Here is a 69,014-nt window from a genome sequence, read left to right as displayed (position 1 = left end):
ATTTCACACACGTGCATGTGTACATATGTATACATAAGTGCACACAGAGATAAAATCACACAAAGTTGGAGCACCTAGTAGGCACCATGTACTCAGCTAGGGTTGAGAATACAGATGACTTCATTTCTACCCTAAAGTTTTTCCTAAGAGACAAAGAATTGCTGGGAAGTTTGATAAATGTCATAAGAGAGGTTAGTACAAAAATAGCACAAAGGAAGACATGATTTCCTCAACTTGGATGTGTGTCTGCTTGGGTGCCTTAGAGTGTGACTGTATTCAGATACAAACATTCTAAGAGGTAGTATGTTAGTCAGCTTTGTCACTGTGGCAAAATACCTGATAAGACCAACTGAGAGGAGAAAAATTTTATTTGGCTCATGTTTTCAGAGGCTCAGTCTATGGTTGGTTAGCTCCAAGGCAGAAACAGCATGGTGGAAGGTCATAGTGGAGAAAAGTTTCTCAGCTCATGGTAACTGGGAAGGAGGGGGCGAGGAGGAAGGGGCCAGAGAGAAGTAAACCCTTGCAGAGCACCCCCTAAGTAACCCACTTCCTCCAACTAGGTCTCACTTCCCAGTAGTCCATTCAGTTACTGATGGATTAACTTATCAAGTGGATTAATTCACTGATGAGCTCAGACTCCTCATGATTCCATCAAAGCCCCACCTCTGGACCCTACAGTATTGGGGACCATGCTTCCAACAAATGAGCTTTGGAGGGACACTTCATCCAAACCATAACAGATACAGTTACAATGGGGCCATTCGGGTGGACCTGAATCTGATCTAATTGGTATCCTAAAGGAGGAAATTTGGACACAAGGAGACATTGAGACACACGCACAGAGTAAAGACCAGGAGAGCACTCAGGGAGAAGATAACCATCTATAAGCCAAGGAGAGAGGACTCAGAAGAGACCAACCCTATTGATACCTCGATCTTGGACTTCCAGCCTCCAAAACTGTGAAAAATAAAATTCCATTGTTTATGCCAGGTGTGGTGGAGCACATCTGTAATCCTAGTGGTTTGGAAGGCTGAGGCAGGAGGATCGCAAGTTCGAGGCCAGCCTGAGCAACTTAATAAAGTCTTAAGCAACTTAGTGAGACCTTGTCCTAAAATAAAAAATAAAAAGGACTGGGAGTGTAGTTCAGTGGTAAAGCACCTCTGGGTTCGATCCCCAGTACCCACTTAAAAAGTTTCCTAGTTCGTGCTATTTGTTGCAACTCATTCATCTATGAAGCCTGTAGTAAGTATGTACAAGAAGAATGGAAGAGGATATCCTGCCCCAGGAAATTTTTATAAAGATGGGAACATTTAAAGTAGATCTCGGTAGATCTCAGCAGGAATTCAAAGATCACTACAAGTGTGTGTGTGTGTGTGTGTGTGTTTGTGTGAGTGTGTGTGTAAAGGGTGCTGGGGAATGGGAGATTTCCATGAAGAAGGAGTTTTCTGGCCAAAGGCCTTTATGTGAAATAGCACTGGAATTTGAAAAAGTGCAGAGTTCCCTATGGTGATCAGGAGGGGGCGAGCTTGGTGTGGGGCATATAAGAGCAGACCGTGGAGCACAGACTAAATGTGGACTTTGACCAGACATCCTGGAAAGAGCGAAAGCAGAGTGCGACAAGATCAAATATGAATTCAAGAAGGAGAATTTTAACCTTGGGGAGGAGGGATTGGATGAAGGGAGACTGAGGAAGCCAGATCACTTAAGAGAAGCAGAGACCAAGATAAAACTAGACGTGCGTGAGCTTCCCTGGGGGGAAGTACCACACCTGTGAGGAACAGATGATCACACAAGACTAGATGAGGAGAGCCTTCGGGCCACAGTGCAGCTGTGACACCCGTGGAAGGAGAAGGAGCAGCAAGGAGAGCTGCTGGGAACCTCAGACTGCAGTACACCCCCGAGAAAGCCTGGGTAGGCCCAAGGGGTGTTCCAGAACAGAGAGCGCCTGTCACCAAAGCCCCTTGCTAGGCAGCAATGGCATTTCCCGAGCACCCAGCTGTGCTCCATTGTTGGTTGGGAGCCACCTGAGTGGTACTGCCTCAGTGGGATCGCCAGACACGTCCAACCTTGGCGTCCCTTATCCCCCGTCTGTTACCTCATGGCTACCTCTATTCTCTCTCAAATGTGACTAGGGTTGCCAAGGTTGGCGAAGGAGGCTGGGGGACACAGCCAAGGGGAAGAGTGATCACAGGGGAAAGAGTGCTGAGCCGGATAAGAAGGCAAGTCGTCCTGATTTGAGTAGATCCAAGGATTCAGCTCATTATAGAGGTGTCCATGGCCCGGGAGCCCATCCTGGGAGTGCACCTGAGAATCACTTTTCTTTCACGTGTCGAGGAATCAGAGCTCAGCAGTGGAAATAATGGAAAAGGGAGGGAGACCCTTGTGGCGGGTTGGTCCTAAACTCGATTTGTTTTGATCTTACTCTGAGGGTCCCAATCTTCTCTCCCACCCTCGTCTTCCACCAATTCCCTAATCCTATCCTTTGCTCCACCCAGATTTGAGGGTTCCTAAGACATCTTAGGGTTTCCCACCTCTGTGCCCTTGTTCATGCCAGTCTCTTCCTGTGCAATTCATATTCTCACAGCTGTCTCTGAATCCCCTCTCCAACTAGATGGACCACATTCTTTCCTTGATCCTGACACTTTTTGTCTCCATGTGTGTTTTGTCCTGCATGGCTTGGCTGTTTGGGGACAAGAACTATTTTGTGCAACTTTGTGTCCCCAATTTTACCCAGCACAGTCCCTTACATGCAGCAGAATTCGATAAATCTAGCTGGGCGTGGTGGCATATGCCTGTAATCCCAATAACTCCAGAGACTATGGGGGAAGGATCACAAATTTGAGGCCAGCCTCAGCAACTTAGTGAGACCCTGTCTCAAAATAAAGCAAAGACCTTGTCTCAAAATAAAGGAAAAAAGGTTGGGATGTAGGTCTGCCGCAGTCTGGCTGGGCACAATCAGGAGCCACTTGTCAAAAGAAACTAACTTTATTTTTAGAACCACACACGCCAAACAAAACAGCCTCTCAGGAAAAACCCTCAGAGCCTCAACTGCCACCACCGGCTTTCCACAAGCCTCTCTCTCCCACACAAGCTTCTCTTCACCTCCCACAATCCTCCTGCTCTTGATGCGGATTGACCGGGTCACGTGGGCGGAGCCAAAAAAGTCCCCCAATGAGCAGCTCCGTGGTCTGAAAGGGCAGGGAAACAGCCCAATGAGCATCACCGCAGAGGAGCCAATCAGCTAGATGTTGCTGGGGCCGCTGTGAGCCAATCATCAGCCGGCAGCTGGAAGGTTGATGGCAGCTGGAAGTTTGCTGGGGCCCCTTTGGCTGTGGCTCTCAACATAGCTCAATGGTAGAGTAACCCTGGGGGTCAATTTTCTATACCAAAAAAAAAAAACAAATCAGATAAATCTTTATTGAGTAGGAATGAAGATTTCCTATGCTATTTTCTCTGGGTCATTCATGGTAAAAAGTGCCTTAAAGAGGTTTCTTTCAGTTAAGAAAATATTTTTTGACTACCATACTTTGACTCTTAACTCCTGCCTTTTGAGCTCAGTTTGATTTAAACCTCTTTGCTTTAAATGCTTAAGTCTGCACATTTACCAAAATGAGCTCATTGCCTCATCAAAGCCTCCTTCATAAGGAGATTTACATTTTCCTGAACATTTATGAACATCTTAGAACAGTTTCTAAACACAGCCACGAGGCTGTTTCCTCTTATCTTCCTTGCAGTATTTGCATATTAAAAGAAGAACTTGGGAAGGTAGAGCCGACCAAAATGAGATCAATGGAATTTTATGTAGGGGCTGGGTGGGTCCTAGAGAGATGTGATTCTGAGGGGCTTTTCTAGAACAATGAACTGTGACACCTAGGGAGCCCTCTACTCTTCCTGTTTTGTAGCCGGTACTGCAACTTCTTCCTACCTATACCAATTTAGCAATTTTCTGCACATAGCGGTGCTAAGTGAACCATAAACCTGGAAAAATGAACATAACCAAAATGAAATTAAATGAAAGAATACCGACAACATTGATGAGACATATTTAGTTTCATGTAAGGCCAATGATGTGCCTCATGATAAATGAACATAAATGGACTCCCCCCTCAACCAAAACAAAATCTGTATTTTCACACGTTCAAACTAAATATTTCTAGGGTCAATGTTTATGGGTCACTGTGACCAAAATACCCAATAAGAACAACTTAGAGGAGGAAAAGTTTGGGGCTATGGTTTCAGAGGTCTCAGTTCATTGATGGCTGGCTCTATTGCTTTGGGCCCAAGGTGAGGCCACATCATGGTGGAAGGATCCAGCAGAGAAAAGTTATTCATCTCACGGCAAGGTCAGGAAGCAGAAAGAGAAAAGGGGGAAGAGGCCGTAAGGAAGATGAATCCTTTCAGGGCATGGCCCCAGTGACTCACTTAATCCAGCCACGTCCAACCTACAGTTACCACTCTATCAGTCCATTCCAACTAGGATGGACCGATCAGGTTACAGCTTTCATAATCTAATCATTTTACCTCTGAGTAGTCCTGCATTAACATGAGCTTTCGGGAACACCTCATGTCCAAACCATAATATTTGGCTTGGGGGAAAAATGATATGGAGAGGGAGAAGCCCTGCTTCCTGCAATAGAGTGCCGGTTACTGTTCAGTCTGTATTGTATATAGGACCCTGTACTGCAACTATTGTATAGTTGCTCCTCAGTATCTATGGGGATACTGGATAACAAAATCTGCAGATGTTCAAGTTCCTCATATAAAACGGCATAGTTTTTGCATATAACACTCGTGCATCATCCCACAGAGTTTAAATAATATATATGTTACTTATACTTAAAATGATGTAAATACCATGTAAATACTCACTGTACTATTTTGTTTAGGAAATAACAACAATGAAAAAGTCAGTACATGTTCAGTACAGTGGAAACATCTTTTCAAATATTTTTCATCTGCAGTTGGTTGGGTCCACAGATGCGGACACTGTGGACATAGGTGGTCAATGACACGGCCCTTTTTCCTAGTAACAAAACTAAAGTTGGGCCTTAACAAGGACCTGCTGGTGGAGTGGGGTGCCTGGACCACACAGATCTGAGGTTCTCTTTGTTTTTGAGGTTTGCCTTCCCTTGAGTCTCTGCATTAGCATTGCTGATGCCTACCATACTGGACTTTGGGGAGCTCTGCTTCCTTCCCCTTGGACCCACAGGTGAGAGGCTGGAACATTTAGACCAGTCTTCACTAGAGACTAAGGAAAGCAAGAGCAAAGCAAGCAAATAAAAAGGACACCAGGAGTCTGTCTCACAAAATGTTGTCTGTGCATCTTTATCTGCCTGTTTCTTACTTCTTGCTCTGTGTGGATTCCATCCTAGCCCTGTCACCCAGGGGACTCTAATTGTTCATCTGCCTCCTTTGAGTTGGACCCAGGCCCCTCAGAGATTAGGAATTCTTCCTGCCTTCCTGGGATCACCTCATCAGATCTAGGGTCCTATTTACAGACCCACTTTCCCCCAATAATTGACACAAAGATCAAGTTGTCCTTTATGGAAGTCCCCCACTCTCCCTCTGCCCCCACCTCTGGGTCTTTTCCTGCCTGCTTCTTAGAGGACGAGGTGGTTTTTACTTAAGTGCCATTTGGCCCCCTTTCTTTGTTCCTTCTGAAACAAGGGGGAAGGGAAGTGGGGAGAGTCATGCCATGGGCTGGCTCCATGGAGACCCCAAAGCCAGGGTGGCCAGATGCCATGTAGAACTGTTCCCATAGGGCCTGTCAGCAACTGTGACTAGGTGGAGCAGTGGAGGAGGGGGGCCTGGTGATCTCCAATCAGTGTAGGAAGAAGAATTAGGGGAGATGCAGATCCTCCTGTAGGCACCATTTCCGTGTTTAACCACTCCTTCCACCAGGAAACCTCAATGATGTAATCTGATCCTCTCCCTTTTCTCCATTATTGGTTCCCCTGAAGGGAAGTTTGACGAGCTCTTAATTTCATACTCCTCAGTGTCTCTGCATATACGCCTGTATTCGTGTCCCATTCTGACCACTCAGGCTGTTTGGAAATATCTGAAGGAACAGCTGTCTGCAGGAGGGCCTACAACATTTGACTATATCAGTCAATAAGGCTGTCACCATATTATTACAATTATTGTTATTATTCTCTGCACTGGGGAGTGAATCCAGGGTCTCTCTACCACTGAGCCACATTGCCAGTCCTTTTTTATTTTAATTTGAGATAGGGTCTCACTAAGTTGCCTTGGTTGGCCTCGAATTTGTGCTCTTCCTGCCTCGACCTCTCCGGTAGCTGGAATTACAGATGTGTGCAAACGAGCCCAGCGAGGAGGGCTTTATCCTATTAAGCTCAGGTTTTTGTGCCTGATTGCATTGTCTACTTTTTTATTTTAGAATTTTTATATGCATATGCAAATATATATATATGTGTGTGTGTGAATATGTGTATGTATTTCTTTTTATAGTGCACAAATGGGGATGCACTATACACACAATTCCACCTGCTGTTTTAAATGTTTTCATTAACCCTTTATTTTGGGGGCTCATTTCATATTTATGGATCTGCCTCTTTCTCATGGCTACCTCATATTTTATTACATAGCTGAACCACGATTTAATTGATTAATTAATATTATTTTACTTTGAGATAGGCTCTGTTTCTATTATAAACCACACAGACATATAACAGATATTGTTTATATATATATATATATATTTTAAAAAGGGAAGCTGGGGTTGTAGCTCAGTGATAGATCTCTTGCCTAGCATGCATGAGGCACTGGGTTCCATCCTCAGTATCACATAAAAATAAATAAATAAAATAAAGGTATTGTGTTCATCTACAACTAAAATATATATTTTTTAAAAAAGAGATGGATGTGGTGAGGCATGTTCATAATCCCAGGGATTTGGGAGATTGAGGCAGGAAGATCACAAGTTTAACATTAGCCTCAGCAATTTAACTTGTCTCAAAATAAAAATAAAAAGGTCTGGGGATGGCTTTAGTGGCAGAGTGTTTAGGCATTCAGTCCCCAGGAGTGGGTGAAAAAAAAAAAAAAGCAAAAGATTAAAGACACACACACACACACACACACACACACACCACTCTATGCTCCCTTCTTGAGTTCCAGAGTGCTATCCCACACATTTGGCGTCAAACACTACCAGAAGTTAATAACTCACAAACCTATGTCTCCAATCCAGAATAGATACTTAAGTTACATACAGACTCTATAAACTGATGGAAATCTCCGGGTGGCCATGCCCCAAACACCTCATCTTAAGATGGGCACATTTTAATTCTTCACATTTTCCCACAAATCACCTCCTTACTTACTTTCCTACCATCCTCAGCCCCTCACTCTCCTTTATCCCCCGCTCCCATCAGATCGTCCAGTCATTATCATTAAGTCTCACCTACACGACTCTTGGTAACGCTCACACCCATCCCCTCCTTTCCGCCTCATTGACATTGTCTCAGTGGATACCCTCCTGTCTCGCCTTGGCAATTGCAATGATCTTACTGTCTTTTCAATTTTATTTCTTGCCCCCCTCTGATCCATTCTCACACAGAAGCCATGGGATCTCGAATGCAAATGTAATTATTTTACTCCCCAAACGCACATTCTTCCTGTTCTTTCCCATTGTTTTGGCATAATTTCAATTTCTGGTTGCTACCTCTCCAGCCTTCCACGTCGGCACCACCCTTCTTATAGCCTACCTGTCCAGTCTTACTGTACTCTATCAGTTCCAAGAATTCTCTTGGCTGTGCCCTTGCATGTGAGGCCACATCTACTTCTTCCAATAATACATTTTTCAAGATAAGATCAAGATACCTCACCTGTTTGGATCTTGGATCTCTTCCCAAGGTAGAACAGGCCAAATCTCTGTATCCTCACTTGTAAAACTTTCTCTCTCTCTCTCTTTATCTATCTCTTTTTGTCTACTAGATCATTAATAAGCATGTGCCTTAGCTGGGCGTGGTGGCATACACCTATAATCCCACCTATTCTGGAGACTGAGGCAGGAGGATCATAAGTTTGAGACCAACATGAGCAACTTAGCAAGACCCTGTCTCAAAATAAAAAAATAAAAAGGGCTGGGGATGTAGCTCATGGTAGAGTTCTGCTGAGTTCAATCCCCAATACCAGAAAAAATATCTATGTGTATATACACATACACATATCTGAGTGTTTGGCATGTAGAAGGTGCTCAATTAATATTTGAGGGATGAATAAGTAAATGGATTCATTAATGATAAATATAAGTGAATCAATTAATGATAAATAAATTGTATCTCTGCCTCCTATTGCATTGGTCCTTTTGTCAAAAAGGAGAATCTGAGACATACATATGGGTACTCAGATTTCCAGGGACTTATTTATGTAACTTCTTGGGAAGAAAGTTCAAACCATTGCTTGGGAAAGTGTTCTGTGGCTAGTGCTGAAAGAGGGACCAGGTTTGAGAACCTGGGTTTGCGCTTAGTGACCCTGTGGGCCTCATCTATTCTAACAGTGATGTCAGGTATGCTATGGTCCAGAAAGAGGCTGATTACACTTGTATTCATCTTTCTTAGAGATGAGATGAGACCCTTCTATGAATCAATCCTGTTTCTACAATTATTCATGAAGGTCCTCAGGTCCAATTCCCAAACATAGGCTTTGCCTCTTGAGGCTACCTGGGACCTGTGGGTCTTGATATGTGGGAGATTTAAAGCCAAGGGAGAGACCCTTCTGTCCTGTGCATCAGGTCAAAAGACTCAGGTTCGGAATGGGAACAACAGCTGCCTGACTGGAACGGAGAGAGAATCCCTGGTGGCGATGGGCATTGGTGTGGGGACATGGATGGAGTCTGGGCCTAGGCCTGGGAGAGCATCCGATGAGGGACAAGAGGGAGCCAGATCAGGCCCCCTGTCCTGGGATTCTTAGGGGGTCTGACCTGATACCAGAGGTGGGGGCTGTTGTGTCCCTGGACTTGGGACACGAGAAGTATGAACAAATGTGAATCTTTGCAGGATTCAGCTACCTGATTGGAATGATTCCAGGAGTAACCAAACATGTTAGTGAGGAGTTACCCGGTATGTGGTACGGTCAGAGAGAGAGGAAATGGGAAAAGGTGAGAGAAGAACAGAAAAGAAAGAGGAAGGAGGAGAAGGAAAAGGAGGAGGTGAGCTAAAGGGAAGCAGAGGTCCTGCTCTGTCCAGGGGAGGACCAAAGACGAAGCTGTGAGGGGTTCTCCAGGAGTCTCCATCCCCAGTGGGGGGTCTTATGCTGGGGACAGAGGGAGAACTGAACGGATGGGACCTGCAGCTTTGCGGCTGGTCCTAGTCCTCTGTCTCACGGCTTGGTTGCACCTCGAATTCCTGCCAACCCTGTGTTTGAAGGAGATGCCCTTACCCTGACATGCCAGGGATGGAGGCCCACGGCACTGTCCCGGGTGCAGTTCTACACACGTGGATAATTCTTTCCTTATTCTAAAGTGGAAAGCGGTGGTCAGTACAGCTGCACTGGGCAGACGATGTTTATTGAATCCTGGTTCACAAACACCTGCAGCTACCAAGGTCAGATCCGAGGTGAGTTACCACCTTAGAGGGGCTGATGGGGCCACTCTGGGATCCAGTCTCTAGAGATCAGTAGCTCTCTGGGCAGGAGTCCTCCATCCAGAGAGAGTTGGATGGCCCTGATGTTAGGCCAGTGCATAGGGTCCCTAGCGTCCATGATGCTGGATCAGTATTTCCTCCCAACCCACATGGGGCATGTTTGGAGCCAGGGGAAGGAGGAGGTATGGGGAAGAGCCCTGAGTCAGCCTCGTCACTCCCCCTTCTTCTCTGTGGACCAGATGACTGCTAAGGGACCTTCTGGCTCTGACTCCTGGGATTCCAGAGGGTCTTGGCTATGTGGGAGTTGAGTGGGTGAGGACAAAGGGATAGGTCTTGGGGATGAAACTGTCTCCCGTGTGGGTCAAGGTGCTGCAGCCTGGGCTGTACTGAAGCTCAGTCCTTGGCCTCCAGGGCTTCATTGTCCAGGACTCCCCTCCTGAGCCCTGGGCCTGTGTCTTCCCAGAGCTGTCCCTGCCTCCTGTGCTGAGTGCCATCCCCTCTCCTGAACCTGTGAGGACAGCCCATTGACCCTGAGATGTCAGACAAAGCCGCATCCCCAGCTCCTCTTCCTTCATAAGAATGGCCACACCTTTTGAAGGACAGGAGCCAGCACCCAGAGCTCTGCATCCCAGGGGTCAAAGAGAGAGACTCTGGGCTTTGCTGGTGTGAAGTGGCCTTTGAGGGTTGCTGGGTCCAGAAACAGAGCCCTTGGCTGGAGACCAGGGTGCAAGGTAAATGAGCAAGGAGGGGGAGGCACTCCCCAGGGTTCTAGGCATCAGGCAATAGCACCCCCTGGTAGTGGGAGAGGGGTCTCCTAGGGTGGAGGGACCCTGGAACCTGGAGAATCGGGCTGACTCTTCCACCATATGTGCTGTCCCAGCTCCTGTGTCCCATCTTCTTCTCACTCTGCCGCACAGGGCTGCTGGCTCTGCGGTGGGGGACATGGTGGAGCCCCTCTGTGAGGCTCAGAGGTGCTCCCCTCTGACCCTGCACTTATTCTATCTTGACAAAGAGATCCCGGGGACACATCCAGTTCCCTATGGCAGGGCGGCTGTCCTCCTCTTCCGAGTGAAGTCAGAGCAGGATGCTGGGAACTGCTACTTCAAGACCAAGAACCATGTCTCCAGGGAGCAACTCTCCGTGGATGGTGCATCCTATCCTGCATCCAAATGATGATGTGGACCTGAGCCACAGGGGCTGGGAAACAACTGATCATCCTGGCATCCTCCCCAGCCTGGCAGAAGACAGGGAGTCTGGACAGATAGACAGGTGGAATGAGAGGAATCTCAATCTCATGCAAATATGACTAAGGGCATCAGGACCTAAGCTGTGAGATGGACCCCCTTCTTATAACCCCAGAAGTTGTGATTCCTTCCGGAGAACTTATTTCCTGAGATCTCACCAACTCTAAGCCATCTAGATCTTGAACTAAGACATAGGGAACTTCTCTCTTACAGCTGGGCTGGGTGGAGGATGGAGGGGTGGTGCAGGAGGAGGGAGATAGTCAGAGGCACTCTCAACACATGGGCAGAGAGAGGCAGAGGAGCAGGTCCTGGGTGCAGGTGGGCTTGGGAGATCTGCAGAAGCCTTGCAGCCTCAGCTGAACCTTCATTACCAAGGTCACAGATGCCTTCTCCTCGGTGCTGGCCACATTTCCCACTTCCTTTGTTTGTTGGGTGGGGCACCAACATGTCTTTTTGCAGAGGGGACCCTGTGGCCTCACATATACAAGAATGTGTGTGTGTGTGTGTGTGTGTGTGTGTGTGTGTTGGGAACCACTGGATGCTGAGGGTTTTTTCCTAAGAGCTACAGAAGATTCATGAGCATAGCTCTGAGGCCTTGAAGTCTTGGTATCAACTATGACTTTGACACAGTGTCCTTCCCAAATGGTCCTACAAACCTGTCAGAACTCTCAACTTCTACTGCACATGCGTCCATCCTAACCTAATAAGTGAGATGATAGAATGAGCCAGATTCCTGTCTCAACCTATGTCTGCATCTCTGGGCTTTCCTGGATCCTAGAGGGCACTGTGAAGTGTCTCTTCAGTCAAGAAGAATCAAGCAGCACCCTGTCCCCTTCCCCAACCTATGGTACCATGAGCAGTACAACGGCTCACAGAGGGACTCAATAACTGTGGACAGAGTTCCAGCTGTAGTCCCTCCCTTGATTTCTGCCCCAGAGTCCTTGAAGTGTCACTGTCAATGAAGAGCAGTGGTCTTATACAGGTGTATGCGCAGATGTATGATTGGGTTTGATGGTCTGCTCCTTCCTTCTTGTCATCTTGTCCTAAAGATGAATTTTACATGTTGTGTAATGAAGACAAGTCTAGCCTTTGTCCTCAGCTACCAGGGGGTGATTTCTAGGTCCTTGCTGTGTCATGTCTAGGAGGAGTGTCTGTTTGCCTAGGGGCCTTGGCCAGCAGACAACCCGATATGATTTATGATGGAGACTTTGAGTCAAGCTGTGTTATTTCTACCTTTAGAGAAACTGGAGACCAAGGATATCAGCCCAACCTTTGGAAGGGCTGGGAGCTCAAGGTTAGCCACGTGGGCAGCATGTGTTCTAGCCCCAGTGAAAATTCCAAGGCTCTGGTGAACTTTTATAGTTGGCAATTCCAATGTGTATTGTCACATGCTGACGCCGGGAGAGTGGCACTGTCCTAACTCCATGTGAATTGATGTGCTGAGTACTTCTCTGGACTTCTATGCACTCTTCCTTAGGCTAATTTTTAATCTGTATATTTCCCCTGTAATAAACCATAACCATGAACATTACAGCTTATAATGTGTTCTGTGAGTCCTTCTAGCAAATGATGGAAATGGGGTGGTTTGCAGTTGGTGTCAGAAGTGGGGGCAGTCTCCTGTGGACTGTTTTCTCTAACTTTACACTTGCCTAGACTCTCCCATGTGTCCTACAAATTGTCATACAATGCAGCAAGATAAAGTGCCAATCAACTAGGAAAAGGAGGTTTGAAGAAAGTAGAGTAGGAAAATAAGTTGCAGCAAGGAACAAGGTCAATATCTAAAATGTATTCCTTAGTGTTCTATACCTGGCCACGGGAATGCTACAAATGTGGCTGTGCTTTCTAGTAGCAACTGCTAAGGGGTCATGAAGTCTTCTATAAAGATCAAAGGGGAAGCAGGGCATAGTGATGCACAACTGTAATTCCAACAAATCTGGAGGCTGAGGCAAGAGGATTGCAAGTTTAAGGCCAGCCTCAGCAATTTAGCCAGATCCTGTATCAAAATAAAAATTAAAAGCAGTGGTAGAGCGCCTCTGAGTTTGATCTTTGATGATTTGGGCAGGGATAGGGGTAGGGGTAGGGAAAATCAAAGGACTGCTCAAGGAAATCCTGTTCCTGCCACTGGGAGGCATTTTTCTTAAGAGGAAACTGTGTGATGATAATGAACGGTATCTTTAGTCCCATCTTTTCCATAGCACCCTCGAGTTTTTCTAACACCCTGTATACAAGCTCTGGTATTTCAGTAGGGCAAGTCTGTATGCCTCCCGCTTGATGTGGCTTGGATTTAATCTTTCTTATCACTTATTTTATCCCAGATGAATGGTTTACAGTAGGGGCATCCTTGCAACTTTGAAGAGTCTTGGCCAGACCAAGCCATGACCATATATAGGAATATATGGCCTTCTTCTCTGGTTTTAAGGCCATAAAAACGGTGCTAATCACAATTAGATTTTGAGTGTAGTAGGGGGGAGTGTGTTTAAGGGAAGTTCCTTCCAACACACAGGAAATATTTTCAAAAGCCCAATATGTAAATAGGTAAAGTTTCCAGGTTTTTTGGTTGAAATGGAGGTGGAAATTCTGGAATTCCAAGTGCTAATGCTGCCCATCTGCAACCCCTGAGCAGAGGGGCTCCATAGGATCCTTTGGGCTCCAAAGAGTTACCCTGGGATTTCACTGAAGTGCTGAGAAGAGTTATACCCTTCAGCTTCCACTGGAAAAGTCCAATTTGTGTTTCTTATAATATTTCCATTGAAGAAAAATTGCATGGATAATTTTTTTTGTTGTTGTTGTTTACCAGGGATTGAACTCAGGGGCACTCAACCACTGAGCCACAACCCCAGCCCTATTTTGTATTTTATTTAGATACAAGGTCTCACCGAGTTGCTTAGGGCCTTGTTTTTGCTGAGGCTGGCTTTGAACTCGCGATCCTCCTGCCTCAGTCCAGAGCCACTGGGATTATAGGCATGTGCTACTGTGCTGGGCTGCATGGAAAATTTTTAAAGTTCAGCAACCAGTGTTGTAGAGGAAGGACTGGGCTGTATTGTCTTTAGATAACACTTCATCAGATAAGCTTTTGAAAAGTAGAGAGTTAGGGACTAGACCCTTCTCCCCTTCCTCCACTTTCCAATGCAATCATTGCAAGTTGGCTATCCCTAGTGCCAAGAAACATCAATTCTAGGAAAATTCTGCCCTCTACCTCCTCTCCATCCCGGTTGGAATTGCTGCCCCCTAAATCTTCCACTCCTCCTCTGTCCCTCTATTTCCTCTTCTAGTAGTTTGTTGGGGGAATCCCCAAGGCCTTCCCTACTTCTTAACTATTTCTGCAGATTTGGAGAAAAAGTCTCCATTGTTGGTGTACCATTAGCTAGTTGGCTCTCCCCTTGGAGAAAGGGAACCCCTCAGATCCAGAAAAATCTTGTCTTACAATGTTCTGTCCTAAACTCCAAGCCACCTTCATTGGTCCAAAGTCAGGCTCCCAGACAGCCCTTTTCACCCCTGAAAGAAGGATTTGATCCAGAGGGTAGAGGGAAATGGTATATCAGGAAGCTATTGTATGTGATAGTTCTTTGGGGAACTTGATAGGGAAGACAGGGCATTTTGTACATATTAATGGAGGAGCAGCAGCCTTTATCAAGAAAGTATTAATGGAGTTATGGGGAAAGAGAAGGAAAACCTTGGAAAAGGAGAAAATAAAGCTGCCTTCTGAACCCGGAAGCATAGAATCCATACTCAGTGGATCAGAGATGAGACATGCAAATTGACCCTCAAGAAACAAAAGACAAATTGAAGGGACATTGTTAGAAAAACGAGATGGGAAGATGTGAACAAATTGCCAAAGGAGAGTCACAGAAGTGGATACTCTAATTGTGCCCATCCAAGTTCTGTCTGGGGCCAGACCACAGTATCTGGGAACTTGACAGGAGAAACCACACAATAGAAATGAACATGATAGATTGTCATTGAATTGTTGAATCTTAGATCATCTCCTTCCCTCTAGCTAGCACCATGCTCCCTTCTGATGGTAACTCCTCCTGTTAACGGTAGAAATGTCGGGGCAATGGAGCACAACCAATGTTGTGACTTGAACACTGAACCAAAGGATATTTCTTGCCCCCATTCCTGTTTATTCCTTTATTCTGTTTGTTTTTGTCCTCATAGGACTTTATCACTCGATGTTTTACATTTGTTGCATATGGCTCACCTCCCCCCAGCCTGGTCCTCAGTGATAACATAAGCTCCATCTTTTCCCTTCACATCTGTATTTTGCATTAGGACAGTACCTTGCATTTGATTGAAGCTTAATAAATATTTGTGAGAGATATAGCTAATTGTACGTCTGTTAACGACAGCTCTGATAAAATGAGACAGCATCCCAGATTCGGATCAACTCCGGGACATTGATGAGTTAGCTTACTGTGGACACTTGAACTGTGCTGAATTAACTGAAGTTGAAAACTACTGTCACGTGCAGACCTGTCTGGGTGGCCAGCGGGCTTTCCCCCAGCCACTTGCCTGTGCTTCTCTCCTGCTTGCTTTGCCAGCTCCCAGTCTCAAGCACAAGTCAATGACAAACGACACCAACAATAACAATGACATTTACTAAGGGCTTTCCATGTGCCAGAACTTCACCAGATAGTAGTTGTATTAAATCTCAAGTTCATCAAGTAAAATTCCACCAACAAGATACCAGAAGACCAGAGTTTTGGACCCAGCTTTGACATTAACTTTGACACAGAACTTTAAGAAATTCTTCCACTTTCTGCGACTCTGGGGGTTTTTATTTTACTTTTACGTTTGTTTGTTTTTAATTTATAAAATAAGGGGTTGGGAAAGCTCGGTAGATTCTAATTTTTTTTTTCTTTTACCAACAGCACCTTATTTTCAAACAAATACTTCTTCAGGGGTCACATACGTAAGAAGGTAAAAGCTGTGTCAGGGTGACACCTGTGGCTTTGCACCTGTCTCTCCCCAGCAATCTAGGAGACAGCTCTTCAGAGAGCTCAGGAAAACTGATTAGAAGCCTGTGGAGCCCCTCTCCTTTTCTTCAAAGCCTGGTCCAAGAAGAAAACATAACTTCATGGCTTTGCTCAGGGGAAAAAACAACCTTTTGTAACTGGAGACAAAAGACATCACTGGCTGGGGAACTTCCTCCCTGCTCCAACAGAACAGAAGAGCAGGCAAAGTGTGCAACTCCTCAACTCAGCTTACAGTGGAATCATCTGGGACTTTGCTTGATGAGCAGGGGGGTTCCTAAACCCCATCCTCCACTCCTCTTCCCATTCTGACTCAGTGGGTTCAGAGCCAAAGGCATCAACATTTTAACTATCCCTCCTTAGGGTTCTAACGCAGGTGTACACATCCTGTTTGACAGCAATCATAAGGGAATCAAAGGATACATAACCCAGAGGAACATACCAGTTCATTTTGGAAAGAAGAACAGACAAGTTAAAATATGGACAGGTGATACCTGGGAGGCAAGCAATGAATTGTTGAGGAGTTTGGTTGAAGGGGATCAGCCTAGCATGTCACACCTCTGCATACCTAAGAGCTGGTCTAGTGAACAGGAAGCTGACATGAAAAACACTGAGCCGGGCTGTGCACCCTGGCATCAGTATCCTCTGTCTCCTCAAACCAGGCTGATTTCCGCTGCTGGCTGAGGTTCTCGAATAAACCCATTCACATGTTAGAGACTTTCTGCATATTCTCTTCAATAACCACAGACCCTGGCCTTTTACCAGGGGGCTCCAAGCTTTCATGATGCCAAAGCCCATGAACTTCAAACTCAGCTAACTTGCAGTAATTAATAACCCCAACTCATATTCATTAGGTTCCACAATGTGCCAAGCTCTGCATTAAGTGTCATCTTATAAAGTAGGTCTTGAGACTCCATTATGCAAATAATGGAAGCAAAGCAGTTTGCTTTCAAATACTTTCTATTATCTACTGTTTCCCTCCAGACCTTCAGGGCATTGGTTGCCCAAGTTAGGGGTGGCTTTTTACTCTTACAAGTTCAGCCACCTGTGTTAGTTTTTTTTTTTTAATTGCTGTGCAAAATACCTGCTAGGAACAACTTTGAGGAGGAAAAGTTTATGTGGAGTTCACAGTTTGAGAGGTTCCGTCCATGGTCAGCTGACTCCATTGCTCTGGGTTTGAGGTAAGCCATGGGACAGAGAGGGTGTTATCCCCTCTGTCTTACTTCCTCAAACTACACACCTGCTTATAATTACTACCCAGTAATACATTCAAATTATTTACTGATGAAGCTATGGCCCTCGCCATTATCTATTTTTTTGGTGCTGGGGATTGAACCCAGGGCCTTGTGCTTGCGAGACAAGGCACTCTACCAACTGAGCTACACCCCTAGCCCTGCTCTTGCCATTATCTAAAAGGTCCACTTCTGAACATTTCTGCATTGGGGATCATGCTTTCAAAAGATGAACATGGGGGGGGGTGCATTTCTAAGTCCAAACCATAATACTACCTCACTATGATTCCTTTAATAAAATTTTGCACTTGTTCTAGGATAACCAAATAATTTACCCTCCAAATCAGGACACTTTCTGTGAGTAAAAGAAGGTAGTATTAACCATTAGGCAAGAACATCATGCCTAAACTGGGACTATCCCAAGAAACCTCAAAATACAATTTTCTCATCTGTTACAAACTGTTTCTGCTCTCTGGAAATACCTGCATTTCATTTAAACCTTTGGCTTCAGCAGACAATTTTGTCTGCTATGCAGGGAAAATTTAAATCACTAGACAGCATTCTCCAGAACTTTTTTGTTTTTTGGTACTGAAGATTTAACCCAAGCGTACTTTACCACTGAGCCATATCCCCAGACCCTTTTATTTTTTAATTTTGAAACAGGATCTCACTAATTTGCTTAGAGCCTTGCTAAGTTGCTGTGGCTGGTGTTGAACTTGTGATCCTCCTATCTCAGCCTCCTGAGCGGCTGGGTTAACAGATGTGTGCCACAATGCCTGGCTTCTCTGAACAACTTCCTCCTCCTCCTCTTCCTCCTTCTTCTTTCTCTTCTCCTTCTTCTTTCTCTTCTTATTTTAAACATTTTTATTAGTTGTTGATGAACCTTTATTTTATTTATTTATATGTGGTGCTCAGAATTGAACCCAGTGCCTCACATGTGCCAGGCTGGTGCTCTACCACTGAGCCACAACTCCAGCCCCTCCCTTGAACTTCTTGACACATACAAATCTACCTGTACCTTTGCCCATATTTTCTGATTATAGTGGGAGACCATCTTGTAATCTAAAACTAGCTCCTCTTTCTGGACTCTGAATCCCAGCTCCCTCACACCTCCTGGGGGTGAGAGATGGGTGGAGGAGATGACTTGTCTGCATCTTCAAACCTCTTCCCTACTGGCTCCTCTATTCAGCATTTAAATACGTTCATATCTTTCCTATCTTAAGATCATCTGCGCTGGGCGCTATGGCCCATGTCTGTAATCCTAGCGGCTCGGGAGGCTGAGGCAGGAAGATTGCAAGTTTGAGACCAATCTCAGCAATATGGCAAGATCCTAAGGATTTAGCAAGGCCCTATCTCAAAACAAAACATAAAAGAAGGGCTGGGGATGTGGTTCAGGGGTTAAGTGACCCTGGGTTCAATCCCGGACACCAAAAAAACCTTTCCCTCTACCATATGTTTTCCTTTTTTTTTTTTTTGGCGGGGGTGGGGGGGTACCAGGGATTGAACTCAGGGGCACTCAACTACTGAGCCACATCCCCAGTCCTATTTAGTATTTTATTTAGAGATGGGAGTCTCACTGAGTTGCTTAATGCCTTGTTTTGCTGAGGCTGGCTTTGAACTCATGATCCTCCTGCCTCCGCCTCCCAAGCTGCTGGGATTACAGGTGTGTGCCGCTGCACCTGGCCTATGTTTTCCCTTTTCTCTCTCATCATGTATTTTCCTTCTCCTTCAAAAACAATTTTTTTTGAAAGAATATGACTTATATGCTCTTGAAGAGGTCTACAAGGCCTGGTAAGCTGTCTCCTGTCCATCTTTCTATCCTCATGTCAAATCTTCTCCATTTCCCTCTCCCGGTTTCCCTCTTGGTAGATGCCCTCTGTGCCTCAGCACACACCGCAAGGCTTTGCCCGAGCTGGCCCCACTGCGAAGAGCAGTCTTTTCTCCTCCGTTTCATAAAGAGTCCTTTGGGTGCAGTTCAATAATTTGCAGACCATTTCATTTCTCTCCAGCCACCTTCATGGTTCAATTGAACAATTACCCTTTTAGCATGGAACCCTGGAAGAGGTAAAGGAAAAGGAAAAGCATGTATCAAGTGCACAGTCTTGCCCCAGACAGAGTACGCACATAAAACCTCAACGTGCTTTGACTGGGGAGGGGGATGTCATGTAGTTGGAACTCACTTACTGGCTCCTCCAGAACTGTGGCTCTGCTCTATGGGTCCCCATCTTTCCAGATCCAAAGAGAACCTGAAAAAAATTTTTTTGAGCAAAGGCTTGGACCCCTATTATCTTCCTTTATCCTCTCCATCAAAGCAGAATCAAATTTTCACCTCTCCCTCTTTTTCAAAGTTTTATATCAGAATTGGGGCAGGGAACTTTTTTTTTTTTAACTTTTAAAGATCCAGGCAGAAGAGAAGGAGGTCTACATTTTGCTGATGCAACCACTTTGTAGTATATAATGTTTTACTGTGCCCCACCCCAACACACCCTTAGAAAAGGGTGGAGGAAATCTCTCTGGGAGATGATCCAAGAAGGAGGAATGAGGAAAATGGATGGAGAAGGGAGAAAAGTTAATAAAAGATGTGCCAGCTGATTACTGCTGTGGACAATAGGAGCTCAGACCTTCTGAAGAACCATGAAGAACAGGCATCAGAATAGTTCAGAGAATATTTATCCACTAACTGGTCACTTCATTGGCTGGTGCACAAAGCTCCAGTTGCACCTGTGCTTAGGCTGGGTGGCCTCCTACATTTGCAAAAAAGGACAAGAAATGGAAAAACAGAACCCATCCAGAGTATAAACGTCAAGTAGGACTCAGTCATAAAACTGCCCATCACAGAGGTGAACAGGCTGTGCCACAGAGACCTTTAAGTGTGTGCTATAAGCAAGATGTTAGAATGGTTGTCTTCTTGCTTGATTATTTGGGGCTGACAGTGTGACAGGTGTCAGGAGATTAAAGGAAGTGTCAGGGATAGCTCCCCTTGCAGAATTTACAGGGGGGGAGGATTAAAGAGAAATGGTGTTGTTGTTCTTGGAGGCTCCTCACCTGTGGCTGGAAAATTGAAAAAGGATGACTGGGAAAGAGACTTCTTTGCAAATAGTTGTTACCTCTGGACATAAGCCAGGTGAGGGGGACTCAAGAAGAATAGAGAACTATGAGAAGTACGTCCTACCAGTGAGAGTCCTAGGGGACAGCAGCCCAGGAGATAAGCCCAGGAGAGTAAAAACTGTGAATTAAGATCTGACTCCCAAGGAGCCAGGACTGTGGAGCCATGTCCTAGATCCTGGAGGGAATCTGTTATGGCAGGAATGTTTATGATGGATAACCGAGGGCACCCTTAACAGACAGTCTGCTTGGTTGGCCTGGGTGCTGCACAACAGGGGCATTTGGTGGGGTAAGAGAGGAGAATGGAGGTGTGTGGCCAGATGTCCAGGGACTGAGGAAGGAGTTGCAAGTGATCACCCAGAACAGAGGTGCATCCACTCCTGACCAAGGGTGGAAGAAAGGGAGCCATAATTGTCTCCCAAGAGAAAATAGTTCCTCTTCATCATTTGCCAGAAATGCAAAGCCACTCAGCCAGGTAAGAACTCCCAATCCTTCCCCATCTTTCTATGAGAGGGAAACACAGATGGGGGAGACAGTTGAGAGAGTATATCAGTCAGGGATGCAGCGGGGAGAGGTAAGCTGGGAGTGAGAAGAGAGCTTTTTCCTGCTCTTTCCCATCTCAGGCTCGTATTCCAAACAAATCCAAGCCAGGAAAAGCAGGGATTATTTGATTATAATTTAGGTTCGGAGTTTTCTACATGACATGGGACAGGAAGTTTCCCTCTCTTTCGATTTCTCTCTCTGTCCTGTACTGGGGTGCTCTACCACTGAACTACATCCCCAGTTTTTAAATTTTGAGACAGAATATTGCTAAATTGCCAATGCTGCCCTGGAACTGTGGTTTCCCCCGCCTTGGACTTCCTGGTAGATGAGATGACAGGTGTGTGCCATCGCACCCAGCTGGAGACTCTCATTCTGAACTGAAACCAGAAACCAAGCCCACGTTCTCAGGGCAGGGGAACACTACCCCAGTGAGTAAGAGTGAAGAAACAGTGGGAGACAGAACTGAAGTTGCATGTGGATCACAATCCCTGAGATAGAACGGGAATCGGACTGGAGAATCCGCTCTGAGAAGCCACTTTCTCTACATTCAACTGGGAGGGCTCAGGGAAGACCTGGAGGTAGAAATCATTTTCTTCTCCCTGATAGGCTTAATGGATTGTTTATGATTATTTAGGGAGACAGGTTTAATAAACCTGAGTACAGTTACCTTCTGGCTATCAGCATACTCGCTGTAGCAGCCAGGAAGGTGCCCCTCACTCTCCCTTCAAGAGAAAACTTATCTTCAGCTGCAAGGAGTACCGTGAACTGACAGCCTCTGGCTGTAGCACTGTCAGGATCCTGGGCAGCCCGGCCAATAGCTACACACCGTACTGGCACTTGGACATTCTTGCACGGTGAGTGTACCTGGACACTCCTGCCCAACACAGGTTCCCTTTACTGTGCAACCTTTGTTCCAGACCTCACTGTTGAGCCAGCAGAGATTGTGAGAACTGCTTCATGGCCTGAAGATCTCCCTACTCCATCTGCTCCTTCCCCCTTTGATCTTTTCCAGGCAGTAACCCCCACTAAGCTTCTTTTACTCCTAATTCCAGCATCTGCTTCTCAAAGAACCTAACAGATATACTCACTGAACTTTAAACTCTGAACATTATGCACCATGACCTGTTTTTTTTTGTTTTGTTTCTTGCTTTAATCTTATTTGAAAGATTTTTTCATTTTGTGTTTTTAGTTGACAAAAATTTGTGTATACACTTGACATGTACACCATGCTGCCACGTGACATTGTAAAATGGCTAGATCTAGCTATAATACATGGATTACTTCACATACTTGGTTTTTGTGATGTGTACATTTAAAATCTACTCTCTTATCAATTTCCAAGGATACTATGATTGTTATAAATCTTTTTTTTTTTTTTTTATTTTTTTTTTTTTAATATTTATTTATTTATTTTTTTTTTTTTAAGTTTTCAGCAGACACAACATCTTTGTTTGTATGTGGTGCTGAGGATCGAACCCGGGCCGCACGCATGCCAGGTGAGCGTGCTACCGCTTGAGCCACATCCCCAGCCCTGTTATAAATCTTAGTAACCATTTTGTGCAATAGATCTCTTGAACTTGTATTTCCTGTCCAACTGAAATTATGTATCCTATGACCAACATCTCTCTACCTACCCACCCACCCCTAACCCCTGGACACTACCATTCTACTCTTTATTTATGTGAGTTTAGCTTTTTAAGATCCTATGTATAAGTGAGATCATGTGGTATTTGTCTTTCTGTACCAGACTTCTCTCACCTTAACACAATGTCCTCTGGTTCATCTATGTTGTTACAAATGACATAATTTCTTTCTTTTTAAAAGCTGAGTAGTATTTCATTGTGGTATTGCCCACATTCCCTTAACCATCCATCCTTTGATGGACACTTAGGTTGTTTCCATATCCTGGTTATAGTAAATATGGCAATAGCAAACATGGGAGTGCCAATCTCTCTTCAGTATACTGATTCATTTTTCTTTGGATACAGGTCAAATATTGAAATTGCTCTATATTATTTTATCTTTTAAATAAGTGGGAAGACTAATAAAACAAAGTTTCATACTCAAGCCCAAATCAGATCTACCTTTATTTTTAAAAATCCTGTCCCCTGAGGCTTGGTGCTCATAAACTTTAAGAACTAACCATTTCTCTTCTTCACTTAGCAGATTCTATTCATCCTTGAGATCTTAGCCCAAATATCATTTCTCCTCCACAGCTTTTTCTCAATCCTCTTGACTCCAACTTTCCTAAGTGATCTTATTATAGGTTCTTCTAGTTTATTTATTTATTTATTTATTTATTTATTTTGGTACTGGGGATTGAACTCAGGGGCACTCTACCACTAACTCTACCACTAAGCCACACCCTCATCACTATTTTGTATTTTATTTAGATACAGGGTCTCATTGAGTTGCTTTACACCTCACCTTATTGAGTTGCTTGGCACCATGCCATTGCTAAAGCTGGCTTTGAACTTTCAAACCTCCTGCCTCAGCCTCTGAAGCCTCTGGGATTACAGGTGTGTGCCACCTTACCCGGCAGATTCTTCCAGTTTTTGCTTTGGCAGGATATGTCAAATTTGTAGTTACTTGTCCAAGATCAGTTGTGAGCCTAGGGGTCCCATTGTCACAAATCTGAACTATTGGTCATTGCTAATTGCCCAGCACTGAGGACAGTGTGTGGATCATAGAAGCTGCTCAATAAACATTTGATTAAGGGTTGAATTTACTGAACTAGAGATGTGAAATGTTGGTACAGGACTAGAATTGAATATATGTACGCCTTCATTGTGTCTTTGGACTTGAGACACCATTTTTGCTTCCTCATTACAGCACAAATTCATAGACTTGAGCGTTTTTTAGAAGAAACTTAAAGATTATTCAATCTGAGGATCCATCTGATGTCAGAGATACTGCAGAACATTCAAGCACATGGTGGTCCAGTCTTAGCTTGAATACTGGGGACAGAAACTACCTCTCAAGGCCACCCACCCGTTGCCTCCTGGACAGCCCCAACTCTCAGAAAGTCTGTTCTTACCCCGATGTTCTGATAATCTATTCCTGAATCTGGGTATAATCTTCCTATAGCTTTGATCAACAATGTGTTCATACAGAGTAATTTTAAAGTCTTTATATAACAATATCAATAACCTAGATCAACTTTGGTCCAAACTGCTTTTGAGAAAAGGAGCAAATTTCCCCCTCTGAATAGTATCTCAAGTAGGAACAAAACTGGCTTTAAATAGAAAGAGTTCCTTCACGTGTCCATTCTGAAGATAGCAATTGAGTGCTAATGTGTGACTCGGGGTGGGGGTGGGGGTGCGGGCAGCAATGCTAAGACATACAGAGGGAACACAAGATGGAGTCCTTCTAGGGGAGATCATGATATTTATAAGATCACATGACCACAGCTACATAGGAACTACTGATAGCTGGGTCAAATGACAGGCTCGGGAGAGTTTGGGGCATGTGGTATCTATGGGGGTCTGGGCACACAGAGGGTAAGAAGTCTAGAAAGTATTCTTTGGGAAGTAGGATTTGAGCTGAGTTTAGTGAATGGACATGAGTTAGTGGACAAACCATCTGACGATCAGGCCCAGAGACAGAAGTCTTTCTGTGAGGGCTAGGGAGGGGCTCAGTGAGAATGGAGGAAGTTAGAGTAAGGATTATTTCCCTTTCCTCAGGACTGCCAACCAGTCTTGTCCACAGCTTGTCTTGTCCACAGCCTGGGGGCCGGACCAAGTCACTTCTGACATGGGCGCTCTTCCTTGGCTGCTTCTTTTCCTGCTACTCCAGGGAGGTGAGTGACAGTCCCTCCTACACCGGACGGTCTTCTCCACTCAGTTCTCCTGTTCTGCTAGTGAGACCCTTTTTGGGAGTTGTCTGTGTCAGGTTTTTCTGGGAGTACAAGGAGCAGGGTGTGGCTTCAAGGCAGGATCTAAAGAGAAGGACATCTGGGAACACAGAAGGGGGAGAAGTCCCAGGGAGGCAAAAGAGAAGTTAAATTTGAAGAGTGAAAAGTCAGAGGGAAGCCCACCCTGGTGGGTTCTACTCAGGAGCAATGGAGCCTACAGCCAGAAAAGGTCGGATTGAGAAGTTTCTCGATTGTGTTGGAGCCACAGCTCCTGAGGCCAAGCTCCGCGGCCCAGAGAAACCAGCCCTTTTCTTCCTACTTCTACAGCCAAAGGGAACTCTGGAGATGATGCTGACACCGAGGAAGTAGTTGCAGTCCTTCAGGAGTCCATCAGCCTCCCCCTGGAAATCCCACCGGATGAAGAGGTTGAGAACATCATCTGGTCCTCTCAGAGAAGGCTTGCTACGGTGATGCCAGGGAAAGAGGGACAGCCAGCGACCATCACCGTGATTGACCCTCACTACCAGGGTCGAGTGAGCTTCCTGGAGCCCAGCTACTCTCTGTACATCAGCAATGTGAGCTGGAAGGACGCAGGGTGTTACGAAGCTGAAGTCAACATGAGGACTGCTCAGCTGTCAATCACCCAACTGTACCATCTACGCGTCTACCGTGAGTTTAGACTGGGGACCGACTGGGGACCGCAAAAGTGTCGCTGACTTATGCCCTCCTGAGCGTCCCAGGCTATAGAGTTAGGGGTCTCAGGACTCAGGGTTTGGGTCTGAGGGGACAGGATGAGAGGGCAAACCCCTTCCAGGGTGCCCAGCTCCAGTATCTGAGCTGCAGCAACAGGTGGGTGAGCTAGAGAATAAAGGATGGGGCACTAAAGGGTGTCCCCACACAGGGATGAGGGGCTTTGGGTACACACCCTCTCAGGGTCTTTTCTCTCCCAGTGAGATTGTGTGTCCTAGTGATGAACACCACTTCCATTCTTGAGCACTAATAATCCCCACTGTGCAATTTGAGGGGACTTACCAATGTCTTCCATTTACTTGAACCCAAATTTCTTTTTTTTGTGCTGGTCACACTGAATCTACTTAAATCTTGGAGAGACAATGGTTAAAATACAAGTGCCATTGGGAGAGGTGATAATATTTTGTAAAATCAAAGAAGTAGAAGAGGGTTTGGAGGAAGGTGGGATATAAAAGTTAAAAAGAAGAACGAGGCATGGTGGCACATGCCTATAATCCCAGTGATTCTGGAGACTGAGGCAGGAGGATGACAAGTTCAAAGTCAGCCTGGGAAACTTAGCAAGATCTTTTCTTACAAAAAAAAAAAAATATATATATATATATATATATAATTTATTTATTTATTATATGTGGTGCTGAGGATCGAACACAGGGCCTCGCACGTGCAAGGCGAGTGCTCTATCTCTGAGCCACAACCCCAGCCCCTTAGCAAGACCTTTTCTCAAAGTAAAAAATTAAAAGGGTTGGGGATGTGACTCAGTGGTAGAACACCCTTGGGTTTAAAAATCTTTAATCCCAGCTGGGTTCCGTGGCACCACGCCTGTAATTCCAGTGGATGGGGAGGCTGAGGCAGGAGGATCGTGAGTTCAAAGCTAGCCTCAGCAAAAGCGAGGTACTCAGCAACTCAGTGAGACCCTGTATCTAAATAAAATACAAAACAGGGCTGGGGATGTGGCTCAGTGATTGCATGTTCCTGAGTTTAATCCCTGGTACACCTCTACCCCCAAAAATCTTTAATCCCAGTATCAAAAAAAAAAAAAAAAGAAAAAGAAAAAGAAAAAGAAAAAAGTAAAATAGAAGGCATAAAGAGGAGGTAGAAGATAGAAGACACCAACGTCAGCTCAGTCTATCTTAGCAGTTGCCTGGGGACCCTGGAACCATAAGTGTTCTGGAGGTTTTTTGTTTTTTTTTTTTTGATGTTGATGGACCTTTATTTTATTTGTTTATTTATATGTGGTGCTGAGAATCGAACCCAGTGCCTCACACATGCCAGGCAAGTGCTCTACCACTGAGCCATGACCCCATCCCTGAAGGTTATTTTCTGTTTGGTTTTGTTTATTTGTTATTTAGGTGAACGGGCTCTCGAAGCAGCATCCATACCCCAAGGATGAGGAGCTTCAAAAATAGATTCAATTCTGATTGTTCAGTGAGTCTTTGTGTTTTTTTTTTTTTTTTTTCTCTTCTAGAACGGCTGTTGAAGCCCAGAATCACTGTGAACTTTGAGATCTCTGGGGAAGGTTCCTGTAATATATCCCTGACATGCTTTGTGGAGAAGGGAGGCATGGATGTGACCTACAGCTGGCTCTCCTGGGGGGACAGTGCTGGCTCAGCCCACGAAGGCCCCATCCTCAGAGCATCCTGGAGGCCTGGGGACAGTGCTCTTTCCTATACCTGCAGGGTCAGCAACCCCATCAGCAACATCAGCTCCCATCCTATCCCTGCTGGGTCTTTCTGTGCAGGTATAAGGACCCCAGAGACAATCCCTAAGCTCATGCAAGACCCATGCCTCCAGGCCCCATCTCTCCCCATCCTGATTCTTCTTAAGAGCACACAGATTCCAGAATCTACACCCCTCCTATTAGCAGCTTGATACCGGAACTGGGGAGTACGATGCTCCCAACTTCCAAAGATCTCTTCTCCACTTGAATTGAGATTGCTCCCCAGAGCTCAGTTCCTGAGCTTCTGTGCATGGAATATATATTTCCAGAGCTACTTGCAAAGAGACATAAACCGATTGTAAACCTGAGACCCGTTCTTGTGGAGCTTGGGGAGGCTGCCTCCTAATCTTGCTCTTCTCGCTGATGAGCCCCTTTCCCTCCCTTCTATCCATCCCAGATCCTGGCTATCCTGAGAAGTCTTCCACAGTCTTCTGCCTCCTGGCTAAGGGCTTGCTGCTCCTCTTGCTCTTGGTAATTCTAGTGGTGAGCCTCTGGGTCATCCGAGTCTACAAAATGCCAAGGATGAGGTATCTCAAGAGAAACAGAATGAGACTGAGGAAAAGGGGGAAGGCTGGCCCCAGCCCAGCCTGACCTGGGTCTTGACTCTGGCTTTTCTTTCCAGCCTTGGGGATCTTCCGGCCAGGTGGGCAGAGGGGAAGCGGGGGTTCTCAGGGGTGGATACTCAAAGGACCATATTTTCCAAGAGAAGACCACCTGGCAATAAAATCAAATTAAGTACCCACTACTTCTGGGGAGCCTTGTTTGGTCCTTTTGTCCTCATTGGTTGCTCTAGCAAAAACCACTTTCTCTTTTTCTTTGCATCCTAGATCCTTCACCAAGCCCACATGCTTTTCCCCTGCCCTTGGGGACTGAGTTGAATGACCCACTCATCATGAGGTGTTGTTTGCTTTTACTTTGCCTTCCTCATAGGGTGACCGTTCTGTTGGACTAAGAGCCGAGTTCTTGGACCACTGACTTCTATTTGTGGTTGGCACCACTGTCTGTCTGTTCCTTCCTTATAGATCTCCATATGTCTTCTCTATGGAGTCTTGCTTTGGGTTATTGCCTACTTTCCACCCCCTGGCAAAGAGCCTTAAGCTTATGTTCCTGCTCTTTCCCTAATTCAGTTTGAATTCTTCCCCTAAGCTTGAGTGCCACTCTTTGTCTCCATCATTCCTCAGATCAGATCTTGTGGATCCTGTCTGTGCAACTGCCAGACTTTGGTAGGAGTTGGTGAAGTTGAAAAACCAGTCCCCAAAGAGCTCCTAACATTTGTAAACAGATCCACTCTGCTGTCCAAGGGCAAGAACCCTTGTCCTTCTGGAAGACAGTCTTTGGTCTGAGGCCAGTCTTCTGTGCCTCCCTTAGGTCCTGAGCATGCTTGATTCCCCAAAGCTCTGCACCCCCAAATACTTCTGGCTCCTTTCTTATCTATCCTAGCAGATGCCATTATAGGGTTGGAGACTACCTGGAAAAAAATCACCTGGAGTCCATCAGGCACACAGAGAGCCAGCCCAATTCTCATGTATATCAGAATCTGGCACACAGAAAGTCAATAAAGGAATGAATGGTCCCTGGATGGGCTGGCCCAGGGATCTCCCTGGAGTTAGTAAAGTCTGTTCTTCTCACATCTAGTCTCTGAATGGAGAGGGATGAGACCCTCAAACTTCCCAGAACACCTGGAAAAGGAACACAGAGACATAAAAAAGATTGAATATAAGCTCAGAGAGGTCCAGGCCTCTTCCTTTGCTAGAAGCTTGGATAATTATCACTTGATATCACTTTTTAGTTTGCAAATCTTCCTCACCATTTGAAATAGGTGAGAGAAAACTTGGGAAAGGGAGTATCTAAGCACCTCCTAAGTGTCAGGGACTTGAGTTAGCATTGGTGAGACATAATAGACTCTGTTTGCCCACAAAGAACTTGTGTAAAGATATGAGAGGTGCCAAGGGACCTGGTGAAGATGCAGAATGGTGGGAGGAGCCACCATTCTGGAGGTTAACAGGTCAACAGAATTTTTGACTTGTGATTAGCAGTGAGTCCGGGGAAGGGAGAAAAAGGTCATTTTAGCTAGAGAGAAGTGCTAAAACACTGACACATGAAAGAAGAGCACAGTGACTCTGTTGACTGCGAGGCTGCACACTCTGATAAAGGAGTAGGTGACAAACCAGGCTGGAGAGTCAGCAGGGGCTCTTTTAATAGACTCTGGGTACTTCTGGAGCTTAGAGTCTCAATGGATCAGGAGACACACATATACAAAGTTAATGACAAGTATGGGAAACCTTCTTTTCTAGTACGGTGAGAGGACCGGTGCTCATGGGCATGTGATTAACAGCATCCCATTTTTTCATATTCTTGTAAGCAAATTGAAAATATGTGGGTTGGTTGATGCTAAGATCAGGTGGAATCCTAGTAGGCTGAATAAACTTTCCCTGAGAATTATGACAATGAATCAAGCACAAGCTAGAGGAAAAACTTTATTTTTTAACTTAAGGGACTGTTTTTTAAAATTTATCTTTAATTTTAATTTTTTATCCACTTTCACTTCTAGGGTGGTGAGGGAACAGGGAACAAGTTATAGGGATAGGTTCCTTTTCTTACTAAAAAACTCTACAATATACATTACAATCAAATGAAAATGATGATAATAAAACTCACAAAATAAGCTCCCAGAAAAACATGAGCATCTCATAACCTTTTTAAATAATTCAAAATGTTACTTTAAAAAGTCAAGTACTGATTACTGATTTTAATGTCCAAATGAGACGAATTTATCCTCCAAAAACTACTGGAAATAGCAGAAATGAAACTCTGGGACCAGAGAAGCTGATTTAGTGTGGGGGAGCAAGATGGTTCTTGCTAGTTGGTGAGGAGCCAAGAAGGCAAAAAGCCTTCCAGTGACCATCTTTTTAACACATTTTCGTTATAGTCTTACAAAATGGTAGGGAAGTCCATTACAATGTAAAGTAATGTTGCAAAGCTGCCACTTTAGGAGTCTTTGCAGAAAGGATGGAAGAGACCATGCCCAGTCTTCTTCGCCCCCAAGTACACTTCCATCTCTGTGGCAAAAAGCACCCAGACAGTTACACTTGGAAGAATGTTCCAGCAGTCAGAGCTCACTGAAGATAGAATGCATACCACAGCAATGTTGAACTTCCTGGCCCGGGATGTGAACAGATTGGGGTTGGCTGGCCACCACGAGGGATGACTGGTAAGGATTCTGTTGCAAAACAGCCTTAACAGGTCAACAGTCCAAAACAGTCCATCCTACTGGGTCTCTACTGGTCTTCCAGACATAGTTCTATGAATCAGCTATCTCAGTTTCAGTCTAGTATTTCAGACTGGGGTGAGATAAGTGTGTGTCTGAGGGTGAAGTCTCCAAAGGGGTGGGTTTAACGAAGTCCAGGTTGGGTCTGAACACAACTCTGCCTGTGCTTAGGTAAGAAGCATTTTTCTGGTTGAGTCTGTTTTCTCCTTAGTCAAGTGCTTCTATACTTACTTCACAGGGTTTCTGTGCAGATTACGTGAGTTATAAAGTATCTAGTCCCAGGGTCTGGCACCCTACAAGGGTTCAGTAGGAGAGCCTTTATTTCATTCCTCCCTTTTCAATCTCTATTGTCAGAATGCCTGTCATTTCTTCCCCCTGGGCCTGATTCTTTGGGTCACTGGTGTTGGAAGCTGCTTGCAGAGCTGACTTGGCAACCCCAAGCTCTGAGCGCAGCCTCTCCCAGCTGCACACATGGGAGGCGCCCGGGCAACATCTGGGAGCTCGCCAGTGCAGACAGGTATTTCCAGTCTGGCAAGAGAGGAAATAGGTGGAGGTGGGGATGGGAATGGGGGAGGAAATCGGATGAGCCCGGGACTTGGGTGGATCCCCTGGGAGAAGGGCGGGCAGTCGTTCTCCCCGCCTGGTGCTCCCGCCCCCAGGCTCAGATTTCCACTTTGTTGCCTCTGTGGCTCGCGGGTTCGGAGTCGGGAGAGGGTAGAAGGTAGGTTACAAAGGAAGCTGGGCGTGCAGGGAGCCTGCAAAGGCTCAGTCTCCCCAGGGGCACCGGCCTATCCTGATTGCCCCTCTGGTTCTCTGAGGCAAGCGGCTACCCGCCTTCCCACTCTTGGTGGTAGAGAGCTCCACGAGGGGGCGACCTGAGCCCACGTGCCATTGAGTCCTTCTCTCCAGAAACTACAACTCCCAGGCGGCTCAGGGGTCCCGCCCGCCTAGCCTGGCCTCTGTTGGCTCCAATTGGCCACCGCGGGAGGGGGGGGATTGGCGGTCTCCAGGGCGACGGGAGGCGCTCCGGGCATCCGAGGCGGGGAGGCGGGTCCGCCCCCTATTGTGTGGCTGCGAGAGCGGAGCCGAGCGGTGCAGAGCAGGTGAGGGCGGGGGTGTCCTGGGGGATAGAAGTGGGGTGCCGGCGGGGGCACGGGGAACGGTGCAGAGTTAGGGGGAAGCGGGGGAGCTCTGGAGAGAAGTGGAATTCTTTGGGGGAGGAGAACTAGGGGAGTTCTGGGGAGTAAAGTGGAATTCTTGGTGCATGGGTAGGGGTTCCCCGGAACTGGAGGAGTTCTGGAGATAATGTGGGGGAGTGCTGGGTGGGTTCCAAAAGAAAAGAAGAGTTCTAGGGGGCCGGAGAATGTGAGGGATAAGGGAATTATTGAGCACGGAGTATCAGAAGTGTGTTGTGGGCTGAAGCAGGAGATTTCCAGGGAGGGGAATTCCTAGGAAAAGATAAGTGGGTGGCTGAATGGGGATTCTGGAGACCATCAGGGAGTATTTTGAATCGCAGAAGACCTCCTGCAATTGGAGATCAGGTGTGAGAAACTGGAATTTCGAGGGGACTGTGAGAAGTAGGAATGATTGGGATGGGAGTTCCTGGGAGAATGAGGGAGTACCAGGTAGAGAGACCCAGAAGGAGAGGAAATGGGGGCCAGTGGAGTTGGAAAGGTCCCAGGAAAAATGAGGAATTCTGGGGATGCCTGGGTTACAAGGTTCTTGGCAAACTGTACCAGGAGAGAGCTGGGGGTTGCCATACTATACCCTTGGAAAAAAGCCTTTTCAGGGAAGTGTGGGAGAGCAGGCTAAGGGCGGTGGGAGACAGGGTAAGTGGTGTGGTGAACTGCCAGGAGCTAGACGCACATGGGCATTATGAAGACGTAAGGATGAGACTGCCATAGGAAACATTTTTTTTTAGAACCAGCATGGAACTGTGAGGCCAAGAGTGGGGTGGAGGCCCTGGAGCAGAGTCCACTTGGATTTGTCAGGCCTCCAGCAGGGCCCCTGGCTCACTGTGGCTGTCCTAAGATGGTCAAGAGTTCCTACTCATTTTGTGTATCCTAGGGACTAAGGCTTTTTTGGCTTCTTGTGGATCATGCCCCCAAGAGTTTGGGAAGGGAGTACCTGGCAAACCCTGGCACCCTGAGGATACTGGAGAGGTGTGAGTGGGAGGAATCGGGGTGAGGCACTTGAAGAAGGGCTGCTTGGCAGCATCATGAAGAGCAAGTGGTGCCAGCTTCAAGCCCTGGGACCTGCCCAGACCTGGAGGATTCTGCCTGGGCCCCTAATACCAGCGGCGGGGTGGGGGGAGGCAGCTCCTCCTCTCCCTGTGCCTGATTTACTGTCAAAGCCGTGGCTGAGTGGATAAAGATGCCATGGGGTTCCCCAGCCTCTGTGGCTCTTCGTAGAGGCTGGGAAAGGGGGACCCAGGGAGCAAGGGATTATATGGGGGTATCCTGCAGAGCACTTTCTTAGAAGGTAAGTGGCCTGGATTCTAATTTAGGATTTGTCCCGCACCAGCTATCTTGCTCCTGATCACAGATCCTTGGGGTCCTTATTTGTCACAGTTGGGTGTGGGGGCATTAATACTGTTTCTGGTTTGCTATCTGCTACCTTGTAAGCATCAAGATTGGGGAAAGAGAAGGGAGGTGAGTCTCCCATATTTCCCTGAAAACTTTTTCCCCAGGGTAATAGAAACTCCCAGTTCTCTCCTGGCTCAGTTTGCTGAGAACATTGTAAACCAGATAGTCCCAGAATTCCTCTGCTTTTCTTAATATCTTTCCAACTGTGCTTACCCCTGACACTTCCGTCACCTGTGTCATCTCATTGCCCAGCACACCGTCATCTTCCTTGAATTCCCACTGCAGCTAATTCCCAGGGCTTCAAGATCTCTGGTCTCGGAGCTTGGGATGTAGTTTCAGTGGTACGATGCTTGCCTAGCATGCATGCGGCCTTGGGTTTGATCCCCAGTGTGGGGGAGGGGGGAGGACAAATTAGGCTGGGTCCAGACATGGTAGTGCACACCTGTAATGCCAACTACTTAAGAGGCTGAGGTAGAAGGATCACAAATTCAAGGACAGCCTGGGCAATGTAGCAAGACCTTGTCTCAAAATAAAAAGGGATAGAGATATAGCTCAGTGGTAAAGTACTTGCTTAGAATATGTGAGGCTCTGGGTTTGATCCCCGGACAGCAAAAAAGAAAAAAAAAAAAATCTATCTCTTTGGTCTGTTCCCAGGTACCTACCATTCACCGCTTATCTGTTCTCCTCTCTCCTTTCCTTCTTAAGTGCCTTTCTCTGACTGTGGGTTTCTTCTGGGCTCCACTACTGACCAAACTCTGCATGTTACCTTGCATTTTGCTTTTTAGATCGGGTGGTTCTCCAGAGAACAGCTTCCTTAGGTGTTACCTGAGCTAAGCCCTAACTTCAGAAGAGAGCTGAAACCTGTTACCTGAGGCTGATCAGAAGGATTGACCCCGGGTGGTGGACCTCCCTCGGCCCCTCCATCTGGGCTCCTGTGGCTAGGAGGGGCCGGGTGAGCAGGCCAGCTGGGCTATGGTTTGGTGCCTCAGTCTGGCCATCCTCAGCCTGATCATCAGCCAGGGGGCTGACGGTGAGCTGGACCCCTGGAACTCAAGATCTCTCTGTTAGTCGTGGGGTCTGGGGTGTGGGGGTGGCTCCCAAGGGGTTCTTTGAGCATGTGAGGGCAGGGGAAGGGTAGGTCTGGTTCTGAAGAAGTTGGGAGTTCCTCCAGTCACCCAAAGTCCAGAGAAACCTACAGAGATACTGACGGAACCTCCCTTCCCAGCTCTCACTCTGGTCGCCTGCTGTGTCCTCATGCCACCCACCATGTAGGTCGCAGGAAGCCTGAGGTGGTCTCTGTGGTGGGCCAGGCTGGGGAGAGTGCAGTGCTGGGCTGTGACCTGCTGCCCCCAGCTGGCCGACCCCCTCTGCATGTCATCGAGTGGCTGCGATTTGGATTTCTGCTTCCCATCTTCATCCAGTTTGGCCTCTACTCTCCCCGAATTGACCCTGATTACGTGGGTAAGCACTCACCTCAGATGGGAGGGAGGGACAGATGACCAATAAAGATGGACTGGGGGTGGGCAAGGCCTCTTATTAACTGCTCTGTCCCTGCCCAGTCTCATTTCCAGCTCCACTGCCTTCATTCGACTTAACAAGATAGCTCTGCTCCCAAGCACTGTTAATTCATTGAAGGATTCATTCACACACACACACACACACACACACACACACACACACACGGTGCACATACTCTACAGTTATGCTATTGAGCATTCCACATGGTCTGTTCCAAAGGTTCATTCTTCTCTAATCACTATTCCTAGATTTCATGATGAAACCTAGACTCGGGCTGGGGATGTACATCAGTGGTAGAATGCTTGCCTAGCATGAGTGAGGCCCTGGTTTTCATCTCCAGCAACACACACACACACACAAAAAAAAAAAAAAAAAGAAAAAAAGAAAGAAAGAAAAGAAAAAAAAGAAAGAAACCCCCAGACTCCACTCTGACCTTCTGTGGTGTCCCGCCTTAGCCTTATCCTAGTCCCTGTCTCTACTGTCTGCTAGCTCCCTTCCCCCTCCCTCACTATCCAAAATACTAATTTGAGGATTGCAGGTTTCTAGGGAGTCATGGGCCCGCAGGGTGGGTGGGGCTATGACCTCTCTGCTTCTGTAGTGTGGGCTTGGCCTGATTCTCTGTAGAGAAGAGCATGTTGGGGTTGGGGAGGTCCTTTGTTCCCCAAAGTCAGTGAATGGATGGGGCTGACTGGGTTGCTGCTTCTGGTGGCTCCCGTATAGAATAGTGTGTGGGCCTCTCTGGAGCCTTCTGCTCTCTCCCAGCTGACTCCCCAAAATGACTTGTACCTAATCCTGGATGGAGCTTAAATCGGAACAGTTGAGTGGGCATATGGGGAGGTCTTAAGGGTCTGGGCTGTCGGGTAAGAGAGGGCTATTATGTCTGCGGAGCATTCATGTGAAATAGACCAGGAAAGGCTACCTGGGAGCAGGTTGATGGGGAGACCCCACCTTTTCCCTCTTTGGTTTGAATCCTGAGGGAAGCCCAGGGATTGGCTGGGCTCTTGCCACAGGGCGGGCTGAGCAGAGTGGGGAGGCAGGGCAGGCAGGTGCCGCACGCACACAGAAGGGAAGAGTTTATTTTCAAACTGGGGGCAGTTATTGGCAAACAGCCTGGTGGGAGTGTATGTGTCTACCAAGCCCTATGGGACTTGATGAAAGGGGCCCCCAATTAGCACAAGTGGAGGAAAAAAGGCTGTGCTCACCAGCCCTCCCTCCCTGTCTCTGCCTGCCAGGGGCCTGGGGTTGGGGGATTGGGGCTGTCTGGCTGAGAATGTTGTCTGACTAAGGGCAAAGCAAGGGGGAGGTGGAGGAGAGGTGGGAGAAGGGCTTTCCCTGGGACTCCACCAGGTAGACGTGAAATGCTTCTCCTTCTTGCCAGCTTCTGTCCTTTCTGGGGGTACCAGGCAGATAAGGCACTGGATGGCTAGCAACCCTGTCTACCTGTGGGGGTTCCTTCTGTCCCCCTGCTGCTCCTTGAGCTGCAAGGGCCATAGGCAGTGACTTTGGGGACTTTCCTCCCTTTGTTCCTACCCCTGCCTGTGACCAGTCTGGAGCTCCCAGTCAGCCAGAGCTGGTCCCTGGGAGTCAGGACCCCAGAGGGAGGCCCCTGAGCCCATTAACCCTTTTACTGCCTCACAGTGTGGAAGGGGCCTCTCTCGGCCTTTGTGTAGGGGACTTGGAACTGCAGTTGCTAAGCAACAGGAGGTGGAGGTTGCTAAGAACAATGCTGTTCTGTCATAAACCCTCTGGACAAGCAGAGAGGAGATGGGCCTGGGGTGCATGAGGTTGTTGGCCTAGAATGTGTGAGGAACCATGGGAGACCAGAGCTTCAGGGATCATGCTGAAGGGAGAGCTTCTGATCCTTGGGGGTTCTAGGCGCCATTTAGCAGAGGAAACCAGATTTATAAACTAGTACAAAAGTAGTAAAAAAAGCAGTATGAAACAAGCAAGGATTAATAGTAGGATTAAATTGGTTATCATGTCTGCGGAGCATTCATGTGAAATAGACCAGCACCAGGGCAAAGGCAGGCTGGGCTTCTTGGGCTTGGTCTACACCAGCTTTCCCAGGATGGATCTTAGATCAACTTTTCCAACTTGTGGGATGGGCTTTTGACTCTTGACTTTTGTGTTTTTCTTTCTTTCTTTTTTTTTGTGTGGGGGGAGTTTCAAGAAATTTCACAGCAGAGGGGATTTGGGTTTTCTTACTATTGAGTTTTTTTTGATAAAAATCAGAAATTTTGTCAGGTGCAGTGGTACAGATCTATAACCACTGAAGCCTGGGAAACTGAAGCAAGAGGATTGCAAATTCAAAGCGAATCCCAGCAATTTAGTGAGGTCCTAAGCAATATAGTGAGACCCAGTCTCAAAATAAAAAATGAAAAGGACAGGGGACGTGGCTCAGTGGTTGGTCGCTCCTGGGTTCAATCCCGGATACCAACATACATGCATACATAAATAAATAAATAAATAAAATTAAATTTTAAATACAAAAAATAAAAAATAAATAAAAAGGGTTGGGGGTGTGGCTCAGAGATTAAGCGCCCCTGGATTCAATTACCAGTATGTAAAAAAAAAAAAAATTAAAATCACAACTTAGACTCAGTCTCAAAACAAAAATACCCCGCAAATAGCCAAGTTCAGTGGCTCAGGAGGGCGAGGCAGGAGGATCAAGAGTTCAAAGGTAGCCTCAGCAGTTTAGCAAGGTCCTAAGCAACTGAAAGAGACTCTGTCTCTAAGTAAAATACAAAATGGGCTTGGATGTGGCTCAGTGGTTGAGAACCCCTGGGTTCAATCCCTGGTGATAAATAAATAAATAGATAAATAAATAAATAAAAAGGGTTGGAGATGTGGCTCAGTGGTTAAGGGCCCCTGAATTCAGTCCTGGTACTGAAAAGATAAAAAAGGTATTTCATTCTCCAGTTAGAACTCCTGTCCCCTTTAGTCCTTCCCTTTACTACCTTTTTATCAAAACCCTCCGCTATATTCCATCTTCCTTACTCCTCTTGCTTCCTAGCTCAATGGCTGAGCAGAGTTGAGGCATTCTGTGGATTTCTGTATGCGTGGACATGCACCTGCCCATGTTCATGAGGTGGGTTTCTTGCCTTCTGAGAGCCCGAGAGAACAAAGACTGTGCCCCTGTCTCCTTCACACCCCTGTGTATGGGGGAATCTGGAGTCCATCAGGTTTGGCCCTGTGCGTGGACAGCAGACCTCAGGGGGGTGGGCCCAGGACTCGGGAGTTCCAGGATTGCTTCCCCTGGCCATCTTCCTGCCCCTGTGCATCTCTGCAGGGTCTGCAGTCCCATCTCCCAGGAAAGTTAGGACCTATATATGCTGCATGGATATTCTGGTTAACAGAGATTTGGGGCTGTAGGCTATTGGATCTTAACATTTCCCAAGTGAGAACATATAGATTATGCAACACGATCCTAACACCAGTGGGAAGCACACTGGAGACAGAGGATTGGCTTTGTCCCTTACTAGCCGTGAGGTTTTGGAAAGAAACTTAACATGGGTTCCTTCAACTACATTGGAATTCTCAGGAGGATTAAATATGGTGACAGTGCCATTGTTACATCGTCCATATTCAACACTCAGTCCTTTCCCCTCTTCTTCAGGAGCTCAGAGATTGCCATAATGAAGAGCTTCCATCACTTGGGGCAAAGGGGCCCCAGGGTGCTGGTCCATAGGGCTTAGTGACCAGGCAGATGAGGGGTACTGAGGAATCTGCTGGTGGGTGGAAGGGTATGATTATGTTAAATATTTACCTGCTAGGCTTTGTCTTGTCTCCTGGGTGGAGATTTAAATACCCAGCCCTTTAAGCGGGTCCACCCTTCCTGGAGGATCCACACCCCAGGAACCCATTCTTGGAAGAAAAAAGACCATGGCCTAAGATCACAAGCCAGCCTCAACTTGAAGTTTCTTCCTGTGGCATCAAGGGCACTATAGGTGGAGCTTCTGTTTTAGTCTGGTCACTCTAGAAGTGGAATGGAAGCAGACTGGAGGGGGTGGGTGCACTAATAGCTTCAGGGTTTCCATTAAGAAGGCTAGGATGGTGCAATTCTTGTCTTGGAGCTGCATTTACATACCCCAGGAAATTTACAAAATTTGGGCTAGGGTTCAGCTTAGTGATAGAATGCTTGTCTAGCATGTACAAGGCCCTGGTGTTTGAACCCCAGCGTTGCAAAACGAACAAAAAACATTTCTCCACATCGGAGGTGAAGGTGGGCAGCTGGGGAGTGAGTGTAGGGGAGTAGCCTGGAGGACCCAGGAGAGAGATACTGCAGACCTTCAGATGATGATGACAGAGAAGGAAATGAAGTAGTAGGATTTGGAGAATTTAACGATCAAGCGCATGTTAGGGGTGATAGAAGAATCTAGGTTAGTCTGGATTTCTGGTAGGGTGACTTGGCACACCGTGGCACAGTTCAGTGATGTGGGAGAGAAAAATGAGATGATGCCTTATCAGGTAAGGGATAGGGCCAGGACTGAGGGCAGGGTTCCGATTTCAAATCTGGAGCTTGTTCATTTGTTAAACACCCTTTATTTGAGCAACAGGTACTATGCTGGCTGCCTTCCTTTCAGAGGATTGGCTTTTCCTTCCATCCACCCCATTTTTTTTTTTTTTTACTTTGTCATTTTTACATATGAGGAAATTGAAATTGGCGGAGGTTAAGCGACTTGCCCAAAGGAGTATGCAGCACTGGGCTTGTGTCTAGCTCTCTCTGGCTCCCAAGCATGTGCCTGTCACCCTGGGCTACACTGCAGGGCCTCATGAATCTGTCTGGAGTGCAGGCGTCCATCAGGAGAGGGTGCTGAAGGACTGGGTGGGCACTGAGCCATGGATGTTTACTCGGGGTGGGAATGAAGTATCGGTTTGTGCTGTGGTGTGTGGCTTTATGGAACTACATGTGGTCAGTCAGCCAGGGTTGCAGTGCCCTGGGGCATGGACATGATGGGGTGAGGGGGCTGCTGACTTTGCTGCCTGGCTGGGCTGGACTCTGGCCACCCTAAGGCGCTTAGGCAGCTGATAATAGCCCTGAGGGATTAGGGGCTTTAGCAGGCAAGGCCTGGGTCCATGCTAGGGCCCCAGATACCACTGGGGTTTTCAGGGACAGAGTCCTCTGAAAGGAAGAGTACCCTTGGGAGCCCAGGCCTTCCCCCTTCAAAAAGTGCTCAGGGATGGGACCATCCTATAGAAATCCAGAGCAGACCAAGTGCTGCCTCTTCAAACCCCATTTCCCAACAGTCCTGGGAGCTGGGTCTAGTTCAGTGGAACATTCTGTCCACCAGCCACCCCTCTGGCTTTCACTTTGTCTGGACTGGGTACCAGCTATTGACAGACAGGAGTAGTCAGAAGTTGAACAAAGGGACCTGCCCTCATGACCCTAATCCCATCTGTGCCTCTGCAGACCCTGCTCTCTCAGAGTGACAAAGAGACAGACTGTTCTTGACCTCTGAAAATGGCCAGTGTGACTAGGGTTTGGGGGCTCCTGTCGGGTCTCTTCAACAACTTGATTCAGGGCTTTTCTCCAGGACGAGTCCGACTGCAGACAGGAGCATCTCTCCAGATCGAGGGGCTCCGAGTGGAGGACCAGGGCTGGTACGAGTGCCGCGTGCTCTTCCTGGATCAGCACAGCCCTGAAGAGGATTTTGCTAACGGCTCCTGGGTGCACCTGACAGTCAATTGTATGAAGCTGGGGAGCAGGTGGTGGAGATGGGAGGGGAGGAGAATGATGGGGACCCTGGATGATGTTAGAAGGGGAAGAGGGACATGCGTGCTTGCAGCTCCAGTGCCCCACCCTGTCTGGCACTCCTTGTTTGTTCACTTAATGGTTGCATCTTATCCCCCTCCTCATTCCTGCCCTTTCAGTTCTTCAAATCTAAATCCAATCAGCTTCTTAGGCTCAACATCAGGAACTTCCACTTCCTCTTCCTTCCTTATGCATTTCTGGCCAGGATAGTGGATGGGGGAGAGGGCAGTATTAGGCCCTGAGTTTAACAGCTCACTTACATATAGCATTTGATGTTTTCCAAAACCTCATTACACCTGGGGCCTCATTAATTCTCCTTCACCCCTAAAAAGGAAGAGCTTAGGATCATTTCTGTTTCATAGGTGAGACTTGGACCAAGAAATGGGTGATTGCCACTGGTTATTATCTGAGCTGAGTCTAGGACCCAAGGCTGACTCCCAGAACATTTAGCTCTCCCCCTGGCCCTGGGCATTCAGTCTGTGCTCAGCCCAGGCCAATGTGGGGATGGCCTGGTACAATCCTTACCTGGTCCCCGGTGCAGCAGATAGGGTGACCTGGAGCTGGGATTCCCATGGATGGGAATGAGGGCTGCTGTCCTGAGTAGTCTTGTTTCCCTTGACGTAGACACTGCTCTTTGGGCTAATAACCCCTCTGGCAGCTCCTGATGCCTTTCTTCCCCGCAGCACCCCCTCAATTCCAGGAGACACCTCCTCCAGTGCTGGAAGTGCAGGAATTGGAGCCAGTTACCCTGCGCTGTGTGGCCCGGGGAAGCCCCCAACCTCAAGTGTCTTGGAAGCTTCGAGGACAGGACCTTGGTCAGGGCCGAGGTCAGGTGCAAGTGAGTACCTGGGCTGGCAGAGTGGGCCAGCTGGAGTGTGAGGGGAAGGTGGGAGCAGAACTGGAGGACAGAGGGGGCCAAAGTTGGGCTGGAAGATGGGGTCCCAGAAGGGTTTGGTAAATTGGCTTCACTGAGCCTGAAGCTCTGCCTCCCTCTGCTGGCCAGCCTGGGAAGTGCAGGTTCTGAAGCTGGCCCAGCAGGAAGGGAACTTTCTCCCCCCTCCCTAGGTGCACAACGGAACACTGTGGATCCAGAGGGTAGAGCGGGGCAGCTCTGGAGTTTACACCTGCGAAGCTTCCAGCACTGAGGGCAGCATCACCCGCTCCACCCAGCTGCTGGTGCTAGGTGCTCTGATGGGAGGGCTGGGGACCAGGGACACCTAGGTGACCTATGGCTAGGAAGGCACATAGCAAGATGAGAGGAGGATTCTGCCTGGGGGAGGATCTGTGCAGGGTGAGAGTGCTCCAAATATAGGTTGTTACTCTAAAACAAGCATCTTAATTTTAACTGGATCAGTGAATGGACAAATAAATACTTAGTGTTCATCAATGTGTTATATAGTAGAAAGGACCTGGGTGCCGGTGTCAAACTGTGAACCAGGTGACCCTCCTGAGCCTCAGTTTTCTCATCTCAATAAGGCACAATGATACACACTTGTGATCCAGCTACTCAGAAGGTTGAGGCAGGAGGATTGCAAGTACAAGGCCAGCCTCTGCAAATTGGCCGGACCCTTTTTCAAAATAAAAATAAAAAGGGCTCAGTGGTAGTTCATATTGACTGCTCAGGACTGTGACAAGAATTCAATTAGGTTCAGCAGAGAACACAATAAATCCTGGCCAAGACCTTCCCTTTAGAAGGAAAGCTGGGAAATGTGAAGTCTGGAGTCTACCTTCAGAGTGACTTTTATCTACATGGGGAAATAATACCAACCTGTGGGACTGTGGGAGTGTTGCTTTCCATGGTGCCACGAGAAAGGCAGTGCCGGGTAAAAGTTTAAGGGCATAGTCTCTGGCTTCAGAAAATCCCAAATATCAATCTTGACTCCCTTGGGACCTGGGGCAAGTCACTTCACAATCTCTTTGCCTCTGAACCTTTATTTTTTCCAGCTACAAAAGGGAAACAGGGGCACACACTTATAATCCCAGTTCTTTGGGATGCTGAGGCAGGAGGATTGCAAATTTGAGGCCAGCCTGGACAACTCAGTGAGACCCTGTCTCATAAGAAAAAAGAAAAAGGGCTGTGGATGGTAGCTCAGTGGTAGCGTGTCCCCAGGTTCAATCCTCAGTATCAAATAATATTATAATAATGATAAAAGTTATGCTAAAAAGGGGGGACAGTAAGTTCTACTGCAAAGGTTCTTGTGAGAGTTCAGTAAGATGAACAGGCAAAGTGCTAGGCACTTAGTGCTGGCCTGTAGCAGGTGCTCTATATGCATGGACTGCTATCGTTACCTCTTGTTACTGTCTGTCTACGCAGTGGGGCCAAGGAAGGGGAGAGGGCAGCAGGCCGCAGCAGTCAGAGACAGTTCTGTAAGAGGTATACAAATGAACCAGGCCCTAGGAGTTCAGAGAGCAGAGGCGGATGGGAGTGAGCCTGGTGAGGTGTCAGCTTGACCTGATGATGTGTGTTAGGGCTGATGTATGAAAAGGTGGGTGGCCAGGTTGGGAGTGCTTAGATCATGGGACCCACAGGACTAGGTCAAGAAAGGTGAGCTCAATGTGGTAGCGGTCAGGAGCTGCTATGGGTTCTGGAGCAGAAGCCTTCTGTGGCTGAAGGGGAACTTTCTGTATGAGTGACCATTAGCGTGGCAATGATGGGAGAACCTGGAGTCAGGTGGCTGCGGCATCTTGGGGTGAGCTATGGGGTATCTGGACTAGGGTAGGAGACATGGATGTGACTTAAGATGTGATGGGTAGGGAAAGAAAGGGTAAATTAACAGTTCAGATGGACTCTCCCCACACCCTGACACGCAGGTGGATGAAGTTACCCCTGGGGGAAGAGGGAGAATTTGGGAAGAGGAACAGGGCTCAGGGAGAGGATGAGCTTTTGTTATGCACAGGGGAAGTTTCCCTTTCAAATCCCCAGAGCCCTCTGTTTCAGAGGATGGAGTCAAGGAAGAGTAATAGAACGAGAGTCTGGGAAGACTGTGGACCGAGAGCACCTCTCTCCTCTTGTGCCCCCTGCAGGACCCCCTGTCATTGTGCTGCCCCCCAAGAACAGCACAGTCAATGCCTCTCAGGATGTTTCCTTGGCCTGCCAGGCTGAGGCGTACCCCGCCAACCTCACCTACAGCTGGTTCCTGGATGGCGTTAATGTCTTTCACATTAGGTGAGCTGACCCACCTTTGGAGCAGTGGAGGTGGGGAGCTGGCGAGCAGTCTTTGAGGGGCCCCTTGGCTGGGCGAGGCCTAGGCCCTTCCTCACACGTGTCACCTTGCAGCCACCTGCAATCCCGAGTGCGGATCCTGGTGGATGGGAGCCTGCGACTGCAGGCTGCCCAGCCCGATGATGCTGGTCGCTACACCTGTGTGCCCAGCAATGGCCTCCCGCATCCGCCCTCGGCCTCTGCCTACCTCACTGTGCTCTGTAAGCCTGACCTCCACTTCCTTCCCAAGCCTGCTCCCCTCCCCTGGGCCAGGCCAAAGCCCTTTCTCAACTTGTCACTGCTTCCCCCAGACCCAGCCCAGGTGACAATGATGCCTCCAGAGACACCCCTGCCCATAGGCATGCGGGGGGTGATCCGGTGCCCGGTTCGTGCCAACCCCCCACTGCTCTTTGTCAGCTGGTCAAAGGATGGGCAAGCCCTGCAACTGGACAAGGTACAGGCTTGGGATGGGGAAGACTTGGTGTGATCCTGGTCAGAAGGCCAAATGGAATGGAGTCAGCTCAGTTTAATTCAGTCCCGTGAACCTAAACTTCTTACTGGGTGCTGTGCAGGTGTTGGGTGGGGAACAGCAGCAAATCCTGAAGGAAGGCACTGTCTTGGGGGAAGTGGGACAGCAATAGGGCCAGGGATGGAGTTAAATACCTTCCCCTTAGGCCTGGTTGAGGATAGATCAGCCAGGGATTCTGGGACTTCAGTGATGGGCCTTGGAGACGGGATGGTCATTCCATGTAGAAACCAAAGACTTGATGGTATAGTGCATTTATGAAATAATGAATTGGGCAGTTTGGTGGTGGCTGCAATACCTGTAGGGACATGCATGGTGCAGAGAAACCTGGAAAGACAGGTTGGGGCCAAAAGGAAAAACTGTGCATGCCCTTTATATTACCTCATCCCAGGGTGATTGGATCTTTTGTTTGTCTGCAGAGACTGTAAATTCCTTGCATCTTTTAATCACTACGTCAGGGTTTTTACAATAGTACTACTCAATACATTGTTGTTGTTTTTTTTAATCTTAAGGTAGTGGGAACCAGTGAAGTTTTTTTTTTTTCAGTAAAAATGGGAGATAGCATTAGAGCCAAGATTAGGAGTTGAGTTTGTCTGAAGGAGTGGAAGGGAGAGGGGTTGTGAGGCTGTAGAAATGGTTCAGGTAAGGGATTACGGAGTTGGAGCTGGAGGACAGGAAGATGGATGGGCCCTCATGCTCACACAAAAGGATAACAGTTAATTTTGGGGATAGGGGGACTGCGGGAAAGTGAGGGATCACATTTTACTGAGGAGGATGGCAGTGGGGTGCTTTATGCTGAAGTTAGTGGTGGAGCATAGGGAGGACAGGGAGGTGAGATTATAGCAGGCAGGGAGCGCGGGGTAACTCACCTCCGGGCGTTCATTCTCATTGTTTTCTGTGGCATCCCTGTGCAGTCACAGCCTCATATCCATTGGCAGGGGTCCTTCTGTGGCAGAGAAATGGAGGTTTGGAATTCAGAGAGAAGCTGGGGCTACACTTAGAGTTGTGGAGTCCCTCTCCAGTGCATTACCTCACCATCCCCACCTTGCCTGTGCTGAATTTCTTTCTGAAATTGTCATCTCTTCTTCCCTCCAGTTCCCTGGCTGGTCCCAGGGCACAGAAGGTTCACTGATCATTGCGCTTGGGAATGAGGACGCCCTGGGAGAATACTCCTGTACCCCCTACAACAGCCTTGGTACTGCTGGGCCCTCCCCTGTGACCCGTGTGCTGCTCAAGGTGAGGCCCAGGGTAGGTCCAGAGCCTGCAGCAGGAGTGGCTCAGGTAGCTGAAGATGTGAGCGAAGGCCAGGCTGATGGGATGGGGGGTAGGGCAGATATGTGGGAAGGGGCTTTCAAGTCTCTGTTTCCCGGGTGGCCATAGCAGCAGTGGTCAGATGCAACCCACGGGTTTTTGCAAAATGGTGCTGGGAAGTGGTCCATCAACTTTGCACCACATTCACAAAATGAGATATCTGTCTGCTCCACCTTTCACCCATCTTAACCAGGCTGCCTCCCTTTCCGGAGCTGCAGGGCCCTCCCTGCAGGGGTTTGTACATCTCCAGAGAGTCTTGCCTGGCCACCAGTCCTTATCTATCACACCATTTCCCCTCAACCCTACCTGCTGGGGAACACAGAGAGAGTGAGAGAGAGAGAGAGAGAGAGAGAGAGAGAGAGAGAGAGAGAGAGAGAGTGTGTGTGTGTGTGCTAGACAGAAATTGAGAGGTGGAGAAGGAATGAGATGGGCGTGGCAGGGAACCTGGAGGCAGGGAGTACCAACCTCAGACCAATGGAAGAGAAATCCCTCCTAATATAGATCTGGCCTGCAGGCTCCCCCAGCTTTTATAGAACGCCCCAAGGAAGAATATTTCCAAGAAGTAGGGCGGGAGCTTCTCATTCCCTGCTCTGCTAGAGGAGACCCTCCTCCTACTGTCTCTTGGGTCAAGGTAAGGCTCCTGACGCTTGCTTTTCCTGGATTCCCCTGCCTCTGTGCCCCTGGACATTTTGTGGGAGGGAGCTGGCTGTCAGAGGCAGGGTGGGCAGGACACAAGCAGCCTAGAGAGATGAGTGGCCCCTTTGGCTGCGTGTGTCCTCAGGGCTGACCAGTGGTTCTGTAGGTGGGCCGGGGACTACGGGGCCAGGCCCAGGTGGACCGCAATAGCAGCCTCATTCTTCGACCACTGACCAAGGAGGCCCACGGGCGCTGGGAATGTAGTGCCAGCAATTCTGTAGCACGAGTGGCTGCTACCACCAATGTCTACGTGCTGGGTTAGTGGTTGAATGGGCTGGAGCTGGGGGGAAACTATGTGGAAGGGGAGACAGGGGAGTCATTTTTTTGAGGCTCAGATGGGGGATTGTGGGTGGGGGAACCTTGGGATGATGGGTGGGGAGTCAAACGAGCCTCCCCCAAGCTTTTCACCCTCCTTGAAGATCCTGACCATCCTCTCTCTCCAGGCACCAGCCCCCACGTTGTCACCAATGTTTCTGTGGTGCCTTTGCCCAAGGGTGCCAATGTCTCCTGGGAGCCTGGTTTTGATGGTGGCTATCTGCAGAGATTCAGTGTCTGGTATACCCCATTGTAAGTGAACTACAATGGCCTACACCCTACCTCTGTTTGCTTTTTCTCCCATTCTTCTGTCCCTAGTTATGAACTAGCTCTGCTGACCCCCGTTTCCAGTGACTCTTAGGTGTTTGGGGCCCAAGTCCTCAGACCTTGGACAGTTGAGGGGGGAGGGGGGAGGTCAGATCTCTGGACCCCAAACCTTCCTGGACTTCCTAGTTCATGAGATGCTCCCCATTTCCCCTTGTGCCCCAGGGCCAAGCGTCCTGACCGAGCCCATCATGACTGGTTGTCCCTGGCAGTCCCTGTGGGGGATGCCCACCTCCTCGTGCCTGGCCTGCAGCCCTACACCCAGTACCAGTTCAGCGTCCTAGCTCAGAACAAGCTGGGGAGTGGGCCTTTCAGTGAGATCGTCCTGTCTGCTCCAGAAGGTGAGAGAGCTCATGTTCCAGAGTAGCAGAGACTACGGTGGAGAGGGGCTGGTAGGGAAATCCAAGACATGGAAGGGACCTGGGGATGGGGAGGCGGCAAAGGTGGTGTTGGGAAGTTTGGGGTCTGGAGTGGGGTGTGGCAGGGCTCAGGCAGAATGATTGGGTATCTTAAGGCTGTGGAAGGCCAGGGCAGGGGCAGGATGAGGGATGCTGGGAATCCTATCCCTGAACTGCCTATCTGCCCCAATCAGGGCTTCCTACCACACCGGCTGCCCCCAGGCTGCCCCCAACAGAGACGCTGCCTCCCCTGTCCCCTCCCCGAAGTCTGGTGGCAGTGAGAACACCCCGGGGGGTACTCCTGCATTGGGACCCCCCAGAACTGGTCCCTAAGAGACTGGATGGTTATGTCCTGGAAGGACGGCAAGGCTCCCAGGGCTGGGAGGTGCTGGACCCAGCTGTGGCAGGCACGGAGATGCAGCTGCTGGTACCAGGCCTCATCAAGGTATGTGCTGGATGGTACAGTGAGGGTCCTCCCAGGGGCTGGCCAGTGTCCTGCTCAATCCCCCAACCTCTTATCTTACCTTATATGACCATCTTCACCTCTCCTTCTCACCTCATCCTTATCCCCCAACTGCAAAGTCTTTACCAATGGGGCTGAAGTGGGAGTCCGGGGCCTAATCCGCTTCCTGGCACTCCATCCCCACCCCCAGGATGTTCTCTATGAGTTCCGCCTCGTGGCCTTTGCCGGTAGCTATGTCAGTGATCCCAGCAACACTGCCAACGTCTCCACTTCAGGTGAGAACCTGCCGGGGGGAGAAGGGTGCTGGGGGGTTGCAGGAACTCGGAGCTCACTGACCCTGCCTCTTGGCTCTTCACCCAGGCCTGGAGGTATACCCATCTCGCACGCAACTGCCAGGCCTGCTGCCCCAACCTGTGCTGGCGGGCGTGGTGGGTGGGGTCTGCTTCCTGGGCGTGGCCGTCCTGGTGAGCATCCTGGCTGCCTGCCTCATGAACCGGCGCAGGGCTGCCCGCCGCAGACGCAAACGCCTGCGTCAGGGTAGGTACCCTCCGCTCTCAGTCTTGTGGGTGCAGAGCACTTGGCCATTTGAAGTTCAGCCCACCTGAAGGGCCTGCCCCTCTGGAAGTCCTTCCCACCAGGAGGACAACCCCTCCCCATGCATTCCCATAACCCTGCACCCCGTCTTGCCTGCCCTTTTCCAGCTAGATGGGGTTGGGTTGGGCGACTGGTGTGGGGTGAGAGGGTCAGCACCTGGGGCCCCGGAGGGGCTTGTGTTTTGCCTGTATCACCTCCTGTTCTCACACCCTTACAGATCCACCTCTTCTCTTCTCTCCGCCCAGAAAGTCAGCCCCACAGTAAGTTCCTCCACTCATTGACTTCCTTTTGTCTTCTCCTTGTACTGGACAGTATCCTCTGCTTCCTCTTTTGTATCTTTGGGAGAGATGGGAGGACCCGGAGCAGAAGTTGGAGGGAGGTGACAACAGGAATTGCAGAAGCCCCAGCCTGGAGGCGGGGTTCAGTGTTGCCTGGGCCTTCCCTCCACCCCTCCACCATGTTGGTCCTTTCCTCACTGGCTGTCCCTAGCTCTGCTTTGTTGTGCACCAAACCTCTCAAGACCAGACCCTGATCTCCTGTCCTTCCCCAGCTCTGCTCCAGGCTCCAGCAGCCCTGACAGCGTGGCCAAGCTGAAGCTCCAGGGCTCCCCTCTCCCTAGCCTGCGCCAGAGTCTGCTCTGGGGAGAGCCTGCCCGGCCCCCCAGCCCCCATCCGGATCCTCCACCCAACCGGGGACCCTTACCCTTGGAACCCATTTGCCGGGGCCCAGATGGGCGTTTTGTGATGGGACCCACTGTGGGGGCCCCCCAAGAAAGGTCAGACCTGGAGCGGGCAGAACCTAGGACCTCAGCCCAGCGTCTGGCTCGGTCCTTTGACTGTAGTAGCAGCAGCCCCAGTGGGGCACCCCAGCCCCTCTGTATTGCAGACATCAGCCCCGTGGGGTCTCCTCCAGCAGCTCCCCCAAGTCCCCTGCCAGGTCCTGGACCCCTTCTCCAGTACCTGAGCCTGCCCTTCTTCCGGGAGATGAATGTGGATGGGGACTGGCCCCCTCTTGAGGAGCCTGTCCCTGTGCCACCCCCAGATTACGTGGATACCCGGCCCTGCCACACCTCGTCTTTCCTTCGCACTCCGGACTCCCCTACTGTATCCTCCAGGGCAGCACTTCCCGGGGCTCTGGTAGGAGTTGGGGCCACTTCAGAGTCCCCTTACACAACTGACTGGACACTGAGAGAACGGTTACTTCCAGGCCTTTTCCCTGCTGCCCCTCGGGGCAGCTTGACCAGCCAGAGCAGTGGGCGGGGCAGTGCTTCCTTCCTCCGGCCTCCCTCCACAGCCCCCTCTGCAGGGGGCAGCTACCTCAGCCCAGCTCCAGGAGACACCAGCAGCTGGGCCAGTGGACCTGAGAGGTGGCCCCGAAGGGAGCATGTGGTGACCGTCAGCAAGAGGTGAGGGAAGTTCCTGCCCATCCTTGCCTTGACCGCAGTCCTGTCCTCTTGTCCCACATTTCCCCCCACCCAATACCCTATACCTTCCCTGCTCCACTCCACTCTGGGACCAGGAGAACCTGTCTCCTTTCAGAACCTCTTTCTGAGGTCCAGGGATTTGCAGAGAAAACCTATGGCCCAACCTGAGTTTGGGGACCCTGGGTTTAGACATTTTTGGATACCCACTGTTACTCCACCATACCACATGTTTGTCCCTTTTAACAGGAGGAACACATCTGTGGATGAGAACTATGAATGGGACTCAGAGTACCCTGGAGATGTGGAATTGCTGGAGACTTTGCACCTTGGGCTGGCCAGCTCCCGGCCACAACCTGAAGCTGAGCCAGAGCTTGGTGTGTGAATCTCCAGAAAGATAGGCCTTCTGCACTGTCCCACATGGCCCCTGCCGCCTTAGGACTCGTCTGCACAGACAGGCCCTGTATCCCAGGCTCCTCTGCCACAGACTGTGTCTTTGCTTCCTTGACTCATCTGCACCAAAAGGCCCTTTAGAGCTTCACATCTGGCCCTTCCTCCACTGAACCACAGGCCTCTTCTTTCATTGTCCTGCCCTTATCTTCTCTTGCAGGTGGAAAGACTCCAGAGGAGGGCTGCCTCCTGAACACTGCCCAAGTTCCTGGCCCTGAAGCCCGCTGTGCTGCCCTGCGGGAGGAATTCCTAGCCTTCCGCCGCCGCAGAGATGCCACTAGGGCCCGGCTACCAGCCTTTCGACAGCCAGTCTCCCACCCTGAACAGGCCACTCTGTTGTGAACACCTCTAATGTGAGGCTGGAAAAAAGCCTATGAACCTGCAAAGGAGGCCCCCAATGAGACCTAACTCCAAACATGGGCACCTTCCCTGCCCCTTTGGTGCTTGGGCACTGACCCTGATGGTGGGCTTGGGGGAGCTTTGTATGAGATGTATGTGCTAACCCCCCTAGGTGAATCTGGGGATTGAAGCAGGGATCTTAGTCTGCCCCCATGTGTGTGTGTGTGTGTGTGTGTGTGTGTGTGTTTTATTTGTGGTGTGAATGAAGTTTTTTACAGATGAATAAAGAAAATCCGAAAAATGTTTTGATGTTATTTCACGTTCAATTTAAGAGGTGGGGAAATTCCTGAACCCTCAAAGAAAAAGGGACTCTCTGAATGAATGGGGTACATTCAGCTACTAAGGTTAGCCACTAAAGACTAGCCATTAAGTTAGAAGCTGTGAGAAAATACAAAGTTTCCTGAAGAGGAGGCTTTGCCCTTGGGGAGTTCTTTCCACCCAGGGAGGCAAACAAGTAAAGAAATAGTTACAGTATGATGTGATAAGTTCTGTGATAAAACTATGTGTTGCTTATTATGTAGAACAAAGAAATGAGTTCAGTTGGAGTTGACATTTAGAGAAAGCTTACAGTGTGTTCCGGGACAAATGCTACATATGGGGGAGTTTGGGGATCCTTGCAGAAGGTGGTAATAGTGATAATAGCATTCACTGTGTGCTGGGCACCGCTCTAAGCTTTTCACAAGTACTGCTTAATCCTTTACAGCTCTGTGAGTCAGGTAGCACAGTTAGCTTGTTTCCCAGATAGGGAACAGAAGCATAGAGTGCTTTAGTAATTTTCCCAAAAGTCACACAGCAGGTAAGGGGCCAGAGCAGGTGAGATGACAATCGAGGAAGGAAAAGCATCCCAGGCAGAGGCATAGCCTTTGTAAAGGCACAAGGAATGAAAACTCTCCCACTCCATGAATCTGGGCAGAACAGGGAGGGGATAGAGAACAGAAAGGTCGAGGGGATGTCTTTGGTGTCTTTGTAGATGTCTTTGAATTCCAGGCTTAACAGGGGACAGTGAAGAATTCCACTGTGCCGGAAGTGTGTTGCTTGCCTATCATCTGCAAGGGCCTGTTTTTCCATCCCCAGCATTGCAAAAACAAAATCCAAAAAATACTCTACTGGTGATTGTAAGTAGGAAAGTGCACCCAGGGGTACTTAGCTCAACAGGATCCTGAAAGAGTGGGAGGTAATCTTTGGATCCCTAAACCATGCCAGCCTAAGAGACAGAGGAGCCCTCTGCCAACCTCCTCCACTGAGCCCTCTCCTAGTTTCTTCAGGATTTAGGAAGAGATACAAAAAACAATCATAGAGGAGGAGCTGAAAGGGTGAGAGAGATGAGGTCCGAATCCAGGTCTCAGTTCGGACCACACCCTTTGGGCCCCAGGCAAGGAGTGACCTCACTGTTAGTTTCTGCCCAGGCTTGAAGCAGGTGGCAAGCAAGACCACGTGCGGATGCTGTCCTAGCCTGCAAGCCTGTCTTGTCACACCCTAGTCAGTTGGGAGCTGTGTGGGGGTCTTGTGCCTCCATTTACCTTGCCAAGTCTCTTTAAAACAGGAGGCTTCTTTCCCCCATAAAGACGCCGGCAGTCTTAAACTAATAAGGGCAGGTTTCCCACTGGGACCCAAGTCTATAGGTTCCTGGGTGGAAATGCAGTGTTTCATGGGTGGAGACCACGACAGCTACATCCTAGACTCTCCAGATCCTTTAACTCTCCATCAAGCCCACCGCTGGTCTCTTTCTCAAGCATTTCTCTTGGCTAGTTCGCTGCGGCGCCTTTAAACCCTCTTGGCCCTTGCCCCGCCCCCGGTCCGCCCCGTCTGAGGCGGGACCCTCCAGAAAAACCTCTGGCCAGCCAGCCCTGGCGCACCACTCGCCGCTGCAGCCCCTGCCGTGCGTGTGTCGTTATCCCGCCCTCTTGGACGGTGAGCAGGACCCGGGGACAAGGCGGGGGGCACTAGATACGTGGTATCTAGAAAGCAACAAGCCAGAACTTCCAACTTGCTCCAGGGATCTTGGGGATCTCGGGTTGGAGCCCAGGCAGGGTCCGAAGATTGCTCTGCCCCGCCCCACGCTGTCAGGTCCCCGCGTCCTGACCGGGCATTGCTGGGCGATGAGGTCAGGCGAGATATGCTAGTGCTTAGACGGGGCGTCCGTCTGGAGCAGGGGCTCAGGCACCAAGCCCCACCCTCTGGCTCCCGCGCCGCATCCCGGTTGGGAGGATGAAACGAGGGCGTCGGATGTTAGCTGGCTGGCCGCGACTGGCGGAGCGTCCAGGCTCTGTTGCTCACCTCGCTCTAGCTCAGCGCTCCCGGGTCTTCACGCGTGACCCTTCACTTCCTGGTTCCTGGAGCACGTGTGGCCACTGCCTGCCCACGGCGACCTCAGGCCATCTTTCCTGTACCTGCTGCTAACTCGCTTTCCTGGGCACTCGCTTTGCTTGGGGCCGGGGGTCTCGGCGCATGGGTCCCAGTGGCCTCGCCATCTGTGAAGCTCCAGTCGTCTCCAGGAGACTTCTTCGACCTCAGGCAATTTGGGGGGTGCTACCCTGATTGCAGTGCCCTGACTTTTGGGGGGGGGGGGGCGGTATGGGAGAATGGCTGCTTTCCAGGCCCTCCGAGCCTTGCCTGAGTCCAACCGCTACCCCCTCCTATGCCCCCTGCTGCTGGGAAAGCCGGTGGTAGCCGCGGGCTGCGGGCGGGCTTCCCAGACCACTGCGTCACCCCAGTGGCGGGCCGGGCGGTGGGTGACTCATCCTCAGTAACGGCCCAGGGTGTGGCTGTGGGGGTGGGGGCGGCGGCTGCAAGGAGCTGGACCTATAGGACCGGAAGTGGCATGCTACCTTCCCCAACTCCGCAGGCCTCCAGGAGACTGTACCCGGAGGTTCTGGGGGATCGCGGCATCAGTGGGGCAAAAAGAAACGGGGATCGAATGTGGAGATGCGGTGCTGGAGGAGACCTTTGGTGCGGATGGGTTCCCCCCTGTTCTGCCTGTGACTCAGAGCCCCAGTCAGGGACATCTCCCCATCTCCAACCTCCAATCCCCCTCCCAATTTCTCATTACTTAACCCGCAAACCTCAAACTGCTGAAGAGGCCAAAGGTAGGGCGGGGCCAGCAGAACGCTACCATTTCAGAACCAACAAATAGTCTTTGTCCATGCGCCCCACCACCACCATGGCCTCTGCCCCCTTGGGGATTGGCCTCTAATCCTTTCTTCATTCCATTCCTTTGCATTCCAGGATTTTCAACTATGGGGGCTATCTCAGAACACACCTTGCCTCCCCTGTATGGTTCTTCTGAATTACCTTGAACCTGCTTCTCTATCCCAAACTGGTGACTTGCCATCTCCAAATGCTCTCTACACCCTCTGCAGCCACCTTCTTGAGGAGTCCCTGGCATCTAACTGTCCCCAAGAACTGCTGTGAAGATCCCATTTTGTGCCCCTGTGCTCAAGAGTCTCTTCACCATGAAGTCTGTGGAGTGGGTGTTCCTGGTGCCCCCACCCTGCCTCCAGTGTTTGGTACACAGAAACCATAGCAACGGCCTAGCCTCTACCTCCTCCCCTCCTCTGGAGCAAGCCTGTGGCTTCCTGTTTGTATAACTTCAGCTTTCTCTTCTGCTTAGGACTCTAGGTGGTGAGGGGGCTGCCCCTTGGGTTGGGGGTTGCCCTAAAGCTGCCCTTTAACCACAGTCCTCCCACTGTCTTTCTGTGGCATCTCTCTTTCAGAATAGTCCCAACCCCAAATCTGAGCTGGGAAGTTCCTTTGTATTCCATCTGTGTAGTCAAGGAGAGTCCCTCTGTCTTCCCAATTTAACGCCCCAGTCAAGAACTCTGAAATCCCCCCCCACCCCAGACCAGGAAGGTGTTCCCCTTTCCTTCAGCCTTGGCCTTCAGTAGGGTGAGGTGAGCTTCAAGCCCCGGGTTCTGGCTGGGGCTGGGGCTGGGGTTGGCTTGCCTTTGGTGGCCCTTTCTCAGTTTCCCCACTGTTGTAACATTGTGGGTGGGTGGGGGGAGAGTTGTTGCCACCACTGCAGTCAGTTCTATAGGGACTCAGCTGCCGCCTGTCTTAAGTAGGGTGGGGAAGAGGAACAGCTGCTGGCCTGGCTGGGCCTAGCTGGGACTTCTCCTTCCCAAAACTCTACCCTGTGGCTCTGGCCACAGGGCTATAGGGCAATGGACCCAGAGTGGAGCAGAGACACTACAGCTGGAGCCCGGGACCCTGCCAGCTGTGTCCAGGCGCCAGAATTAGGGAGGGGCCCTAAACATTCACCCTTCACCCTGAGGTAGGTCTGGGTGGCTATGTCTGTCTTACCCTGGTTGTGGGGGACACCGGAAGGTTTGGGGTCCTTCTCTTCTCTCTTAACTCTGGTGTCCGGGTTAATGATTCTCCTGCCCTTTATGTACCTGTGCTATAGTGCTCTCTGAACCTCAGGCTGATTGGCTCTCTAGAAACAGCCCTGAGACCCAGGTGACCTAGAGAAACTGCCCCCCCAAAAAAGAGGTCTGGAAGTTGGACTGGGAAAAGGGGGTTTGCTAATGATAGTAACCCTTAGCCCCCTCCTCTCCCTACAGTCTTCCAGCTACTCCTCTGTGGACACAAGTTACAGGCTTTTATAGACCCAGTGGTGGCTGAGCAGCTGGGCTGGGCTGGGCTGGGTGGTGGGAATCTTGTCTCTCTTCCTCTTGAGACCCAGCCATGCCACCCGCCTGCCTTCCCTCAGCTGATTGTGTGTAGGGCTCCGGTGGTGTGGGTTAAGACCCAGACTGACATTTATCTGGCCCAGCTTTCAGGCAGGGGGAAGTGGGGGCTGGGTCACTCTTAATGAGGTTTAAAAATAACTGATTTATGGGGAGGATTTCTGCCGGAAATGTGCAGCTCGATAAGCTGGAGTAGAAGGGAGCAGCCATATTGTTATGTGGGGGAAGGGTCCGTCCTGAGACACACAACCTCTGGGGCTGAGGGGTATGAAGCTATCTGAGGCAGCCTGGCTCCTTGTTCTTCATCAGAGCTCCGAGGCCCTTTGAGGGGGTGGCAGGATTATTTAACCTGGGGTGCTTCAGAGAGGGAGCCAGGATGACTTCATTCCTTCAGTCTGACCTGGCCTGGAGCCAAATGTGGGAAGAAGGGGTGGCTCCCTTTCCTGTTCTTGAGCACAGGTACCTACTTGTCCTGGGGATCCCCTTTTGTGAGCAACCAACCAGCTCCATTTCAGAGAAAAGTAGATCCCCTCTGGGAAGGTGCTGGGGCAGGAAATGGGGGGGGTCTGTGTCTATTTTCTATTTCTGTTTCCCCTTGGCATCAGCAGCACCACCAGGATTTGCTCAGCAAGCCCCTGGGTGAAGGACCTCAGCAGGGAAGTGGTGGTAGAAGGCAGGCTGCCCACTGCAAGGTGCTTCCACCTCAGGCCAGTGGTCAGAAACCACCTCGTACTTGCTAACCAAGGTCCTCAAAGTTCAAGAAACCCTTCTTTGTGCTTCCCCATTTTTCCCTCTCTTTTCATGTTTTCCGGAAAATACCACCCAAGGTTCCTGCAGTACTGTCCTGTCGCTACTGTAACAAACTACTACAAACTTAGTGACAAACATGTGGTATCTTTAGAAACCCCAACAGGGATCTTACTAAGATCCAGGGGTAGCAAGGCTGCATTCTTTCTGAGGGGATGAGGGTAGATTCAATTTCCTTACCTTTTCTGGCTTCTAGCCACCACCTGCATTGCATATTCACTTACTAAAGTGAATATGCCTCTTTCACTTACTAAAGATCCTTGTTTATGACATTGGGTTCACTTGGATGATGTAGGATAATCTCCCCATCCCAAGATCCACAAGTATTGAGAATTAGGACATGGGCACCCTTTGGGAGTCATTATTCTGCCCACCACAGCTCCTGGAAGGGAAAGGAGAATTTGTTTTGATTGCCTGGTTTCTCAGGATGATCCATTTGCCTGCTAAAATCTGCCTCCCTCTTTCAGCAAGCTCTCCCAGACTGCTTCTGCCCATCATCTTCTGTTAATTCTTACTACATGTGATCTGAATTGTGCAGTTTGCTTTTGCAAAAACTGACCATCCCAAATGAGGAGCTATACCTCCCAATCGTTTACCCCATATTCTATTCCAGTGGGTCTTATGCTTCATTCCAGTAAGAGAACCGTTTGTTCAAATGAAATTGAGTGGGAATGCTCAATATAATAGACAGACTGCTTATCGTGGTCTGGGGGGAATCCAGAGATTGTGCATAAGGCCCCACATTTCCCAGAGTTCTGAGAAGTTCTACTCTAGCCCACATCTACGTCTAGGGGTCAAGGTGAAGCTTCCTTTATAAGGCAGCAGTTCTACTTCTCAACCATGGGCTCCCCCTGGAGACTAGGGTGTCTGTCTCCTCAGGCAGAATCCTCCACTGTGTGTGTGTACACAGTATTGACCACGGGCCTGCTTTTGTCCTTTTACTAGCTTCCTGTAGCCACCACAGCTGTTCAGAATGGCCAACAGGGGACCTACATATGGCCTGAGCCGGGAGGTGCAGCAGAAGATAGAGAAACAGTACGACGCTGACCTGGAGCAGATCCTGATCCAGTGGATCACCAGCCAGTGCCGCAAGGACGTGGGTCGACCCCAGCCTGGACGTGAAAACTTCCAGATCTGGCTCAAGGATGGCACGGTGAGAGCTGTGCCCTCCTGGATTGGAGATGCAGGGAGAGCAGGACGGGGTCTGGGGGGATTTAGGATTAAGGAACCGAAGAAGGAAAGAATGAGGGCATGCAGGCCCAAGGTCTTCCTTGGCCTGAATATGTTTTATCAAGGATGAGAGGACCCACGCTTTCTTCCCTCTACACAGAGGGAAGATAACAGTGTATGTGCCTCCTCCACCCTGAAGAAGGCTGTAGGTGACATCAAGGAAGAATAGCGCTGAGAAAGAACTGTGGGAGGGTAGGCGCTAGGCAGTGATACTGGCGTAACAAGGAAAGACTAAACACTAGCCGTACACTCTGGGCTGCGGGGCAGTGTGCTGGCCAAGAGGGACCCTGAGGCTTGCTCCAGGTGAAGGAACCTCTCTGGCTCACTGTCTCTAGTGCTGAGGGTTGTACCTGCTGATCTGAAGTTGGCATATCCTCACTTCTGGATACCTGCTGTCTCCACTCAGGTGCTGTGTGAGCTTATTAATGGACTATACCCGGAAGGGCAGGCCCCCGTGAAGAAGATCCAGGCCTCCACCATGGCCTTCAAGCAGATGGAGCAGATCTCTCAGTTCCTGCAGGCAGCCGAGCGCTATGGAATTAACACCACTGACATCTTCCAAACGGTGGATCTCTGGGAAGGTGGGCGAGGGCCTGGGGGCTGTCCTCCAGGACACCACAGATTGGGCTGGTCCATTTCAACCAGAGAGAAGGAACAAATTTTGAGCTTTTTGAAGACAAAGAAGGGTGTGCGTGTGTGTGTGGGTGCGCGCGCACGCGTGTTAGTGTGTGTATGTGTTTCATGGAGGAGTTGGGCCATGTTGGGGCTTGGAATGGGAACAAAGAGTAAAACGAGTTTGGAAGCCAGGCCTGGCTTAGTGAGCGAGGAGGAACTCTGTCATCCAGGACCTGAGCCCTGCTGAGCCAATATATTCATCTTTCCAGGAAAGAACATGGCGTGTGTGCAACGGACGCTGATGAACCTGGGTGGGCTGGCGGTAGCCCGGGATGATGGGCTCTTTGCTGGGGATCCCAATTGGTTTCCTAAGTAAGTATTGCTAGGGGAGCCAAAGAGCCCTGCCCATTCCTTTTCCTAGGAAATATTTGATGGCTCTGTGGCAGCAAGATTGCAAGTTGGAGGCTAGCTTCTGCCACTTTGAGACCCTGCCTCAAAATAAAAAAAAATCAAGAGGGCTGCTGGCTCAGTGATGGAGCGCCCCTGGATTCAATCCCTAGTCTCAGTACCTCAAAAAGTAGCCACAAAACCAAAACAACAAAGCACTTTCCTATCTTACTCCATCCTTACAGCTCCCTGGGGTGGTAAGTGACTGTCCCTTTGGAGAGGTGAGGAGGTGGCTTCAGACAGCTCAAGGACCTCAAGGGCAGAGTCAGTGCCAGCCCTTGAGCCCACTACGGAGCCTGTGCTCTGTTCAGGGAAGAGCTGTACTGGGGCAGCCTCTGGCTTCCTTCCAACCAGCATTCCCTTCCCATCCAGGAAATCCAAGGAGAACCCTCGGAACTTCTCGGACAACCAGCTGCAAGAGGGCAAGAACGTGATTGGGTTACAGATGGGTACCAACCGTGGGGCGTCTCAGGCAGGCATGACCGGCTATGGAATGCCACGCCAGATCCTCTGATCCCACCCTGCTCCTGTCCTCCTGTGAACGGTTAATATATATGTATTTGTATATTTTAGCAATGACATTCCTTGAGAGCCCCTGGAGACCTTCAGCTCCTCTCTGCCAGGGTGGGGATCCAACCTGTCTTGTTGGCAGCCTCTCTTCCTGTGCTTACTAATACATTCCTTCCCCACCCCCATCAAAACTGGATCGACTTCTCCCTGGGACCAAATTCTGGGGGCAGGGGTAAATCTCCCTCTCCCTGCTTGGCCTCTCCTCTTTGCCTCTGACCGCTCCTGACCCTGAGTTCTGCCCTCTCAGTCCGTTTCTTGGCTGGAAGTCAGGGATGCTGCCCTCTGGCCCGACGCTGGACTGGCCATCCTTCCACAAGTATGCTTCTCCCACAGCTGTGGCTGCGGGGACTTAATTTATAGGGAGGGGCCTGCGGCCACTGCCACCCCAGCCACAGCTGGGCTGTACTCACTGCACATCTGGGGCAGCCTTCTTTAGCAGAGGTCCTCTTGGCTTTTTATTTTCCACTCCCCTCTATGTGGCTGAGGGGTGGGGTGGAAGGGACAGAGGAGGGAGGGCTGCCCACCATGGTGTGGGGCTTGAGAAATATGAGTTTGCTGATTTAAATAAAGAATCCCAGTGTTTTTTGGATGGACTCTGGCTGTGTCTAGGGCCATTGTGCCCACTGTGGGGAAGGGAGGAATACCGGGCAAAGTGCAGAGAACGGTACAGGGGAGAGGGCAGAGATAAAAGACTGCTGTGCCGAGCTCTATCTTCAGGTGCCTCCCCCATCCTCTTTTGTTCTTGGTTAGGGACAGGCGGGCTGGGATTGGGAAGGGATAGGACCTCACAGCTGTCCTTGGGCTGAGAGCCATAATGCAGAACACGTGGGCAGTATTCACAGGAAGGTGAGGCCCGCCCTACCTAATGAACTGGGCAGTCCTTCCTGGTGCCTCCAGCTGGGCCCACCCCTGCAGCCCGATCAGCTTCTGAGCCCCTGCAGGAAGGGGTAGGGGGTTGGCACAGCCCTTGAGTCCTGGCAAGTGCAGCTGTCTCCAGGTGGGAGGCCCCTCAGGCAGCCTCGGGGTTCAGGTGGCCTGGGTTGGAGGAGGTCACCGCCAGGTTGGAGGCTAAGGTGGGGCTGCAGCCATGAAGGGGAAGTGGAGCTGGGAAATGAACAAGAATGAATTGGTGGTGGTGGCTAATGGGAAGAGACCTTGATCTATCCCAGGCAGCCACCTGTGAGCTACATTCTGGGAGAAGCCTAGCCAGGTGGCCTGGGACCAAGATAACCAACTTTGGGTCAAACTTGTCTCCAGTCCCCAGTTCCACCTGGGCAAGAATGTTGCACACACAGTTTCAATCCCCAAGTGTTACCTTACCCCCGAGCTCTGCTGATCAGACCTGCTATCTTCCCAGGGAGAACTTGAGGAACCCTGGATTGGGCTCTTGTATTAGGGCCCACCCCTATCAGCCAGCCTCAGGGACCTGCCCACCCTCATCCTTTTCCCCTGCCCTGTTTTGGGTATTTCTCTCTCCTTGTAGGAGAAAGACACAACATGGTGCCTGAGCATGAGAGATTTTGCAGGGTTCATAAGCAGAGAACTTGTATTTTCCACCCCACCCACACACTCCCCTGCCTCACTGTGGCTACCTCTTCTGAGTAGCACCCACTATGTGCCACCATACCACGGTCCATGGATCTCAGCCTTCTCCTGACACCACACTGTGGGAAAGTTGGTATTTGCTTGCTTGCTGCGCTCCCATGGGCTGTGGCACAGATAAGATAGACGGCAGCCTGTGTGCAAATTCCCAGGGGATTAGCTATCACTCCACCCCTTTATCTCCCATTTAGGAAGGCCTTGGGGAATGCCAGTGGGAGAGAGGGATGTCATTGCAGAGAAAACACTGAATTCACTGATATTTATCCCCCCTCCCCAAGTTTCAACTTTCTCTGATTTAACTGTTTATAGCTATACATTATTGGTCACACACTTAACAGTTTTCTGAGACGTGGTATGTCCCAGTGCTGACCCTTAGCCATCTCTTAGCAGATTCTCACAAAAGTGTGAGGTGGATGTTACCATATTATTATTGCCCCGATTTTATCCCCAGATGAAGACACTGGGTCTCAGAGAGGACAAGAAACTTGCCAAAGACCACACCGCGATTAACCAGAGAATCAGGAATTTATCCCAGGGCCACCTGACTGAAGGTCCAGCTGAGCCTGTGCAATTTCAGGCTTAGCCAGGAGTGGAGCTTTGGAGGGACTGGGGAATGAAAGGTGTTGGAGTGGGGTTCATCTGTAAACTAAAGGAAATAATTCCTCATAAACCTGCCGTGAAAATCACATGCAATCCGTGTGGCCAGCACTTTGAATAGTGAATGCTAGCACATAATAAGTGCTCAAGAAACACGGGGGAATAAAGGTGGGGTTTGTGTGGACAGTCAGCTGGGAGAGAGCTGATGCCAGGACCTATCTCTACTGAATGGGGTCAAAGATGCTTTGAGTAGCCCTAGCTGCACTCCAACAATAACATTTTCAAGGCAAACTGGATTTCAGAGGTACTTATCCCTTCTGGCTGCAACCGCTATCTACCTGCCAAGTTTTGCGAAGAATCTTCATGACTCCTCTTGATCCGGTGGGTTCTGTAACTTTCTTTTGGAACTGACTTTCATTTGGCCTCTCCAAGTTTTTGTGTTGTTTTCTGTTTACTTTTTAGCAAAAGAACTGTGAAACCTGAGGTCACAGCTTCATCCATGATTTGACCTCCTTACTTCTTGAGCTACTCCTTCAGGCCCTGGAGCCCAGACTGGGTCCCGGCAGTGTGAACAGGAGAAAGAGCTCTCTGTATAGCATCCCCTCTTCTCGCCATTTCCTAGCACCCCATTCTCCTTGGCTTTCCACACTGGCGTTTGATAATACTGCACTTGTTGGCCTGTCCCAGCTAACTAGAACAGTCTCCTCCAGGCCTCACCATGGCTCACTCCTTTATCTCCTTCAAATGTCCTAATCACCCTATTTAAAATTGCATACTCCACCCTTAGCCTGTATCCTATCCTCTTCCCCTGATTTCATTTATTACCTGACACCAAATATGTTTTATTTATTTTCTGTCTCCACCCATAGAATGTACACTGCTCAGAAGCAGATTTTTGTTGGTTTTGTTCTTGTAGTGATTGGCATGTTGAAGGTGCTGAATAAATATTTGTTGAATGAATGGATGAATGTCACAGCACCCTCCTGTTTGTGATTCCCCTGGACTAGTAACACTGTGCCCAATCAATCCAGAGTCCCAGCCACCCAGCTTGTCACTGGATCTGAGCTGAAACTCAACTCATTTCTCAGGTCCCATGCTTCCCTATCACTCAGTTCCAAACAATAAAATCCCAAGAAGCCTCACTCTCTACAGCCAGGGGAGTGGAGTCTGAGAAGGGAACAGAGGGTGGTGTGTGTGCTCTGGGCAAATGGAAGGCACATTGAGGAATTGGGGGGGGTGGGAGACCAGGGAAGGAGAAAGAGGTAGAAGCCAACTTGGGTTCATGTACTGTTTGCCTCCAGCCTTGAAATGGAAAATCACCGTGGGGGTGGAGAGAAAGTAGGATTGGCTCACGGTGGCCAATGGGAAGGAGAGTTGGGGAAGGGAGCTAGGGAGGAGGAGGAGGAAGAGGGCTTCTGACGCTCCGCCCAGTTTGGCTCACCTGTAGGTAAAAAGCATAGAGCTGTACAGTCTATTCGTATGCAAGTGAGTGTTCACCCAGGTGTATGGGAATTCAGTGCACTAGGGCTTCAGGTGGCAGGAGCTGAGTCTGTGGCTTGTGAAGAGGCTTCCTATGCGTATGTGTTTAGTCAGGATTGAGGATTATGCACAGAGGTGTTGGTCCTTTGTGCGTAGGCATCCGTGTTTGTACATGATTTCATAGAGAACAAAATGTCCCATCCCTACTTCTACAGCTGAAGGATCCCTTTGAGAACTTGGCAGAAGGCCCAAGGAGCAGTGAAACAAGGCAAGGTCTGGACAATAGGACCCCAGAGAGGGAACAATAAGGGGCCTGGGATTAAAATTTTTTGAAGGAAAGGCTAAAAGAGTGAATTTGTAACTGTCTCCTTGCAAAGAAATGGGTTTTAGTCCCAGTGGTCAGGGAGGTAGATTAGAAGAAAATGCCCTGAAATTGCATCTAGATAAATGTAGGTTAGACAAGGAAAAATGATCCTCTTGACTCTGAAGTTTATTAGCTTCTGGAATCTCTGAAGGGTCAGGGGGAATGTCTTCAATAATAGGTAAAAATCTCATCTCCTACGGGAGGAACATGGGCAGTTCTGCCTGGGAATGCTCCTTTTTTTTTTCCATTCATATATGCATTCAACAATCACTGAGATTCTACTCTGAGTCAGACCTTATGGGGTATGGGTTACTGATACATGATCTCTGCCTGAAGTGTGCGTGGTCCTGTAGGGAGATAAAACATGGACAGGGGCGTGATGATTCAACAAGCCAGTGACCTGTGCCTTTGGAGGAATGCAGGTAGGGCTCTCTGGGAGGCTTTCTTGCTAACACTCCCACCCAGGCTCTGGAATTCCCAAAAGCCTTGGGGGATCTTAGGGATTCTCTCTCCTGATCTGCCCAGGGGAATGGGAGAGCTTGCTGGGATTGCTTCTCCAGAAAAAGGAGCGGTCACTGGCTCTGTGCTTAGAGGTCAAGTTTCAGTGTGGGGCTATGGAGAGGGGCTTTCCTTTCCTGCCTGTGATTGGGGTAGTCAAAGAGACCTGAGTCGGGGTGCGAAGGGATTGTTAGGGAAGGACAAATCACTATCACTGGGGTTGGGATGGGTGTGAAGGATCAAACACCCCCCCAGCCACATACACTGGGGCTGTTATACCACTTACCCCACTGTTGACAGGACATTGGGGTTCTAGGAGAGGAATATGGGTCCCTGTGGGACTGAAGCATTTTGAAGAGGAGGATGTCCACTAACTTTTCTTTCTTTCTTTTTTTTGTGAGTGTGATACTGGGAATTGAACCCAGGGATGCTCTACCACTGAGCTCCATCCCCAGTCCTTTTTATTTTTTATTTTGAAACTGGGTCTCTCTAAGTTATCCAGGCTGGTTTTGATTGCAATCCTCCTGCCTCAGCCTTCTGAGTCTCGGGGATTACAGGCGTGTGCCACCATGCCTGGCTAATATTGGGCGTTTCATTGAGGGGAAGGGAAGCCCCGGAAGGATTTTAAGCATGAGAATGAAGAGTTGCCTATTGTGTTTTATTCAGAGAGTTCTGTGAGGCTCCCGGGTAGAGAACGGCCTAGGATTGGGGAGATCTGTGACAGGCAGGCTTAGTAAGTTATTGTAGTAGTCTGGGCCGAAAGGACAGTGCTCTGGGTTAAGGGCAGGATAGTGGAGATGGCAAGAAGAAAATGAAGCTCAAGTTATTTGGTGCTCTCTCTCTGTAAAGGAGAGGGAGAGGGGTCAAAACATCCTTTGGTTTCAGCAATGCAACAGGATAGGAAATTCAGGAGAAGTGGGTACTATCACAAAATATCAAACCAATAGTCCCAGGTTTCAATTTTGTGAATATTTCAATGAAATTAGCACAGGTGCATTAAAATAGGTTGGAAATCATAATCTAGAGCTTATATATATTATTAATTGATATTTTAATTACTATATTACAGTATAATTATTATATCAATAATATAATAATATAAATATAACAATGAATATCATATTACAATAATATAATAACATATTATTGCTATAATATAGTTCTCTTTATATCATATAATTATATATTAAAGGGTTTTTTGGATACTGAATATTGAGCCCAGGGGTGTTTTACCACATCCCCAGTCCTTTTTATTTTTTGAGATCCTCTTGCCTCAGTCTCTAGATTACAGGTGTACGCTACCACAGCTGGCTGGATTTAAGTTTTTCTAGGTGTTCCACATCTATGGGAGAAAATGAGTTAATTTCTTCCATTTTACAGATGAACACACTGAGGCTGGAGTAGAGTAACTCTCTGAGCTCAGCTAGTGGACAAAACGTTGAGACTTAACGTTTTAGGAACAGAAGTTCAAGCTATTGCTCACCCTCTCCTGGTGCTCGCCTGTGAGATGGCTGACCCAGGGGAAGGGTTCAGTCTGTGGCTGGTTTGAGCTGCGGTTTTCCTGTGAGTGGAGACGGGGCACTGGGGGAAGGGAGAGGTCATGCTTGGCAAGGAGTACCGGAAGTTCAGCTTTGCCTCAGACACCTCTGCAGTCCAAGGAGATGTGGCTGCTTTAGGTGGGAACTAGAGAGAGTGCCTGCGGCTTAGGCCCTGGATCTTGCTGCCTGGGTTTCTATTCTCAAGGATCCTTGACCTTCTTAGCCCTCCATTAGACAACCTCACTTTTACCTCCAGCAAGAAAAACTACCACCAGGACAATACCCCAGAGTGGATCATTCAAGGCACTTGCATATCTGTTACCTCCTGGTAATGCTTTAGTATTTCCACGCTCTTTGTTTTGTTTTGGGTTTTTTTTTTTTTTTTTGGAGTGATAGGGATTGAACCCAGGGCCTTGCGCATGTGAGGCAAGCACTCTACCAACCGTATATCCCCAGCCCCAAGAAATGAGGGAGGCACCGCTGCGTGTTGATGGACCTTTATTTTATTCATTTATTTATATATGATGCTGAGAATCAAACCCAGTGCCTCAAACATGTGAGACCAGCGCTCTACCACTGAGCCAGATCCTCGCCCTCCATGCTCTTTGCAGAGAAGAGAAAAACTGCAGCCTAGCAACTGTAGGGTTCCTGGTCACCCACTTGATGTTGAAAATACCCAAAGCTGGCCGAGCGTGGTGGTGAACACCTGTGATCCAAGTACCTGAGAGGCTGAGGCAAGAGGGATTATAAATTCAAGGCCAGCCTGGGCAGTTGAGTGAGACCCTGTCTCAAAATAAAAAATAAAAAGGTCTGGGGATGTAGCTCAGTAGTAGAGGGCTCCTGGGTTTCATCTCTCTCTCTCTCTCTCTCTCTCTCTCTCTCACACACACACACACACACACACACACACACAAGAAAGGGAAAAAAAAGAAAAATATCCAGAGTCAAGCAGTCCTGGAGATGGGGTTGCTACAGACCCCAGGAGACATAGGATGATGGGGGTTATCCAGGCCCCACCTTGTATTTTCTCCTAAATCGTCACGGGGAGTCCCAGCTTCTTGAACCACACCCTGTTCTCTGAGTGAAGTCCTAGGACCTGCCAGTGTCAGAATCATCGGGAATGCTAGTCAGAAAGGCAGATTCCAGTTAGACCTATTTACAGACACAGAACCTGGGGTGAAGCTGGGAGGGGTTGGTGTCTTGGATTTGCTTTTTAAACAGGCGCCCTCCACCATCCTTAGGCTGCACAGTCCTAGGAGATGGGAGAGAAGTTTCTGCAACCAGAAAATTGAGGTCTGAGAGGGCTCTCGTCCAAGCTATGAACTGGGAGTTGTCCTTCCCCCTCCTCCTCACCGACCCTGCACTGTTTGGTGACTGTGGTGGGGTTGCCAGGGGAACCAGGCTTTGTAACTTCCTGACTTTGGCGGTTTTCCCCTCCTTGGCCTTATCTCAGCATCCGCCACCCAGTCCACGGCCCATGCTGGTCACGTAGGAGGGAAGGTTGGTGCCAGGCATGTGGAGGCGTGTCCAGGGCACCGGGGTAACGCCAGTCCAAGGACCTGGGCAGGCAGGAGGGTGGAGATGTTCAAGAAGGGAGAGAGGCTGCTGATTTGTTGATGTCTTTCACTTTGGCCTGGGAGGGTGTGTGCCTCGGGGAATGTGAGGAAGAGTATTGGTGACCAGGAGGGGCTCTCTCTGTCTTTACCCTGGTGTATCACTTCCTCTGTACGTATAGGGCGATGGGGGCAGGTCCAGAGGGAAGGAGGGGGGCCCTATCCTGGGCAACTCTCTGTATGACTTGACCCCTCCTGGAAAGGTACCAATATCACTGTGTCCTTTGCCCTGTGCCCTCCTGACCTCCTTTCCCTCTCCCTTCTCTAGACTTAGGGCCTCCAGCCCCAAACACCTTCCAGCAGTCCTCACTTCCACCCCGCCTCCTGCCCCAGCCCCTACTCTTTCTCCCTCATTTCAAATTTCTTCCTGCTTTTCAGATCCTCCTGTCCCTCTGCCCCAGATAGTCTCCTGAGCTGCAGCAGGAAAGCCTACTGGTCTTTAAGAACAGGGAAGAGAAAGGGAATTTTAAAGAAGGGAAAGCAAGAAACAGAATAAAATAATTCGTGCATTTGAGTATTTATTTATGTTTTGAGACTTACTTTCATTTAGAAAGAATGTAGGGCAGTTTGGAGAGTTCAAGTGTTCCCGGAAGAAGGGGGACAGTAAAACAGCCTCTCCAGTATCCATGCAGAGATTTATGATCTGTTTCCTGATGACGGGTGGTGTTTATGCTGCACTGAAGACAAAGACACCCCCCCACCACCACCACCATATTGCTGTGCACAGGGGAGAGAAAGGGGGAAGAAAACTGCAGGGTGCTGTGCAAAGCAACTTTCCTTCAAGCCTGGCCTTATCTTCGTAGTATCTCTCTTTGGGGCTATTACCCCATCTCATGGATGAGGAAACCAGGTTCAGGCCAGGGTTCAAACTTTGCTGATCTGACTCTCACTGCATTCCCCCCAGGGAACACAGTATGGGGGGACTTCCTCCAAGAGATCCTAGATGATATTATGACTAGGTAGAAGAAACAGTGTGCTACTGAGGACCAAATGGGCACTCTTACAATGGGAACAGAGGTTGTGTAGGGCAATGGGGAAGGTCCAGAGGGAAGGAGGGAGGGCCCTATCCTGGGCAACTCTCAGGACTTAGCAAAGAAGTTTTGAGAAAATGTGAGGGGGGGAAACCCCCCCAAAAACATTACCACTAATCAAAACCCACATGTGCATAACACGTACTCTACTCCACACAGGAACGTGGAGACCCCATCTCCTTCTAAATCAATGGCCTGGCCACCCCTGGTCCAACTTCCTGACCTTCTGTATTCTCATCCTGCTTCAACATCTAGAATCCTAGTGTTGGGAAGTGCAGGTTCCTAAATGTATTTCACTGGGTGGGGGATGCAGAGGGGACAGAGAGCTAGAAGCAAGGTGCCAGGCTCCCTTCTCATTGCTCTTAGACAGGCAGGACACATGCTTAAGTGAGAAGCCAGACTTCTCATTTCAGCCAACTGCCTCTGCTGGACCTTGTTTCCCAGGCTCCTCCCATTTCAATATGCTTATTCATCACAGAATTGAACTTCCTACGTCTCCTGCACGGGCCAGTGTAGGGAGCATCTGGGGTGTGTGGGGGGCGGGGTGTAGCAGGGTGGGAGTCAGTGCACCCAGCAAGGCTCCAAGGCGCAGTAGGAGGTGGGGAGTCAATGCCAGGGCCAAGTCCAGCAGGAGACTGCTGGGCTCTGATCAGGCTCCTCTGCTGGTGGCTCCTCAGGACTCAGCTTCTCTCCTGGCTCCTGGCTCCGGCCTGCCGGCTGGCATTCAAACTTTATTTTGACACTTCTCCAGGAGTGCTGGCTCGGTCCGTAGGAGGGGCAGGCAGCCAGGGGTGGAGTCAGGGTTGAGCCGAGAACCTGGACCTGCCCTTTTCCTCTGGCATCTTTAACCTCTTAACCTTCCCCACTGTTCTCACCCCCTTGGCTTGCTGGGCAGGGAGAATAGGATGAACAGGGGACAGGGGACAGGAGGAGAATGAAATGAAAGCTTGGGGACCCAAGTAGACGGAAAAGGATTCCAGAGATAAAAGTAGAAATGAGATGAGAAAAAGGAGGGAAAAGAGGGGAAAGAAATAGTGAAGGGAGGAGTGGGCAGAATTGGCTGGGGGTGGGAGGGGAGAGCAAGGGCACTTACCCCAGACCCACCGGAGCCAAGTTTTCCAGAGAAGGGAACAGTAGCCTCCCTGCTTATCATGGCTGGAATCTGGTTTTATAGGGTCTGGAGTTTTGGAAACGCAATGCCAAATTATTGATTATTATTTAGAATAATAAAAGAAATCGCAACAAATTATAAACTTAAAGCCTAACAAATACTATAAACATTATAACATGTAGAAGAGCAACCTAAGATTTATATGAATTAACTACCTAAAGCAACTCAAAAAAGCTCTTTTTAAATCCCTGTCTTTTTGATTGCATATTCTTTGTCTCTTCGTCTGGCAATGATTTTATCGTATTAATTTTAATAGAGAGAATAGAAAGGTAATTCATTCTTTCCCCTGACGCGGATTGATCAACACTTTTATTATTATTAATAGATTAGAAATTTTCATTTCACAATTTGTTGTGGGTAAAATCATGTCGATTTTTATGATGGTTGTCAAATTTGGGAAAATCTGCCCTAAATTTTTTTTTATGTGAGTTGTAGGATTTCAGAGCATTGTTCAGTAATTAATCTTAACTGTTCTTTGAATTGATGGCACTCATTAATCAGTTTGTCTCATTCTAGTGTACCAATAT

The 69,014-nt window shown here is 49.0% G+C and overlaps 3 protein-coding genes and 1 pseudogene across 6 annotated transcripts; all 4 read left to right on the top strand.

Annotated features, from left to right (window-relative positions):
* The first annotated feature begins 9,299 nt into the window (after nt 1-9,299).
* Nucleotides 9,300-10,918, top strand: LOC124082495 (Fc receptor-like protein 6; annotated as a pseudogene).
* Nucleotides 10,919-21,140: 10,222 nt separating this feature from the next.
* Nucleotides 21,141-27,764, top strand: Slamf9 (SLAM family member 9). Of its 2 annotated transcripts, none has more exons than XM_046429127.2 (5): nt 21,141-21,553; nt 24,424-24,498; nt 24,880-25,221; nt 26,768-27,040; nt 27,417-27,764. In XM_046429127.2, exons 2-5 carry the CDS (start codon nt 24,453-24,455, stop codon nt 27,608-27,610), a joined length of 855 nt encoding a protein of 284 aa, XP_046285083.1. In that variant the 5' UTR covers nt 21,141-21,553; nt 24,424-24,452; the 3' UTR covers nt 27,611-27,764. The 2 variants fall into 2 exon arrangements, with proteins under 2 accessions (XP_046285083.1, XP_046285082.1); XM_046429126.2 differs by having other exon boundaries at nt 21,142-21,553; nt 24,383-24,498.
* A 3,541-nt stretch (nt 27,765-31,305) lies between these two features.
* On the top strand, nt 31,306-50,481 carry Igsf9 (immunoglobulin superfamily member 9). The gene is made up of 21 exons (XM_046429070.2): nt 31,306-31,390; nt 33,658-33,902; nt 34,145-34,333; nt 39,925-40,077; nt 40,826-40,980; nt 41,208-41,325; nt 43,167-43,308; nt 43,420-43,565; nt 43,656-43,798; nt 44,966-45,106; nt 45,696-45,812; nt 45,984-46,134; nt 46,321-46,444; nt 46,682-46,857; nt 47,109-47,359; nt 47,568-47,652; nt 47,738-47,914; nt 48,189-48,231; nt 48,522-49,376; nt 49,641-49,768; nt 50,002-50,481. Exons 2-21 carry the CDS (start codon nt 33,845-33,847, stop codon nt 50,181-50,183), a joined length of 3,534 nt encoding a protein of 1,177 aa, XP_046285026.1. The 5' UTR covers nt 31,306-31,390; nt 33,658-33,844; the 3' UTR covers nt 50,184-50,481.
* A 1,543-nt stretch (nt 50,482-52,024) lies between these two features.
* On the top strand, nt 52,025-59,183 carry Tagln2 (transgelin 2). 3 transcript variants are annotated; one of them, XM_046429023.2, is made up of 5 exons: nt 52,025-52,151; nt 56,678-56,885; nt 57,369-57,543; nt 57,847-57,949; nt 58,397-59,183. In XM_046429023.2, the coding sequence occupies exons 2-5, from the start codon at nt 56,706-56,708 to the stop codon at nt 58,536-58,538; spliced, it is 600 nt and encodes a 199-aa protein (XP_046284979.1). In that variant the 5' UTR covers nt 52,025-52,151; nt 56,678-56,705; the 3' UTR covers nt 58,539-59,183. The 3 variants fall into 3 exon arrangements, with proteins under 3 accessions (XP_046284979.1, XP_046284981.1, XP_046284980.1); XM_046429025.2 differs by lacking the exon at nt 52,025-52,151 and adding an exon at nt 52,521-52,754; XM_046429024.2 differs by lacking the exon at nt 52,025-52,151 and adding an exon at nt 54,371-54,510.
* Nucleotides 59,184-69,014: the final 9,831 nt, after the last annotated feature.

This window comes from Marmota monax, unplaced genomic scaffold, assembly GCF_021218885.2.
Source record: "Marmota monax isolate L192 unplaced genomic scaffold, Marmota_monax_Labrador192_F-V1.1 WCK01_AAM20220418_F8-fsc00145, whole genome shotgun sequence".
Lineage (NCBI taxonomy): Eukaryota > Metazoa > Chordata > Mammalia > Rodentia > Sciuridae > Marmota > Marmota monax.
This window is presented reverse-complemented; position numbering and strand designations above follow the sequence as displayed.

Excerpts from the sequence above, each read along its gene's own strand:
- Slamf9 (XM_046429127.2), top strand. The coding sequence starts at position 24,453 with ATGGGCGCTCTTCCTTGGCTGCTTCTTTTCCTGCTACTCCAGGGAG. Across the intron at positions 25,222-26,767 it reads GTACCATCTACGCGTCTACC|AACGGCTGTTGAAGCCCAGA; the intron begins GTGAGTTTAGAC and ends TTTCTCTTCTAG. Across the intron at positions 27,041-27,416 it reads TGCTGGGTCTTTCTGTGCAG|ATCCTGGCTATCCTGAGAAG; the intron begins GTATAAGGACCC and ends TATCCATCCCAG.
- Igsf9 (XM_046429070.2), top strand. The coding sequence starts at position 33,845 with ATGGTTTGGTGCCTCAGTCTGGCCATCCTCAGCCTGATCATCAGCCAG. Across the intron at positions 43,799-44,965 it reads AAGCCCTGCAACTGGACAAG|TTCCCTGGCTGGTCCCAGGG; the intron begins GTACAGGCTTGG and ends TCTTCCCTCCAG. Across the intron at positions 47,360-47,567 it reads TGGTACCAGGCCTCATCAAG|GATGTTCTCTATGAGTTCCG; the intron begins GTATGTGCTGGA and ends CCCCACCCCCAG.
- Tagln2 (XM_046429023.2), top strand. The coding sequence starts at position 56,706 with ATGGCCAACAGGGGACCTACATATGGCCTGAGCCGGGAGGTGCAGCAG. Across the intron at positions 57,544-57,846 it reads AACGGTGGATCTCTGGGAAG|GAAAGAACATGGCGTGTGTG; the intron begins GTGGGCGAGGGC and ends TCATCTTTCCAG. Across the intron at positions 57,950-58,396 it reads GATCCCAATTGGTTTCCTAA|GAAATCCAAGGAGAACCCTC; the intron begins GTAAGTATTGCT and ends CTTCCCATCCAG.